Source organism: Odocoileus virginianus, chromosome 4 (genome assembly GCF_023699985.2).
Source record: "Odocoileus virginianus isolate 20LAN1187 ecotype Illinois chromosome 4, Ovbor_1.2, whole genome shotgun sequence".
In the NCBI taxonomy this organism is placed as follows: domain Eukaryota; kingdom Metazoa; phylum Chordata; class Mammalia; order Artiodactyla; family Cervidae; genus Odocoileus; species Odocoileus virginianus.
The window spans coordinates 69,323,867-69,395,955 of NC_069677.1; the positions used below are offsets into that span (position 1 = coordinate 69,323,867).

Genomic DNA, 72,089 nt, shown 5'->3' on the forward strand with positions numbered 1-72,089 from the left:
GCAACCTGGATTAGGGGTTGGGATGTTCTGATTCTGTAGTTCATGTTGTTCCCAAAGACTGCTGCAGCCTCAGCGACTACGGCTGACTGAGCTGGTCAAGCCAGCCCTTGATGTCCACAAGGGCACAGGCACTGGCTGTCTTGTTTTACTAGAACCTGGGCTGACCGATGATATTAGACATCCAAGCTGGTATACTCAGGGTCAGACAAGCTAATCCTGGTTTTTGGACCCCAAGCTGCATGCCTGGCAGCTCTGGGAATCCCTTTTTATTCAGGCTTCCCAACCTGCAGAAACTACTAACTGGACTGGAGCAGACCTGGCCGACCTCCAGGCAGCATGGCTACTGCTGAGAAGACATGGATTCTGCAAACAGAACACCCCAGGGAGAGGCACTCAGCTTTGAGGTGCTGAGGCTCCTAACTCTACTTTCTGAAGCTTAGGAAAAAAGAGCAGAAGCTGTTCAAAAGTGAGATAACGGTATCTTTAATATTTAAGTAACAAAACATGCAGGTCAATACTCAATGCATATACGATAAGACGGAGCAACAAAAAAAATTACAAACCACACTGTAACTACATGGAGGCTTTCAAACAATTCAGTGTTGATAAAGAACATGCTAATTAAAGACTTGACTGAGCCACACCTCAGGGCCTCAGAGCTGACCAGGACTTTGCACTGGTGGGAGGGAGAATTGATTGTGCCCACAGCCTTCAACTCAAACTCTGAGGACTCTGAACAATCACCATGTCTTACATTGCTCAGCTTTCTCTCTCTCAACCCCTACGTTTTTGGTGTGAATGCATTTGCTGACTTTATTATTTTTTTTAATTTTTAATTTTTTTTACAGTAGGTCTTTTTGGTTATCTCTATTTGAAATATAGCAATGTGTATAAGTCAATCCCAAACTCCCAATCTATCCCTCCTTCAACCCTGCTCCTCTGGTAACCATGAATTTTTTCTCTAAGCCTATGAGTCTGTTTTTGTTTTGTAAATAAGTTCATTTGTATCATTTTTTAAGATTTCACATATAAGAGATATCATATGATATTTGTCTTTCTCTGACTTACTTCACTTAGTATGATCATCTCTAGGTCCATCCTGATTTTATTTGTCCATTCTTTATCCCGTCTTAGAGTTTCATGAGTACTGATTTGGTCTTTAAACACTGCTGTCTCAGTGAGAGGGCTTCTCCAGTGGCTCAGTGGGAAAGAATCTGTCTGCAATGCAGGAGACTCAGGTTTGATCCCTGGGTTGGGAAGAATCCCTGGAAGAAGGAATGGCAACCCACTCTAGTATTCTTGCCTGGAGAATCCCATGACAGAGGAGTCTGGGGAGGCTACAGTCCATGGGATTGCAAAGAGTCAGACATGACTGAGGCAACTGAGCACGCATGCATGCATGTCTCAGTGAGTAGGGTCTCTGGCTTGGCTACTTGGGTTCTTGGTGAACATGATTCCTCTCTGTTTAACTGGCCATGGTCTGGAGTTCCCCTGAACATAGTCTTTCGATCCTGAAGATCCCTATGAATATTCCTTGTTTCCTTGGAAGCCACTTTCATATACACTATTGGCATGAGGACTTCCTCCCCCACCCCCTCAAATAATAACCCACTGGTCAGATTCCCTCAGTGGCAGTGCCGCTGCCCGACTAGGTAGTTTTGAGAGATTACCCTTACCACAGTTCCCTGGGGGGGGCCTCTGGTGCTGGGACGGGATACTGGTGGCCTGGAGGAAGGAGGTTAGGCTTTTGGCAGCAGTAACACAAATGCAGGGAAGGTGGGTCACTGCAGAGAGTTCTTGAACATCTAATGGTCCAACCACTGGAGGTGAATTCGGTGAAGGGAACAGCAAGTAAGTGCTACCCTCAACTCTCAGCGGCCTGTAGGCTTGTGAGTGTGGCCACATGTCACTGGGAAGCATTACATTCAGGCTCATCACTTTTCAAAAAAGAACTAGTTTCAACTCACTTCCTAGGACCTGCTGTGTCCCATTATTTGGTTTTTACATGGATTACACTGATTCTATCATCCATAACCAGAGTCCAGGAGACCTCAAAGGGAAAGAAATAGGATCAGTGAGCATTTCATGAAATTCAGACTTCAATGTGATTTTACCAAGTACAATACAGACAACATCAAAGCAATTATTTTTTCGTTTTCTTCTATTCATGTGCAGGGGTGAGGCTAATTCACAGAGACAGTGTATCATTTCACTAATACATTATTTATTCTAACTATATTTAGAATACCAAATATATTTAGATTATAAAAAAAATAAAAAGGAAAAAGAAAAAATCCTTTTCTTGTTCCTCCAGAGACTCTTTCTGGCCTGTGACAGAAAGAGGACATGCAGTGGGGAGTCCAGCAGATGTTAGCAGAAGTGGAAATGTTGGTTTCTGCCAAGTGAAATCCCTTTGGCTCAAGTAATGTTAAAGATCACAGCGTAAGAAAACTCAGATAATGAACTGCAGATATGATAAATATCCCCTTTCCCTATTTCTTCTTCAATCAGTGTTTATTAGTAGCCAAGTGAGGGCTGGGGGTGGGAGGGTAGGCAAAAATCAAATATCAGAAAATGATGTCATTTGATTGACTCATTTTTTCCTTTCAGAATTGTTCTGGGGGATGAGTTGGGAAATAGATCATCAATGGGCTGTCGGCTAGAAGGAGGACGGACATTTTGCCTACGTGATCTAAGTGATTGATAGGAATTCAAACCACATTCTATCATCAGATTAAAAAGGTTATGTCAAAAAAAGAGAAATAAGAGGACTGGAAGATGTGGGCTGTAGCCTCTAATGCCATATGATAACTCAGCTGTTTTGTGATGGAACATTTAGAGACAGAGACATGTAGCCAAGACCATCTGGCCTCACCACAGGGGAAACCAAGGCTTTCTAACTTCCAACTGTGAGTCAAAAGGTATGGGAAATCAAGGTAAAATTCCTTGTTTTGGGGTGAGATCTCGTTGAGGGGTTTCTTCTGCCCCTGCCTGGGCGACTTGGGGGGAGGGCTACACGTAGTCGTACTTGGAAGGGTGAGACTGTCCCTCATCCTCTGTGCGGGCACCCCCGTCATATATCTTCTTGTTTCTGGTGCTGGACTCAAAGCCAGTGCTGGCTTTGAAGCCTCCAGGCCTGTAGGCAACGTTGTGACCTGAGGCGTGGTAAGAGACGGCTTTGTAGCTGAAAGAAAAAGAAACACTCTATGACCAACTAGAGATGTATTTGGTAGCAGGACAAATAACCCGTTTTCTTTAGGATGTCTGACTTTTAGCACTGAAAGTCCAGTGTCCCAGGAAACACTTAGCCCTGGGTAAACTGAGAGTGCTGCTGTTTTGGGCTTTGGAACACTGGCTTTTTAGCCTCTGCAGTGGAGCAGAATTTCTTGCTTTGTATTAGAGCTGGGGGTTAGTGACCAGTGAGTTCCATCTGTTCATCAATTCAGATGAAGCTGAACCAGAAACAATGTTCAGGGGAACATGGTTATGCCAAAGAATCATAGAATTTGTAAGCTGATCAGTATGTATGAGCAACCCATCTCTGCTAATCTGCTCAGTATGTGGATGAGGTAACAGAGGCTCAGAGAAGGCAGATGAGTGGCTAGAGGTCACAGGACTGGTGAGCAGGAGAGCCAGACGGAGCCAGGGCTCCCAATCCCAGTCCCAGTGAGAGAAGTCCAATAGGTGTTCTCAGCAGTGGTACTACTAACATTTTGAAAGTGAAAATCTTTGTTGCAGGGGCCTATCCTATGCTTTGCAGGATGTTTAGCAATATCCCTGACCTCCACCCACCAGATTTCCATATTACCCAACCCTCCACTCCAGAGCAATAACAATCGAGAGTCTTTAGATGTTGCCAAATATCTCCTGGGGACCAGGGCAGGGTAAGGGGTGGGGAGAGGTGGAGAGGTGGATACAACTGCTCCCAGCTGAGAATCATCGAGTTACAGAATACTGGAGTTGGGGAATAGCCAAGAGGGCTGTTTCATTTTTCCTTCAATAGCATCACTTCTAAATCTGCTCAGGCTGACATATTCCTGTTCTGTTCTTTAGGCTTCCCCATAAAGGATAAGGGTCATGATCCTTCTGTAAATAGCATTCTTCTGTATACATATGCTGATTGTTCTGGCTGCAAATCATATGTTAAAATGGGCTTGGATCAAATGTCTGATTACATTGGGATGGGGAGACTCACTTGGTTTCCTCGGGGGCCAGACCCCGGCAAGCGATGCACATCAGCACACCCCCAATCAGCGTGAGGCCTCCAGCGACCCATCCCACGAACAGAGCTGCACCAAAGGTGTACCTGGGTGGGGAGACAGTGGCTATGAATGTGGCTGACTCTGCGCGGGCTCTACCCTGTGAATCTGGCCATACTCATCCTCTTGGTCCCCACTATTGGATTCCACAGCTACCCCAGATTGCCCCTGAACACACAGTCCTTTGGGTCACAGTCAACTGAATCAGGTGCTCTGAGATCATGATTGGAAATGAAGATACTCAGTAAAACAGTTGTGAGATTCTTATGCCCCTAACATCACTCAGGCATAGAATTCATTGTGAGTCTCTAACTTCAGAGAAACACCTTAGGAAAATTCCACTTCTTCCCTATTGGCAAAGGGAAGTGTCTTGAAGGTTTGGCAAGAGAAGTTCGAGTGATATGGGATCAGTCTCAAGTTATTATTTCAGAAGGAATTTTGGTCTCTTGAGTTCTTACTGTGGACCAAGAAGCTTTCATCATCTCTGACTCAAGTAACCCTGGTAACCATCCATGCCAGTAGGAGCATGGATGCTGTTTTTTGAAAGACCTAATGCGAAGAGACCATTATTTCTTCATTCATTTCTTTACTTACTTGGTCAACAAGTATTTATTGATCTCCTACTATGTGCCTCCTACTGCCTGGCACTGGGACAGAGGGGTGAACAAGACAGACACAGACCACACCCTCATGGTGCTTCTGTTCCAGCCCACACTGAATTCTAACCTGTGGAAGTCTGACTCTAAAACTGGTGAACTTCTCCTTGTGAATTACATCCAAACAGGATTATCTGAGAACAAAAATCTCTGAAGTTGCCTGTCCAAGAGACATGGGCAGGTTCTAAGGAGATGATGTAAGAGAGCAATGGTGGGCATTAGCCCTGGATCCCCGGTAGGAGGTGACATTTCCAGGCAGGGGCAGTGACACTAGGCATCCAGATACTGCAGACAAGGTGGGCTTTTCTAGGTAGGGTGACCAATCATCTTAATTTGCCCGTGACAGAGAAGTTTCCTAGGATCTAGGCCTATCAGTGCTAAAAGTAGGTAAGTCCCAGGAAAACAGTGACAGACTTTATTTTCTTGGGCTCCAAAATCACTGTGGACAGTGACTGCAGCCATGAAATTAAAAGATGCTTTCTCCTTGGAAGAAAAGCTATGACAAACCTAGACAATGTATAAAAAGCAGAGACATCACCTCGCTGACAAAGGTCCATATAGTCAAGGCTACAGTTTTTCCACTAGTCATGTATGGATGTGAGAGTTGGACCATAAAGAAGGCTGAGTGCCTAAGAATTGATGCTTTTGAATTGTGGTGTTGGAGAAGACTCTTGAGGATCCTTTGGGAAGCAAGGAGATTAAACCAGTCAATCCTAAAGGATATCAACCCTGAATATTCATTGGAAGGACTGATGCTGAAGCTGAAGTTCCAATACATACTTTGGCCACCTGATGCAAAGAGCTGATTGATTGGAAAAGACCCTGATGCTGGGAAAGATTGAAGGCAGGAGGAGAAGTGGGTGACAGAGGATGAGGTGGTTGGATGGCATCACTGACTCAATGGACATGAGTTTGAGCAAGCTCTGGGAGATGGTGAAGGACAGGGAAGCCTGGCATGCTGCAGCCCATGGGGTCGCAGAGAGTCAGATACGACTTAGTGACTGAACAACAACCACCACCCAGGGAAACCAGGATGAGTTGATCAGCATGCTTCTTAGTTGTCCTTGTAGTTAAGAGACCATGGGAGGACTGTAAAGGAGGATGAGGGCATCTTATGGGGATAATATCTTTCCCATTCTTAAAACAACACAGGAACACACATGGTGAATGGAGTTCCAGGGAGCCAGAGAGTAATGGATGCTCACACTCATTTGTCTTCCATGATGGTGTTGCTGGAGAAATACCAAGCATATCCACTCCAAAGATGATGGGTCATTTAGGTATAATATTTACATGGCTCTCCTAGAAAAAGATCTTTCTCCTTCAGGAATTTGCTGCTGCTTCTTGCTATGAAATACATTCCTTTGAAGTGGCTAAATGAAAACAGGTGTTGGAATTCCTCTTGCATCTTTGTAAAGTTCTACTCTGCTTGCGACACCAAATTACAGTGAGGTTTCATCTCCCTCTGCTAGGCTGTGACCTCCATGAGAACAAGGACTTTGTTGTTATTCCAAGAACTCAGAGTGATTCCTGGTGCACAGCAGGTGTTCGATACATTTGTAGAATGAATGAGTTAATGAATGAGAGAAAGAGCAGCCATACAAGGAAGAAACATCACTTTTTCACCTATATTGCACCTCACTCATTTCTATTCTAGCTTTTCCCTGTCCCTAGCTGGGTTCCTGTCACTGACTGGAGATGTGGGGTGATGCTCATTTACATGCTTGGGTTAACAGTGCCTGTTTCATTGCTACCACAATGGGGCCTGTGTAAGAGTGTTAGATAAATACTGTGAACTGTCGCTGTATTTCAATGGAAATGTCAGATCAGCCTCAAGTCATATCACCAAGGATATTTCACTGAAATGAAGTTTATGAATTTACAGATCATTGTTGATTTATGATATGGCATGGTTGACTCTGATAAATTTTTGCTATTTCAGGCGCTGACAGTCACATTAGGCATATGTGCTTAATCGGATTTTTACAACAATGTTCACTGAGAAATAGTGAGTCTAGATTAGGAGGTTACCTGGTCTGAACGGTCTGCACCATCCCCCCCATGCTGGTGTACATGCTAGCTGTGGACATCCAGAAGTTAGTAACCAGCATGTTGGCAAACACAGACACTCCAGCGATCGCACAGAGACCTGCAAGCAAAGAACAAGAAGACTCTGGAGTCAGCTTTAAAGGGATCACATTGTTTGTGAGGCAGTGTATGCTTACATGAGTTTAGATGAGCAGGTTGCAGAATACTCCATTCCTATAACAGAATGGTCAGTTCAAGCACTGATTACTGAATTCTCACTTTGAGTTGGGCTGTCTCTTATTTCTACTTGTGGAAGCATAGGTGTGTGTGCAGAAAGAGATTTTCCATCTCAGGACAAGGGGTCAATAGTACAAATATTAATATTTGGGGCCTGGTCCTTTGACAATGTCAAGGGCTCTTCCCTTAAAATCATTTTGTAAAGTCTCAACAAAATAATGCCTTTAAGGATAGAGTCATGAGACTATCTTAGAGTTGAGAATCTCCTATAATGAGGTGAGGCTGGCAGCTAAGAGGGACCTTAGCACTCGTGGTAATTCTGTAGAGTGCAATCGAGGCTTAATCTCAGATCTTGAAGCCCAGTGTGTAAAGCTCTTACCCATGTTCAGACTATGCTCAGTAGGGAGAAGCTGTGTTTTCTCTGCCAGAATGATTTTGTTTTGACATTCCCGGATGTGATTCTGAAAGAGGGATCCCCAGGCTCCTTGTTTACCTGCGATGATGAACATGATCCCAGAGGTGAGTGTCATTTTGGCTTTGGCGGAGTCATCCATGTTGCCAATACGGATGCACTTTAGGGCAAAGATGGCCACCAGGAGGCCAATGACACTCAGGATGATGCCCACGATCATCAGGGCTCGCACTGCCTGCAGCATGGCTGTGGGACAAGGGGCAGGACACAAGCAGACAGATAAGACCACCTCAGCCAGATTGATTAGGCTCTGGTTTAATACAACAGAGAAACCACAACCAACCAATACCAAACTTCAGAGAGGCAGAAAGCCCAGAAACTGTGAACCTTGGCATTGTTAGGAGACATGAAATTGTGGAAAGTGCAAAACCATCACTTACACTCCCCTTATTGATGAAAAACATGCACGCAGATGCCTATAGAATGAGAAAACTATGGACTGTTGGAGCTGAGAGTGTCAAGGGAATTTAGCTATTAAGAATATTAATTATTAATATTTCATCTCCCCATTTTAAAACCTGATAATCTGTGTTCCAAGAAGGGGAAATGGCTTGAATAAGGTGACATTAAAGATTATTGATAGAAAAAATTATTGATAGAGCTTATAGTAAAACTGGGTTGCTTTATCTTCCAATTCAAACATCTTTCTTCTCTAGTCTTTTCACAGGGGCTCAGTGATTCAGAGTTGTGTCCACTTCCAGAAAACTCAATTTAATTTATAGCCTATAATGGAGCAAAGTCACTAGATGATATATCAAGGGCACTGTATCATTGCCTCTTCCCAAAGGGACTATTAAGGTCATGGTGAGCTGTATTTGGGGCCTATATAAAAAAGATGATTATATCAATCTCAGGTCTTTCAGCACAACCACAGTTTATCAGCAGTTCCCTTTCTAGGAATCAATGGAAGTTCTTTGTCCTCTGGGGACTCTCTTGCAGTGACCTCCCCTCCAGATACTTCTAAAGTGGTTTCTAGTGCCTCCTTAAAGTGCAGTGAGTCTTAGTAACAGGTTTTTACTGAGTGAACCCCCGCTCCCATGACTAGACATAGGGATGACAATAATTAACAGGTCTCTGCCCTTGTGGAGCTTATACCAAAGTGGGGAAAGATGGTCTTCAAACATGTATACTACAAGCATAATGAACTTTACAAAAGGAAGACAAATGAGTTCTTGTGTCTTCTAGAGGGAGAGGCCACTAGATTGGCTAATTCTGGTGGAACAGAACTGAAGAACCACATGAAGCAAAGCAGAAAGCTCTGTCCTATCCAAGTTGTCATAGCCAATTGCTACTTTTAATTGAAAGCTATTAGAGAATTTTCAGACATTAAAAAACTGAATCCATATTTTAAAAACCCTACAATGTAGGTAATATTATTTAAAGAAATCAAAACTCAGAGGTTAAATAACCTGCCCAGACACACATATCAAAGGAAAAGCAGAGCTGGGGGGCAAACCTGGAGCTGTCTCAAAATAGTTATTTTCCCATCACAGTACATCGCTCTGAGGTACTTTATCCTGGAAAAAGAGGCAGAGTTCTGGCTGCCAGCAAGGCACAGGGTTCTGTAAACTCCTAATAGAATGTATCCTTCAAACTTGGAGACTCGGCCATAAAATGTCATCCTCTGAAATGGATGCTAAGAGTATATAAAGGAATAGTCTCCAAAAGTCATCTCAGGGAATTACCTGCCCCAGGAGAGTATTTATAAATGTGACTCTCAAGACAAGGAAGCCCTGGGAGAAATTCTTTCCAATCTCTTTGCAAAGATTTCCATCTCAAATACGGCCAATATCCATGGAACTGCCTGCTTATTCACTCTAAGATGTGTATCATAAAGCAATTTGTCATGATGGGAGAATTGGCAATCAATGAAAGATACTGAAAAGAGGAGAGGTAGATCATGCAGAATTCATTAAAGAGCCTCCTGCTGTGTCTGAGGAATGGAGCCCTGGGAACTTTCTCACCAGGTAGGGAGATGATAGAAACCAGATACTCTAGTTCTATGCCATTGACCCCCATTCCCTTGATTCTTCTCCCTAAGAAAACTTCTGATTTTAACTTTGCTTCCTTGCTGGGAAGAGATTTCTATAGGTATCCATCACCAATCTTGGTCCTGTTAACAACTATATTCCCAGGGTAAATGTGTTGGTTTACAGTGTGGATCAATCTTCTAGGATCTGACCATTCACTCCTGGGAGAACTAATGAACATTGGCATCTTGGGCTTTCAGCTTTCTGATGCTAGTGTCATGGTGACCCCAGGAAGCTGAAAAGAACTCATGAGGGTTTAAGAATGGCCTTTGGATCTACTCCTTAAGAGGGCTCTAGCATGTTACCTCCATTTTCCAATGCCTTGCCCAATGGCTTTGTTGGCCTCACACATACTGGGAACAAACACCCCATCCATTCCCTCACTGGCAAATGCAAGCATGTGTCATCTACTCATGTATTCATTTACATCTTTGTGTATTCATTTACATCTTTGTGTATTCATTCTCTCAGCATGTTGGTATACTCTCACAGTCATATGTTAACAGATTCATTCACTCATCCATGAATTCATTCATTTATTCATCAAGATATTTTTAAGCTCAAATTCTCTGCCTAGCTCTTCCCCAGGTGCTATATGAGGAATAAAGTTTCATAAGAAATAATCACTGTCTTCAAGCAGTTTACAACCTGGGAAGATTATATTTCCATTGGAAATACTGAACCTTAAATGTCTTTTCACCTTGGAAGTACCTTGGCTAAGAAATCATAATAGAGCCACTTTCTGACATCACTCATTGTGTGGTTCTAGTTCTCTTTCACACACACACACATACACACAATCAAGCTTCAAAACTGTGGTTCAAGAAGGTTAGTTCAGAAGAGGACATTTGTGGGGAATCCCCAGACTTCAGGAAATATCCTCAGGGCTCTTCTGTTTTTGAATGTTGCTACCAGAAAACCGGACATATGAGAGGAGGAAGAGACATTGACTTTCCTTCTATCTTGTCCCCATGGGCCTTTTATGAACTTCAAATATACTCAGAAGCCTATTTGAAGTTGTAATAACTGCTCTTGTTCTGATATCTTAAACCTTAAGCCATTCAGAGAACAAAATCTTTTTTCCATTTTGGGAAGCACCTGGCAAGGCATCTGGTTAAAACAACCAAAAGTCAATCAGCCAACTAACCATCCAACCAACGAGCCAAACAATATTAACAAAGTAGAATAAGGAAGGTCCCTTCCTCATTCTGTGAACATCATATTTATCCTGAGCAGGGATGGGGTCACCGAATCTCTTTCAATTGAGTGGTTCTAGTATTTAGTCTGGAAAATATATCATATATGTGCTGTGACTATGGCTGTGGCTGAGATATGTGGTCTACCCTGGCCTTGTTGGACTAGAAGGGTTGGTGATGCCCGCTGGTGGGAGGTATTAATAAAAGCTCTGGTCTTGCCTGGTGTGGACAGCAGCTGCTTCTGTGTATGCCACAGGAGCCCTTGGGTACTGGAGTCCCAGTCAGTCTGTTTTGGCCAGCCTTTGCCTTGGGCTCTCGGATGCCCTCTTGCCTCTGCTGGGTCAGGTTAAGGTCAGAAATAAGACCTTATTTCTTTTCTGCTTGCTCTTGATTTCTGGATTTCTGATCAACACTGGTACCTGCTTTGAATCAGGTCCACTGTGACTTTGAGCTCCTTTTTATTTAGAATCTCCTTCTATGGATAGGATTAGCTTACTCCTACCACTTTCTTTTAGCCTGTAGCTGGACAAAGACAACCCAGTTTTATATTTTGAGGAACCACCGTCAGAGCCAAAACTCTGAACCTGGACGGATGAATTAAGCTCTTCCTTGCTTTGGAGACCCCTTGAGGAGGGGTTCTTCTGAGGGTGGGGGCTGTGATGGGGGCAGTTGCCAGAGTGAAGGACTATGTTCTTTACTATTCACTGCTAGATGCCCTATGTTTAGTAATGACCGTGGAGGTGCATGGTGGTGACTGGAACTTCCTTTCCATCTGGAAGACTCTACCATCCAGGATTCTAATCCTTCTCCTTAGATACATAACCAGAGAAATGGCTCCCGAAGGAGGTACATTTCTCTTTTAGATACTCTGTGTCTTATTTGATATTCTAAGCAAGAGGCATAGGCTTATCAGCTGATAACAGGTGAGTCAACGGGCTCTATAGACTGATTCCCTGCACTAAAGGTGTGACTACAGCATTCTTTTCAATGTACAAAGACATATTATCAGAGCTGAAGTGTGGGCAGGATTCAGAGCTGACAGAAGCAAACAGAAAAATGGGAACTGAATGTTCCTTCCCTGTTGCTATATGTCTTATTCTCCCAAAGTAGCTATGAACTGACAGGCCAGGTGTCTTTGGACATGGTTGCCAATCCTGGCTGTGCCTTAGCATCTCCTGGGGAAACTTTTAGATAAATATTTATGCTTTGCCCTGATCCCTAGGAACTTTCATTTAATTGTTCAGTGACATAAAACTGCAAGGAATAATCTGGGCAAAAAGCTCTCAAGAGGGCATAGGAAGAGGTACTCAGAATGGAGAGCTGAGAGGAAAGAGTTTCTAGTAGCTGATATCGCTAAGCTGGCTGGAGGGTGGGGGTGGGGCTGGTGAGACAGCAAGTCACCAAGTGCCAAAGCCTAGACATGGAGTCTTCGTTGGGATGGGGAGAGGAGATGACCCATATCTTCAGGCACAGCTTGGCCTCAGATTGGAGGCAGGTAGGTCTGGTGGAGGAGTCCAAGGAGGGAGAGCCCAGAAGAGGGAAGTCTCAGGCCAGACCTTAGAGAAAAGGCCTTCAGAACAAGATGGGAGTGCCTCGACTCTCCAGAGATCCTGGGGAACCCATGTGGAGGTCTTAGGCATCTCATGAGATCCCATAGACTTCATGATACCTAGTGAGTGTCGTTAGACAAGTCTTTTAACCTCACAGAAGCCAAGTCTCCTCAACTCTGGAGTGGGATAGAGAGATTTCTTGCAAAGAAATGTTGTGAAGATCAGATGCTGCTTGGTCCCAGCATAGAACTAAGTCAGGATCTATAAGATTTGGTTTCTTCCCCTTCCTTAAAAAGAAGCTATTTTTCCATAGAGAACAAAGTAGTAGTTACCAGTGGGGATTGACGAGGGGTAATATAGGGGTAGAGGAATGGAGGACGTAAATAGGCTACAAGGATGTAGGGTACAACACAAGGAATGTAGCCAACACTCAGTAATAGCTGTAAATGGAAAGTAATCTTTAAAAATTGAATAAAAATTAATTAAAAATAAGACAATTTATAAAAGTAGTTATCTCTCTCCAACTCTACATGGCTTTGGCTTGTAGTAACCGTGTACAAACTTGAATCCTGTCATTTGATAAAATACAGTTGAGGGTTTGAAAAAGCCATGTGTGAGAGAGTGTGAAGGGCAGGAGTGGAAGAAGATTTGAGAAGAGGAGGAAGAGAAAGGCCTGGACAAACGTAGGGAGGAGATCAGGAAAAGTGGGCTTAGGATCTGGTGGGCAATGAGCAGGCTGATGCAATGTAGGTGCGTTCTGTCCTATTGCCTTTTCACCTCTAAGGTGGGCTCCAACTACATAACTCTGACCATGTATGTTCCCACAAAGAAGTGATGCCCCACCACTGACCAATTCATGCTAGGGTGTGATGCCCCTGCTATCAAATTAACAACCTTGGGACTTCTTTGGTGGTCCAGTGGCTAAGACTCCATGCTCCCAATGCAGGGGCCCAGGTTCAATCCTTGGTCAGAAATTAGATATGATATATTCTAGATATTGTATGTTCTACATTTGGAATTATATACTAATTTTCAATGAAGATTGAAGATCCCAGGGGCTTCCCAGGTGGTACAAGTGGTAAAGAACTTGGCCTGTCAATGCAGGAGACATAAGAGACATGGGTTCGATCCTGGGTCCAGAAGACCCCCTGGAGAAGGGAATGGCAACCCACTCCAATATTCTTGCCTGGAGAATCCTATAGACAGAGGAACCTGGGGGGGGTTACAGTCCATGGGGTTCCAAAGAGTTGGACATAACTGAAGTGACTTAGCACACGTTTCTCCGGCATACATGTTGCAACAAAGAGTTTGCATGCTGCAACTAAAGATCCTGCAAGCTGCAGTGAAGACTGAAGATTCCAAGTTCCACAGCTAAGACCCAGTGCAGCCAAATAAATAAATAAACATTTTAAAAAAACCCATAGTAACAACCTTTACAACCACAAGCTGAGGAGGCATCCTGATTCCTGGGTCTACATAGTTTTGAGAATCAAGAAGTCAGAGAAACAGCCTCCTTTTACACTCAAGGTACAGGTTCTCTTGGGCTTTGTAGATGTGTTCTCAGTTCTCTGTGAAATCTCCTTCAGATGTGCCATAATGTGTATACATCACATGTTTGTCCACATACTTAAAAAATCATGTTTGTGCTAAAACAAGTCTCTTTTTTGAAGAAAGGGAAAGCATCTTAACCCAAATCCAAGAGGTTCCTGCAGATCTCATTTCAATTTTACAACTAACTTGTACTAGTCTCTCTACCTTTCAGGGCCAATTTCTTCCACTGGACATTGAGGAAAGACATGCTGGTTCCACAGCATCAGGAGCGCTAGACTTTATGTGAAACATTAGCTAGTAGTAAGAAGAAATGAACAAGATAGCTCCTTTCGAAAGGATACATAAAAGAGCAGTTTCAGATTTTTTTTCCTTGTGGATTTCAGATTTTGTGAAACTGTTCCCTGGGTTAAACATGGTTTCCTTAAACACCCCCATTGTTGTGTGTGTCAATATGATTGACAGGTTGATGGGAAACTCCCTAGCTCTCCAGTGGCTGTTGTTTTTGCACATTGAGGTGGTAAAGGGGAAATGCAGTCAGTTGTGTGAAAAAAAATCAAGACCTTCAATGCCTGCGATGGGGCTGAGAATCAGTGAAGAGCTCAGAACACAGGGGGATGGGGGGTGGAAAGGAGATAAGAAGGACCTTAAATAAATCTTTACTTTAGATATTTAGATTCATAAAAGGCATCTGACTTTGGAGAAGAAAAAAACCTGGAAGATCAAATATCCTAACTGAGAGCTTTGGGTGGTGTAGACATGACAGTAATGATTTAATGATGCCAAGAGCCAGATCTTGTAGAGACTTTTCAGAAGATCCAGTGGTTAAAACTCAGCACTTTGAATGAAAGCAGGGAGAGTTAAATCTCTGGTTGGGCAGCTAAGATCTCTGGATGCCGCAAGGTAAGGCCAAAACATAAAAAGAGCCACATCTTGTAAATGGGTCACAGAGCATCTTTACACAAATGCCTTCCTGTGAGGCACTGCAGACCTAGAGAAAGTCAGGTCGAGATGTAGGTGGCCAAGCTATGCCCTGGATCCCAACTCATCTGCTTCTAACCACAGGATCCTGCTACAGCAGCAGATTCAGTCCTATATTTGCAAACATGTTATAGAAAACATCACTTGACTCTGATACCATCATGGAGGCCAGAAACATGAGTTTGCTAGGCTTTTGCCTCCTCTCCATCTTGTCCGTTGACAGCCCTTTGCTGTTTCCTCCTACAGTCTCCAATCTCCAGGGAGGGGAAATAGGAATTAGTATTTTTATAAGTATCTTTATACTTAATATTCTTGATTGTGCATTGTTAATGATATTACTATCAATGGGTCAGAGTGCCAGTGCACCCTCTACTTTTATGTGCTCAAGCCTAGACCAATCCTTTCAACCGTAATGAAGGCCCTTCTAGCTGGAACGAGTGTGGGTAGGGAAAAGACACAACGTGGAAGTCTTTCAGTCTGTGTTCATAGCCTACTTCTGCCATCCTCTATCCATGGGAACTTGGGCATGTTACCTTGCCACTCTCTCTGAGCCTCAGTTTTCACTTTTGTAAAAATAAAGCTAATACATATTTCCATGTATTATTGTGAAGATTAAACTGGAGAGTTTATGTGCAGTCCAATAAACCATAGCTGTTTTTACTTCTGGGCACTGTCTTTGGAGAATTGCATGCTACATTGGCTGTTTGGAATCCAGTGCAGAGAATCCTGGGCTATAAATTATACAGTGCTGGTAATATACAGGTAAACAGTCCTGGTACCACCACCATTTACCTCATTCATCTCTCTGTAGGTATAGTACAGCTAGATGAATGGAATTAAGTTACTCTATGGCTGTCAGTTCCAAGTAAATGTGATACATTTTTATCAGATGAATGAAAAGAGATTTTTTGCAAGTAAAGAGCAAAGAAGAATTGAATGATTGGTAGTTGTGATTATGATAATTAAAGCATTAAAATGGTATCTACCTCATGCCTTTATAGCACTTAAAGCCTTACTTGTCTGCAGGAGGATAACATTCCTCCCTGAGTTCTAAGTCAAAATTAAACTCTCTGCAACCTTCCATTTTTACCTTCAGGTATTCCTCCCAGCTCCTCTGCTTCAGGTGTCTCTTCCCAAGGCCGTCTGTCAAGCTCAAGAATATGCTTTCAGCAACTGTTTCTGGTGGCCGCATCCCCTCCAGGCACTGGGTCCTGGCTGGTTCATGTTAATCCTTTCAACCCCCTTTGGGAGCACCATAAGTATCCACAAGCCATCCTCTGGCCTCCTCTCTGGCTTCTTCATTGCCTTATGATCCTGCCTGCAGCTTTTGAGTTTTTTTTCCTAGTCTTTTCCTCTTAGTAATCCTCCCGCCCTTCCCTTACCTCAGTCAGTCAGCCACATCTTAAGTCATCAAACAAATATTTGTATTTCAGGATGCCAATTTGCACTGTAGTCACTCCTGCTGCATTGAGGACTGGCTACTCTTAAATCCAAACTCTTCTCCTTGGCCGCACATGATTAGTGATTTAAAGTATCTCTTTTTCCACAAACTCAGTCACAGGAAATGGCTTTCCTTGATTTTGGTGGGATGCATTTCTGACGCAGACAGGCAGGGCAGGGGTTCCCTCTCTGAAGGGAGAAGCACGGGCTGGGGGCAGCAGGCTGGTAAGAGACGGGTCACGGAAGGAAGGTGAGTGACGCTGGAGCTGTGTGTCAGGCTGTCGCAGCTGCACCTAGTTCAACTGAGAGTGAGGGACCATGGAAGGTGTTTCCAGGGAGAGGAGAGCAGAGAACCGGAAGCTGGTGGCTGAAAGATTCTGCCTGACCTTCTGCCATAGTCAAAAAAGCAAACATTCTAAGGAATAAAGGATAGAAACCGGAATGTGAGAGGTTAAGAGTGAGGAGGGAGGGATGGGAGAAAAACTTTGTCTTTCAGTTTGATCATCAGTGAGCTAGGGAGAGAGAGAACTTGACAATGCTCTGAATCAGGAAGGTTTTCCAGTAAAAGATGATATAAGCATGAGTGAGGAGGAAAGATGAAAGAGGCAAGAAGGGGAGGGGCTGATCAGCAGGGGTGGCCAGACAAGAGGGTGCAGGGTCCTCAGAGCCCTGGTGGAGAGGCTGGTCTTGGACAGGTGAGAGGGAGGGAATTTTGTTCTGCAGAGAGTAGACTGTTGATGGGCTGAGGAGAGATTCTGAGAGGGCTTAGGGATGATGGGATCCCTCAGTAGAACAGGAAAAACAATGAGAGTGAGTTCTGGCCATGTTGGAGAGTGGGGCTATTTCGGATCCTCATATGTGGAAAGATACAGAATGAGCCAGAGATTGATAATGTGTGATGGGGTCCTGGGAAGAGGTAATTGAGCTGAAGTCATGGAATGTCATGCCTTAATTTTGAATACAAGTTCATTCTTACTTTTTTATTTAATAGTTAAAACTGGGTGTAGCTAGCAACTCAACAATCCATGGTCTTGCATCTCCTCCCTTCTGACCTTTGCCCTGTAGTATCAGCCCCTCTCTGGAGCTTCCTTCCCTCCAGCCAGCCTCCCTTACTGCTTTATCTCAGTCAGTGATCAGTCTGTTTTGCAATACAAGTGGCTTCTAAAGATGGAATAAGCACCCCACTTCTACTCTGACACCCACTTTCTAGTTCTTTCTGCAAATGGAGATAATTAATTGAATTGCTTTTCACAATTCAATTTCAAGGGCTTCACAGGCCTTGCAGTTTCCTGCAAATTTATCCCCATCTCCCTGTCCATGAGGTATTTGTTTCAGAGATACAAAACCCTGGTTTCTTTTCTTCAACAAACTCACATCAGGGCCACTCCTTGAGGCCACTGATTAGCCTAACCTTTTATTTCTTTCTTTGCTTTTTAAAAAAAAAAAAATCAAGTAGAGGTCCCATAATATCTAGAATGCAAAGTTCCTATGATTCCTATTTGAACCAATTATCTATTAGAAACAAGGATTTAGCTGATATCATCTTCAGGGGTGAAAGGATGTCATTTATAATTATATTTATGTTCTGAGATTATTATAATTATTATAGTTTTGTAATTATATTTTGACATGCATTGTTTTTTAAGAGTGCACCCCAGAACCTCTCAACACAAATGCAGAGAAAGGATATTTGTAATTTAAAGGCAATATATACTTTATGGCACTGATTGAAACTCTGACTTCTCAAAGGAAAAATTAACCAAGTTGATAATGAAATTATATTAACTCCTGATAAACTTTTTCGATGGTAAGAAAATATTCACCATCTTACCTAGCCCCAGGTATGTGCAGGCAAGAGCAAGTCACACGCACATACCTGCACACGATTACTTTTCTCCTTGAGAAATATTGTCTCTTCTAGCGCCACGAGCCATAGCCCCTTTGTTCTCATGACCCGCTTCCTCACTGGCGATTCCTTTGACCAGAGTGTAAAATCTTGGGTGCTCTCCCCTAAGTCTACATAGCCCTCTTTGACACGGGGCCAACTTCTCCTCTTACACCTCTGATGGGAGCCAGTGCCGCGAGGGTCCTGCCCTGCGCCCAACTCCGAGGTCCCTCCGGGCTGCGGTGGGAGCAGCAGCCGGCTCCCGGCCTCAGCTGCGCGCACGCCTACCTGGCAGGCCCAGGATGGTGAGGTAGGGCCGGCACTCGGTGAAGCCCGAGCTTTGCTGCACGCAGCTGCGCCAGAGCCCTTCGTACTGGAACACGGCGGTGACCGGGTTGTCGTATAGGTCCTGGGTGCTCCACATGTCCATCTCCGTGGCAACGATGCAGCCGGCCAGGCCCAGGGCGGACAGCAGGAAGCCCACCATTTGGCATCTTGTGGTGGACATGGCCCGGCTCCCCGTCCTCCCGCCCAGCTGCCGCCTTCGTCTTGCCGCGCTCCCGGGTAGCTGCTCTGATCAGATGGTTTTCCTCGGCCCTCTGTGTTTGTTCACAGTGTTTTCCTTAGATAGTTCAGTTTCACTCTTGGTTCAAGGACATTATTTTTTCATTTGTTAAGGAAGCAGCCCCAAGAGGCACTTGTCTGGGGAGCGGCAGAGGCCGGGTTGGTTTGAGGGCGCGGCAGTCTGAGTGGACCCCTGCCCCACCCCGGCCCGGGGTCTGCCCCCAGGGAAGAAGCGCAGCTAAGACTCGCGTCCCTCCACCCCCATCCACACACACAAGCCTTCCTTGAGGCCCTGTTCATCATGGGAAACCAGTTCGACTGACCTCACTTAAAAAACATGGCCCCAGAAATCTCCGTCTCACACCGGACATTTTCTCTTCACAACTCGTAAACCACCGTTACACTGACATCTTTCCATTTTGATCTTACAGAAATGGGTAGAGCAGGTATTAATTATTCCCACCCATAGTTTTGGGGGGAGGGGGTGGTGAGTCAAGCAAGGTACAAAGAAATTAAGGTACTTGCCCCCGTGCCTTGCACCACAGGTGCTTAATTTAAAAGATGGCAAAGGTGGAAGTCCTATCTCAACTTCTAGTGTGGGACTCTTTCTCTGTTTCCATATGGAGTGACTGGGGCAGGCAGAATTGTCCCCACTTTTGAGAACAGGTGGCCAGATTCTACTCTGGGTCTGCAGGAATTGGATCTGGGATGGGAAGAAGCAGGGCGTTGTGTTGACAGACATCTCACCCTTTCATTCTTGCTACAGGAACCATATGAAGACCATGTAGCAAGCAGACACAGAAGTTCCACAGAAGGCCATGAGGAGGAAACAGGCAGGCTGGACCAGAGACCCTGACCTGGTTACTGAGAGGCCTAGCATCTGCTCCTGACCCTGTCCATAACATGCTGTGTGCTGGGTGATTGGGGCAAATGGCTCCACTTATGTGGGTCATGGTGTTTTCATCTGTAACATGGACAGGGTAAGCCGAAACACTTCAGACCCCTTTCAGGTGTTATACCCTGTTCTCTTCTACATTTTGCAAAAGAATCTTTACTACAGTTGGTCAAAATGCCAGGAATTATAGAATCACCAAAACAGAGACTTGGCCAGAGATCAGCCGGTGTGTTTTGTCTACATAATTTGATTTTAGAATTACATTAGAGAATTGATGGACCTGCTACTTCCTGTGGGTGGTGTGTGTCTGGTGTCTGAAGTCAGATACATTTTAGCGAGATGTTCCTTGAATCTGGATGTCAAGGCCCTGATACACACCCACATACACCTATACCCCAATCTCTAGCCTATATACATTCTCCAGGAAACAAGTCTGTGCATCTGGACATTTCAATGTTATCTTGGGTGCACCCAGTCACCACTCCCATGGCTTTATTCCCAGCAAACACAGAAAGCAGATATGCAAAGTCTCCCCTCTGATTTGAATGGAGGCAACACTCCCCTCAACTGCACACCTTGCTTTAGGTTCTGTGATCAGGGTTTGCACGGTAAGAAGAATGAACCAGAAAACCGCCAGAGAGTAGGCAAGAGTTACATGACTTAGGTGAAGTCCTGTTGGTGGCTCTATAACTCCTGAACTGAGCTACAAGGCCAAGTCTAAAAGGTGGGGAGGAGGCAGCCAGAAGAAGTGACTCTGGTCTCTGCTGATGGACAGGGATTGACCAGTTAGATTGGAAAGTGTTGGAATAATTCAGGAATGATTCTGCCACTGTTTCTGTGGACAGAGATCATTTCACTCTCATTTCAATTAAAAGTTAGGCTTTTTATTCACAAAGAGATTTATGAGAGTTTGGTTTCCAGTTGTTCATTTTATGACATTTGTTTACACCCTCACCCCCATCATTGACCACCCAAATGTAGATTGAAAATGGCAAAATTAAAAAGAAAAGGTTATTATAGTTACCTAGTATCATTCATGACAGTTTCTCCTCTCCCTTCCCTATGAAAATGTTTTTATGCAAAATTTCAAGACAGAATATAAAGATATTCAGGTAACAATGAATTAAGCTTTCTTTCTTGTTTGAAATGGTGACAGTGACTTTATATTTTTGGAGGAAGGAAAAGTTAGTTTTAAAGGATAAAGTAAATCTCCCTCTACTTAGGCAAAATATTGAATGAGTAGAGAGGGATTCTAAGTGTACACACTTTAAAAAGTATGAAATAAGTATGCGTTTACCTGCGTGCAAGCTCAGTCGTGTCCATCTCTTTGTGACTCCTTGGCTCCTTTGTCCATATAATTTTCCAGCCAAGAACTCTGGAGTGGGTTGCCAAGTATTAACATGCTTTAAAACATGTGGAAAATGGGATTTTTCACTTCCTGGTGAGTTTTCTGTGCTCTAGAATGAGTGGACTGCTGCTTTAGCAGTCACTGCTAAAGCGTAATTGGGGGTCCACAGAGGAACAGCTGGCTTCCTTGTTTATGGCAATGGGCTTTGTTAAAATACATTAAATGTATCTCTAATGATAATGACAATTCATGGTCTGATTATGATAGTATATAATAATAATGATAACAATCCATGATCTTATTGTGTTTAACAATAATGGATCTGTTTCAAGTTTGTTTAATCACTTTTACAATGGAGCAAAAAATTTTGCTGACTTCTTGAGGGGAATGCTCCCTATATTCAACTTTAAATATGGTTCTGATGTTGCCATTTCAGGTTGTACATTTTCAGGAGCTTATGTTATTTTACTGATATTGTAGAAAACATTTCCCCTAACTTTTCTTTACCTTGTTATAGGAATATTAATACAACAATATCTATGCTAATTAGGCAAAATGGCAGTCAAATATCAATATAAAATATTATAGTTAGGAATATGGGAGGAGTTAAATTAGTGTTATTACAAGACAAATGATTGATATATCCATTGATATTTTCTTTTAAAATATTAACACACTTTATAGTCTTAACTTCTGACTCCACCTTTTGGTGCTCGTAATAGAAAATTTAGAAGCGGGAAAATGTTAACAAATCTTACTCATAATTTTAAACCCTAGACAAAATATCTGGCATACTTTCTTTTTAATCTATTCTTTGTATATATTTTTTACATAATTAAGAGATCATACAATTTAATGTTTTTCTCTTTTCACTTAATTGCATATGTATACAATTAAAGTACTTTAAACATTGTTTAATATATTTAATCTTAAATATTTAATCCATGAGTATGTTAGTCTTTCATTATATAGAAATGCTGGACTTCCCTGGTGGCTCAGACAGTAAAGAATCTGCCTTTAATGCAGGAAATCCTGGTTTGATCCCTGGGTCGGGAAGATCACCTGGAGAAGTGAATGGCTACTCACTCCCAGCATTCTTGCTGGAGAATTCCATTGACTGAGTAACCTGATGGGCTTCAGTCCATGGGATCACAAAGAGTCGGACACAACTGAGCGGCTAACCCTTTCACTTTCATATAGAAGTGCAACTATTCACCAAAACAGCATCTATTCTTAGATAATTAGACTTTACCCCTCCCCCAGTTTTTTGTTTGCATGAAAAACAATGTTAATGATGAACATTTTTCACATGACTCTTTTGCCAGCATTTCTGATTACCCTTTAGGACAGATTCCTAAGAGAGGCATTAAGATGTCAAAGGGTATGAGGCTTTAAAAAAATCTTTTTTAAAAAAAATCTTTTTTATGTAGAGGCAGACTTTTTTTCTATGAATTTTATTCCTAGTAAACAGCATTTGCAGTATTAACAGCATTTGAAAGATCTTGTCTCACTGAAACCCTTATCTGCTTTGTGAGTTTGTTGTTATACATGACTGCATGTTTAAATTTGCATTACTTTGATTATTAATGAGTTTGAAACTATTTTTTAAACAAATATTTGTGAAGTGTTTGTTTTTCTTTTTCGTGAATTATCAGTTTGTACTTCTTCCTCATACATTTACTGGAATTTGGCATTTTTTCTATCAACTTACATGAATTATTTGTTAAGGATCTTAATATAGTGTTATGATTACTAAAAAGATCTTTTCACATTGAATATTTGCTTGTTAATTTTTTTTTTTGTGGTTTTAGAAAAATACTGTGTTTTCCATTTATATGTTCACAGTACCTGGCACATAATAGGTGCTTAATAAAAATCTGTTAAATGATGTAAAATGAGTGCTCTTTTCTATGCTTAGGAATTTATTTTCCACTTAGAAATGACATTAGAATTATTTTAGAATTTTAGAAAATTTAAAAGTGTTTTGTGTATCTTTATATTTAATTAATCTGGAAACTATTTTGGTTTGTAGTCTATGATTCATTTTTTCCCTCAGAAAAGCTAATCAATAATTTTTACAGCACTTATTAAATAATTTTCCCTTTCCTCATGCTTTGTAAAACCTCCTCTACCTATATTAAATTCACATATATGTCATCCTAATTTTAAACTTTGCTCCATTGACCTGTGTCTATCTTTGGGACAAAACACACTTTTAATTATCACAGCTTTAGAATTTTGTTGAATATCTGGCAGAGTTAACTCTCTACTTTTATATTAATATTATCCTTAAAAAACATTAAAAAATTAATTTCATCTGCTTCTTGTTATAGATAACTACTTTGCCATGCTCCCAAGGGAAAAGTCTCCCTAGCATTTTGGTTAGAATTCTTGTAATATTATTGTAATATTATTCTTACAGGCTTAGGCTCTGCAAAACATCTGCCTGGGTTTGAATTCTCAACTGTCACTTATTATCACAGTGTCAATGGGAAAATTCTATAGCCCTTTTGTGCTTCAGCTTCCTCATCTATAAAATGGAGATAATATCACTACTTACCTCATAGAGTTGTGAAAATTAAACTAAGTATAAGGTAATTTATGTAAATTTATATAATCACCAAATTAGTTTTAAAATATAAATTAACATATGCTAATTTCTCAAACCAATGCCTAGGGCAGAGTAAGGTCTCAATATGTTTTATTATTATTATAATACAATTAGTTAAATATAGTATTTATTATACATTAATTAGAAAGAAATTCACACTTTTATAATATCCCTATCTAGGATCCTGTAGTATATATTCCTTTTTAATTGATGTTTAAATTTTCCTTAGTAAACTTTCTTTTTCATTTTATTCTTGCCTAACATTTAAAGATATTATTCCAAGTGTTTAACACATAACACTGTAGTGTGTTGCCTCACAAAGAGATTTAAGTTATTTTAATTCTCTTGATACACTACACTCTCTCATGCCACTGTGTCTTTTCCAATAATGTTCCTCTCTTTCTGAAAACCTTTTTACCTCTTTGTATTTCTGGGTAACTCATACATGTCATAACTAAGTAACTCAGCTCAGCTGTCGTTTCCTTTGGGAAGTCTTCCCTTCCTCCATGTCTACATCCTGTACCATATGAGGCACTGACTGTGCTTTATAACAGTGGTTCTTAACTGGGGCTGCTTTTGCCTCCAGGGGATATGTGACAAGTCTGAAGACATTTTTGCTGTCTCAACTAGGGAGGGAAAGGTGCTGCTACTCCCATCTAGTGGGTGGAGGTCAGGGATGCTGCTAAATACTCTGTAATGTGGAGAACAGCACCCTACAAAAGGAATTATATGGCTTAAAGTATCAATACTGCCTAGGTTGAGAAACTTTGCATTGCAATGGTTTATTTATCTTCTGTCTCTCTTATAGATTTGTGAGCCTTTCCCCATATGCAGACAGCTTGGGACATAGTAGGTACTCAACAAATGCTTGTTGAATACATAAATGTTCTTTCTAGTGCCATGATTTCTGTGTTACTGAGTTTAAAAATTTTTTACTTTTATTTTTTTGTGTGTGTTACAGTTATTTCCTTATTACTTCTGTGTATATGGGAAGACCAAAGGCTTTACTCTTCCTTCCTATCCCTGCCCAGAGGGGACCTTGTCTAAACTCGGTCAGTCCAGGAGAGGGTGGCTGCCAGTTTTCGTTTTAGTGAGATGACTTTGTCTAGGAAGGTTGACTGTCAGTCCAGAACCTTGCGTTTCTCTGGAGGGTTCGGTTGTGCTTGACTTCTTCCCTCTGAGCCTAAGTATCTGTGTTTGCATTCTTGGGAGTGTGTAGCTTCTCCATGGAAATTAAAAATTCTGTGCTTTCATTTCAATGGCAATGGAAAAAAGTTAAAGCAAGTATGTTCCAGACCCTCAGGCTGGCCACTTATGGTCTAAGTTTATGTTGGTATGTATGATCATGTTTATACCACGAGTCAGTGAAGTGAAAGCCTTAACTTGTCATGAACAAAGGGTTCATTCCAGCTCAAATAGAAATGGAGTCAGGGGAATTTCCCCCACCTTGTGGCACTGGTACTACGACTTAGACACCTGTGCCCCAGTGGTCAATTCTGCAGGAACTTCACCAACAAGTACTGCACGTCCTATTTTGCACAAACCTGATTGCAACAATTAGTGGTGGGTGGCACAGTGGTAAAGAATCTGCCTGCCAATGCAGGAGATGTAGGAGATTTGGGCTTGACCCCCTGGGTCGGGAAGATTCCCCTGGAGTATGAAATAGCAACCCACCCCCTGGTGGCTCTGATGGTAAAAAATCTGCCTTCAAAGCAGGACACTTGGGTTCGATCCCCAGGTCGGAAAAATTCCCTGGAGAAGGGAAAGGCAACCCACTCCAGTATTCTTGCCTGGGAAATTCCATGGGTAGAGGAGCCTGACTTGCTACAATCCATGGGGACACAGAGTCAGACATGACTGAGCGTACGCAGTTGCAAATACACAGCGGAGAACTTTTCCTCCCCAGATCCCAGAAATAATCAGGTCAATAGTCTTAGAGCCACATTTCAGAAGCACCGCACCCCAACCTCACCTCAAATGAACAAAACCATTGCAAAAAGCATCACGTCACAGATGTCTCATCACCGCCGATAAGAGAGGACAATTCCCTGATAAAGTGGTGGCTAAGGGTGAAAGATGTGAGTACCTTGAATTTATTAATACCACTTTGTAAAACAAACTCATGTGAATAGAGAATCTGCATTAATAATACTAAAGTCAAAGCTTTGAGAGAGGTAAAATAAAATTGAACTGTATCTTTGTCCTATTAAACTCCAAGTGAAAACCAATAATATCCCTAACACCAAATGAACATTGACATTTGGGTTTATTTAGTGGTATTTACACTACAATTGCAAATGTAATTTTGGTTCCTTGTATAAAAGTTATGTATATTAGGAATTTAAATCTGTTGTTATACATGTTCATGTTAAAGTGATGTAAAATGAGTATAATTGAAATCAATATTGAAGGGCTGCAAGAATTTTTTTCTTTTAAAACAGATTTCTACAAAATTCTTTTTGAAAAATACTTCTCTGAACTATCTAGTGGTAGAATCTTCATGTATGAACACACACAAAGGTTCTAAGAGAAGGCCCTAAAACAGTTTCAGTATGGCCCGTTTAGCTCTGTCAGTGTGGGCAAGTCACTTTGCCTTTCTGAGTCTCCACGTCTTGGCCTGCAAAATAAACATGCGGCAGTGGGGGGGGGGGGGTGGTTGTTGACAGTTGTTGCTACTCTAGGACGCCCCCAAGACTGCAGCCTAAGTCTTAGGTAAGAGGTGAGGCTAGGAAGGTGCTTTTGCACTGGGGATTTCTGCTTTGTGTCTGAGAGCCACGGGGCTCCCTGTGAGGGCTGTGAGCTGGGACTTGGGTGCAGGTAGGACACAGTCTGAGCCCTAGCTCTATCTGCATGTGACCTTGGGCAAGTTACCCCAGTTCAGTTTCCTTGTTTCTAAAGGAGTGGTAATGATAGCATCAAGTTCATGGACGGGGTGGCTTGTAGAGTTTACACAAAGAACTTCAAGGCAATTGTTGGCTCAAGTGCTAGTGCCTGGTCTGCCATTGTTGTCTGCGATTTATGAAGCTGTATGACCCCTCAGGTGTCACTTGGGTGCTCTGCCTCAGTCTGACTCTCTCCTTCAGGGCTTCTAGCTCTGTGTGGACCCAGGCCCATGAACCGAGGTCTCTGAGAGACCAGGGGCATTTTGCATTTGAGTTGAGGGTGAGTTCCAAGGGCAGATGGTTAGACCTGGAGCTCAGGAGGGGTCAGCAGGACATAGAGACATGGGAGTGGCTCACCTTTCTCCAGTCCCTGGAGGAGGGAGATCCCACTGAATCAGTCACTGGTCACCCAGGGATCTGGCTTATGTTCTTGTTTGTATACAGGCCATTCCCCTCTTAGCCTGGCATTCAGTGCTCTCTACCATCATCTCCATATAAATCCTCTCTTCCTATCAAGGTCATTCCTTCATTTTCTCCCGAGTAAGCCTCAGGTGGAAGTACCTTCATGCCTTTGCCCATGTTGTTTTTCTTACTGTGATGCTGCACCTCTAACTCATAACTACCTGTCAAGGGTCACCTGTAGGATTTCCTTCCCAGTGGGTCTCTTCCTGAGCAAGTCATCTTTCTCTCATCTCCTGCAGCACTAGCCCTCTATTTTCCTTACTTGTCACCTTATCATACCACCCTGGTGTGCACTTTCACATTTTGGGGATGCCAGGCCCACAAAATCCTGAGGCTGTTCTGAGCTCTCCATCCCCAAGTGTGGAATGTATGAAAGGCTGAATCACTGTGAGACAGAGCCTTCACCTTGTAACTTCTGTGTAGGCCTAAGTCTTGGCTCTGCAACCCAGTGGGAAATTCCTGGAGTAGAAATCCTAGTATCTATTTCTGATCCTCCTTACTGTGCCCACCTTACATCATTGTCTCTCTCCAGACTCTGATGAATATTTATGAAAGGAAAAAAGAACTAAGAATAAAAATAAGTGTATTTATTGTCTTACTCTGATACCTGAGTGAAAGACACTTTTGACAATCTCTGCTCTTGAGGTTTGAAGTTTTCTTTGTTAACATGACCCATCTGTGAAGCAAACAAACCCTTATGCAGCTAATAGGCCAGCCTGCACTTCACAGCTGTCATTCCTTTGTCCTGCATGGCTGAGTGCACTTTCTACAAGGTTGCTTTGTGCAGAGAGAACCCAGAAGCTGGTTCCATGTGATCAATACATTTTGGAGGTCAGGAGACGCAGACAAGGGCTGGGCCCATCTGGTGTCCCCCAGAGAAACATAGCGCCCAGTTCTTTTCCTCTGCCCACTTTCTGTTGCTGCTCTGTACATAGGTGCCCTGGAACCTGGGACCAGGCACAGCGGGCCGGAAATGGAACTCCATTCAGGAGATTCACCATCTCCAACTCAGGGAGGAGGATCTGGAACTAAAGGAAGGAAGTGGCTATGACCTGGGCCTCCTGAGTCCTGAGCCTGTGGGTGATTGAGACTTGTGTGCAGTGGAGTTATTTAAAAAATATGCCGGTTGGGTACCACCTAGTTAGGGATACAGGAGCCCTACCAGCTCCAAGAAGCTCCCTGTCCCTGTTTCCTGCACTTCCTGTTTCCACCTCAGTGGTGGGGATTGTTGCTCCTCCTTCCCCAGTGGTCCCTTGGCGGTGCCCCAGGTAGAGGTGGCTGTATCCTGTTCAGCTCTGTCTGCCCCCACATCTTGTCAGGTACCAGTCCTTACCTGGCAGCCCCAGCAGGGTGAAGTACCCCCGGCACTCGGTGAAGCCAGAGCTCTCTCGGACGCAGGAGCGCCATAGCCCTTGGTAGTTGAATACAGCTGTCACTGGGTTGTTGTACAGATCCTGGGTGCTCCACTGGTCCATGCAGGTGGCGGCGATGACACCTGCAATCCCGAGGAGTGAAACCACAAACCCTAAGCCCTGGCAGGCGGTCACGGACATGGTGGGGTGCAGAGCTGACACGGAATACCACTCGACAGGGGACAGTCAAGTTCTGAGAGTGCTGAGTGTCAGGATGGAGCTTTCTTAGAGAGGCTGGCACACACGTCACCATGGACCATGTAAGGAGGTGGGGACTCAACAGTGCCACCTGGGCCCGCCCTGCGCCTTTATCTTCCCGAGTGAGATAATTTCCACAACATGGTACCAAGAGCCATTTGTTTTCCACCATATGTACACTCTACTCACTGTTTACCTTTTGAGGGAGTTTCTTTTCTGATTAGCCAGGCTCCCCTCTGTGGAGGATAAAGCAGGAGCAGAGGGCACTGCCTGTAGGACCCAGCAGGTTGGCTGAGTAGGGCTCCCGGTGGCTAAGCCGCACAATACTTGGAGATGCCAAAGGAATGGATTTATATCTGAGTCATTTTTCTGTACAGCAGTAATTAACACAACATTGTAAATCAGCTCTACATCAAATAAAACAGTGATTGGAGATGAAAGGGCTTTATCCGTGTGGCTCTCCCAAGGTACTACTGCTGCTTTACTTAAAAACCTAGGTAAGGCAGGTTATGGGGCAGCATGAAATACAGCTGATTCTTCTTAACCACTGTTATCACAGTCTATACAGTTACCAGGAACACTGAATTAGCGAATACGGAATCATTGCCCACTGAGGGAATATAGAGTTCAGTTCCTGTGAGCCTCAGGTCATATTTTATCAGTTGGTCAATACATAACTTTGTTTTATGGGGGTTTCCGCTTAAAGACACCTTATTTAATGTACATTGTTGATTCATTAACATTGAACTCATGACCAACAGCACTAGAACTCATGCCTAAACGAAGTTCATCTAATATATCCTTTTCTCTGTAAAGCACATCCCAGTCTTCTTGTGCTTGGGAGCCCTAGCCAGCACTTTGGTACTATGCTTGGGCCATTTTAAATAAAGAAATCACCAACAAAAAGCACAAAGATCCATTTTAAATAAAGAAATCACCAATGAAAAGCACAAAGATATGAATAAAATGTCACTAAAAGTGTTGCAAGAAGGGCATTTGTTTATGGGAGGAGCTGAAACAGAAAGGCAGACGTCTTGTTCCACCTCACCTAGGAGCATACACATCTCACCACCCACATTTTCTGCGCTATGCATACATACATGTCCAGTGATGACTGAGGAAGCACCTTGAACACTGATTAAAATGCATTTTAGGGAGCAGGTGAATGGGCAAGTATGAATCTGCAGAGAATCAAATATAGTTATTTGATAGAACTGGGTACTGAATGTGGTCAAGCTATTTGTAGCTTTTGTGGCACTGACCCTGCCTTCAGCCCAGAGACCAGAGGGGAGGGAAGATGGCAGAGGAAAGTTTCAGGAAGGCACTGGGCTCTGGAGCCAATAGCCTGGGTTCATCCTCATGGCACTGCTGACTAGCTATTAGAGGCAACAGCTACATCACTTCACCTCTCTGAGCCTCATTGTGTTCATCTGTAAAATCACATAATAATAATGATTATCTCCCTGGGTTGATTGTAGCTTAAATGTGGAACTCTAAACTCAGAAAACAGCAAATAGTAGTAGGGCAGACTGATGGAAACATAATTAAAAGCTTTAGTGATTGACTAGTCACTTTCACATTGTGTTTCTTCACATTGATCAGAAACTAGACCCTAGTCTTCCACACAAAGTATCTCTAGAGAAGTTTAAAATTTTTTTGGTCCAAATATCATTTTTACATACTTTGAACTTGGATTCAATTCTCAACTCTTTCTCCAACTCACAGGACTATATTATACATTGTTGGCTAACACCTCTGTGCCTCAGGTCCCCCATTATTAAAGTAAAGGGTTTATAATGTATAGAAATATTGAATCAATATGTTGTGTACCAGGAAAAAAATAAAGTAAAAGATTTGGAACGTCTCAGAAATAGAAAGCTAACGATGGGTAAGTAGGAGATTAAATACAGCTAAAGTTAGCATCCATAAACAAAAAGATAGACCTGAGAAAAGTACACAAAATACAGACACAGATAAAGAGATGGAAAGCATGAAATGGCAGTAAGAGGCATGGAGGATAGAATGAGAAGTTCCAACCTACAATTGGAGTACTGAAGGAAGAGAATCAAGAGAATGAGAGAGGGACACTATTTGATAAGTTATTGGCTAAGAATTTTCTGCAATATCTGAATGTATTGTATATTGCAAAAAACACCAAAGAAAAAGAGAAAAACATTTTAAAACCTGAAAGAAAAGAATTACAGCCATTGTATCAACTGCACCAGTAGAAACCAGAGGTAACAGAATTATATCTTTAAAAATTGAGAATAAAAATAACTATCAACCTCAAGACAAAGAGAAAACAGACCACAAATGGAGAGAAAGTATTTGCCAAAGAAAAATACCTGCCAAACTACATTTTATCCAAAAAACTTTTGGGTCAAAGACTCATCCCAAATATATAGAGAACTCTTTGACAGTTGGCATTAAGGAAATGAAAAACCTGATATAAAAATGAGCAAAAGATCTAAAGAGTTCTTCATCAAAGAACTTATACTGATGGAAATTAAGCATTTGAAAAGACGCTCAACATCTCATGTCATTAGGGAATTACAAATTAAAACAACAACAAGGAAAAATATATGAGTAGAACTACACATACTGTGATGAGATGACACATCATGCAACATTTCTAATAATGATCATGTACGAGGCAATAAAATCAATCTCAAATTTAAACATCAAAAACAGTGAGATACTACTATCCACTTGCTAGATTGGCTAAAATCCAAAACCCTAACACCAAATTCTAGTGAGGATGTGGGTGTGGAGCAACAGTACTCTCATTTACTGCTGGTGATAATGCAGAGTAGTACAGCCATTTTTGGAAGACAGTTTGTTCTCCCTTGGTAGCTCAGACAGTGAAGAATGTATAACATCAAGGGTGTACTCTATGTAAACTACAGACTTTGGGTGAGAACTATGTGTCAGTGTAGATTCATTGATTATAAGATGTACCATTCTAGTACTGAATGTTGGCAGTTGGGGAAGCTGTACATGTGTGGGGCAGGGCTTACATGGGAACACTCTCAATCTTGCTGTGAGCCTAGAACTGCTCTAAAACATAAAATCTATTTTTAATAAAAGGGCTGAGCTCCATCTCTGGGTTGATAGCTGATTAGAGAAAGAACAGCTTTGGAAGAGTGGAGCAGAGAACAAGACTTCAGTAGGGGCAGGGAGCTGCAATGAGAGACGCCCGTGAAAATGTAAAATTCCTGGGAATTCTGAGAAATTCTGGAGTGAACAGTAGACTTTATCAAGGTGTAGAATAAGAGCCCAAAACAATCTCATGCAGGTCTTCAGGGACAGGGGAGACCCTAGGGGAGATCTCATTTGCATGTCAAGCAGAAGGAGCAGGGACCATATCCTAGTTATGTGCTCAGTCATGGAGGGGGAAAGAAGTCAGAAGACACTCAAACTCTTGGTAATGGAGTGATTGTGAGACTTGAATTGGGGAGAGAGAATTCTGACTCAAAATGCCCATCAGTGACTATAAGGCTGGTTCCTTGTGGCTCTGACCCTCTGGCTGCCAGATACACATCTTAAGCCCTATGACCAAGAGAACACTCCTTATATCCAAATTTCTGTCCATGTGGTCAGTGGTCAAGGATTTTTAAAAAATTTGTAGGAGACTTCCCTGCTAGTGCAGTGGATAAGAATCCACCTGTCAATGCAGGGTACATGGGTTCGATCCCTGGTCAGAGAAAATCCCCACATGTCTCAGAGCAACTAAGCCCCTGCACCACAAATACTGAAGCCCGTGTGCCTAGAGTCCATACTCTGCAACAAGAGAAGCCACTGAAATGAGAAACCAGTGCACTGCAACCAAGAGTAGTTCCTGCTCTCTCTAGCTAGAGAATGCCTGTACAAAGCAATGAAGACCAGCTCAAACAAAAAATAAATAAAAACAAAAAACTTGTAGGATTTTTTTCTTCACCAAATCCAGGAATTGCAAGCAAAGCAATCTCAGTATATATGCTAACATATGAAGAAGCTCATGTCCTAACTTTAACATTGTGGGATTTTGCTTACACCATTTTACCAACATTAAGCCTCTGTTCCCCAGAGAAATGAGGAACATTTCTTTTTCTTTTCTTTTTTTTTTTTGAGGAACATTTCTTATCCACACTACAGGAATGCTTTGAAAAATAGCAGGCTGAATACCACAACATCCAGAGATCTTTGTCACTGAATGTGAGCTCTGAAATAACAAATTCAAATTTCCCAAAGTGAGAGAGCCAACCTGTTCTTTCTAGGTGAAAGGTCTACCCTAGATTCTGTAGGAGAAACTTAGCATGTCCTTGTCATAAGTTTATGCTCCTGAGTTAGTTATGATTCAGAATGACCACTGAAGCCTGAGTTTCAGCCTCATGTGGGTGTTCAAAGGATAGGACTCAGCCATGCAGTGACTCATTTCCATTTGGTTTGGCTTGTGGGAGTAACAAGATAATACTCCCTTGACAGTGGCGGGGGGCAGGAGGCAGAATAACCAACTCAAGTATGTCACCCCATTTGAATGTCAAGAGTCAATTCTAAAACCAATAAGCAAGGCTGATCAATATACTGCCCAGAATTCATCAATTTTCTAGACTTGGCTATGTTTTTGAGTCCCAGTTGGAGTGATTAATTGTATATAGATTTTTAACTAAAAAATATGCCCCATATATCTGGAAAAGAATTTGAACAGGATGCATCATTTCAGGCTAGATAAGAAAATACAACAACCCAAAACCTATGGGACTCAGTAAAAGTGGTGCTAAGGGGAAGGTTCATAGCAAACAAGCCTACCTCAAGAAACAAGAGAAAAGTCAAACAAATAACCTAACTCTACACCTAAAGCAACTAGAAAAGGAAGAAATGAAGAACCCCAGGCTCAGTAGAAGGAAAGAACTCATAAAAATTAGGGCATAAAAAATGAAAAAGAAACAAAAGAGACCATAGCAAAAATCAACAAAGCTAAAAGCTGGTCTTGAGAAGATAAATAAAATAGACAAACCATTAGCCAGACTCATCAAGAAAAAAAGGGAGAAGAATCAAATCAACAGAATTAGAAATGAAAATGGAGAAATCACAACGGACAACACAGAAATACAAAGGATCATAAGAGACTACTATCAGCAACTATATGCCAATGAAATGGACAACTTAGAAGAAATGGACAAATTCTTAGAAAATTATAACTTTCCAAAACTGAACCAGGAAGAAATAGAAAAACTTAGCAGACCCATCACAAGCACGGAAATCAAAACTGTAATCAGAAATCTTCCAGCAAACAAAAGCCCAGGACCAGACAGCTTCACAGCTGAATTCTACCAAAAATTTAGAGAAGAGCTAACATCTATCCTACTCATATGCTTCCAGAAAATTGCAGAGGAAGGCATTCTATGGCCACATTCTATGAGGCCACCATCACCCTAATACCAAAACCAGACAGAGATGCCACAGAAAAAGAAAATTACAGGCCAATATCACTGATGAACATAGATGCAAAAATACTTAACAAAATTCTAGCAAACAGAATCCAACAGCATATTAAAAAGATCATACATCATGATAAAGTGGGCTTTATCCAAGGGATGCAAGGATTCTTGAATATCTGCAAATCACTCAATGTGATACACCACATTAACAAATTGAAAAATAAAAACCATATGATTATCTCAATAGAAAAAGCCTTTGACAAAATTCAACATACATTTAGGATAAAAAACCCTCCAGAAAGCAGGAATAGAAGGAACATGCCTCAACATAATAAAAGCCATATATGATAAACCCACAGAAAATATTATCCTTAATGGTGAAAAATTGAAAGCATTTCCCCTAAAGTCAGGAACAAGACAAGGGTGCCACTCTCACCATTACTATTCAACATAGTTTTGGAAGTTTTAGCCACAGCAATCAGAGCAGAAAAAGAAATAAAAGGAATCTAGATAGGAAAAAAGAAGTAAAACTCTCACTGTTTGCAGATGACATGATCCTCTACATATAAAACCCTAAGACTCCACTAGAAAATTACTAGAGCTAATTAATGAACATAATAAAGTTTCAGGATATAAAATTAACACACAGAAACCCCTTGCATTCCTATACACTAACAATGAGAAAACAGAAAGAGAAATTAAGGAAACAATTCCATTCACCATTGCAATGAAAAGAAGAAAATACTTAGGAATAAAGCTACCTAAAGAAATAAAAGACATATATATAGAAAACTACAAAACACTGAAGAAAGAAATCAAAGATGACACAAAGAGATGGAGAAATATACTATGTTCATGAATCAGAAGAATCAATATAGAGAAAATGAGTATACTATCCAAAGCAATCTATAGATTCAATGCAATCCCTATCAAGCTACCAACGGTATTTTTCAGAGAACTAGAAAAAATAATTTCAGTTTGTTTGGAAATACCAAAAAAACCTCGAATAGCCAAAGCAATCTTGAGAAAGAAGAATGGAACTGGAGGAATCAACCTGCCTGACTTCAAGCTATACTACAAAGCAACAGTCATCGAGACAGTATGGTACTGGCACAAAGACAGACATATAGATCAACAGAACAAAATAGAAAGCCCAGAGATAAATCCATAGTTATGGACACCTTGTCTTTGACAAAGGAGGCAAGAATATACAACGGAGAAAAGGCAATCTCTGTAACAAATGGTGCTGGGAAAACTGGCCAACCACTTGTAAAAGAATGAAACTAGAACACTTTCTAGCACCATACACAAAAAGGAACTCAAAATGGATTAAAGATCTAAACATAAGACCAGAAACTACAAAACTCCTAGAGGAAAACTTAGGCGACATAAATCACAGCAGGATCCTCTATGACCCAGCTCCAAGAGTAATGGAAATAAAAGCAAAAATAAACAAATGGGACCTAATTAAACTTAAAAGCTTTTGCACAACAAAGGAAACTATAAGCAAGGTGAAAAGACAGCTTTCAGCATGGGAGAAAATGATAGCAAATGAAGCAACTGACAAGGAATTAATCTCAAACATATACAAGAAACTCCTGCAGCTCAATTCCAGAAAAATAAACGACCCAATCAAAAAATGGGCCAAAGAACTAAACAGACATTTCTCCAAAGAAGACATACAGATGGCTAACAAACACATGAAAAGATGCTCAACATCACTCATTATCAGAGAAATGCAAATCAAAACCACAACAAGGTACTATCTCATGCCAGTCAGAGTGGCTGCTATCAAAAAGTCTACAAACAATAAATGCTGGAGAGGGTGTGAGAAAAAGGGACCCTCTTACACTGTTGGTGGGAATGAAAACTAATAAAGCCACTATGGAGAACAGTGTGGAGATTCCTTTAAAAACTGGAAATAGAACTGCCATATGACCCAGCAATCCCACTGCTGGGCATACACACTGAGGAAACCAGAATTGACAGAGACACATGTACCCCAATGTTCACAGCAGCACTGTTTACAATAGCTAGGACATGGAAGCAACCTAGATGTTCATCTGCAGATGAATGGATAAGGAAGCTGTGGTACATATACACAATGGAATATTACTAAGCCATTAAAAAGAATGCATTTGAAGCAGCTCTAAAGAGGTGGATGAAACTGGAGCCTATTATACAGAGTGAAGTAAGTCAGAAAGAAAAACACTAGTTCAGTATAATAATGCATATATATGGAATTTAGAAAGATGGTAATGATGACCCTATATGCGAGATAGCAAAAGAGATACAAATGTAAAGAACAGCCTTTTGGATTCTGTGGGAGAAGGCAAGGGTGGGATGATTTGAGAGGGTAGCGTTGAAATGTATATATTATCATATATGAAGTGGATCACCAGTTCAGGTTCAATGCATGAGACAGGGTGCTCAGGTCTGGTGCACTGGGATGACCCTGGGGAATGGGATGGGGAGGGAGGTGGGAGGGGGGTTCTGGATGCGGAACCCATGTGTGCCTGTGGCTGATTCATGTAGATGTATGGCAAAAACCATTACAATATTGTAAAGTAATTAGCTTCCAATCAAAAAAAAAAAAAAAAGAATTAGGTCCTTATTAGTTTGCCAAGCAGGGTTTTAGTTGGGAAACTCAAATCTTGCTTCCTTTGGTGATAAAGTAAAATGCAGCAGGAACATGGATTTATCCAAAAGGACCATATTTTTCCTGTTCGCAGCAACACACTGATATCAAGAAGTCTCCTGAAATATAAGAGACACTTTTAGGCAAGATTCTAGGACAGAATTAGCCCTTGGTGCCAGTGTGATGACATCATAGATGATCCTCAGAGCTCCCTGCCCTCACCCATCTCACTTTCTCATTGATGCTCAGTGCCCCAGGTTCCTCAAGCTCACTCCTGGTTCTAAAATTTGCTATTAGGAAAGAGATGTATGAAGACATGATGATTGAATGGCAAAGCTTAGTTTGTAACCTTGTCTGGACTCTCTGTATTTTGCCCCATGAATCAACTTCTCTCCACCTGAAAAACAAATAAAACATTGCGTGTTTGCTAATAGTTTGGTGATATCCAGACTTCGGGTTGTATGAATGAGTAAATTTTCATGTAAAAGATACCAGGACACAAAGAAAATCACCAAATTTTTATTTTGCCCCATAAGGACAATAACTAATTATTATGATTATCAACATTTGTAAGAGAAAAATATTTTGATATAAAAATACAGAAAAATGCAATCTCAGAGTAAAGGACGGTCATATAAAGGACAATAAAGGACAACTAGAAAAAAATATATAATTTGCATATATGTTTTACATTGTTCTTACTTTTCCCTTTGTTTTTTTTTAGATGGGAAACCATCATCAGGGACCAGCATGACCGTAGAAGCCTAAAGCCAGAAGACTGGGTGTTGACTTACAGCCAGTGAGATGTGCACTGTTAAGGCTTGTTGGAGGTGGGAAATGCCAGAATATAAGGACCAGAAACATGATTCTTGAGTGGGAGTTTTGGTGGTCCTGAAGGGAGGTGCCAGCTTTGGAGGAGATACAGATGGGCAAAGATGGGAGATCTTGAGGTCTCAGGATTATTTGATTGAGGGTGCAGGGACTGAGGTCTACAGTGCATCTGATAGAAAAGTCATTATCACAAGGTGTGGAAAAGAGAAAAAAGCAATGAAAAGTCCATAAGGACAGTGCCTATGACCTTACAAGGACTTATTTGGAATGTTCTATGGACAAAGAGTAAGGAACATCATTGATACATTGATTGATTTTATGTGACCTATTTGATTCATTCATGGGCACATTTGCTTAAAAAGCAATTGCTGACTCAGGTAGTACACTAAGCACTGGGAATCTGGAAATAAATTAGAATCAGTTCTTGTTCCCAGACATGCAAAATTACTTATAAATTATATATGTGCTACAATATTTACATATTATGTTGCAAAACATAACCTCACATAATGAAAGGAGGATAATACAAAGTGATTGTAAACAGAAGATCTGAAATAATCTATTCCTATATCTCAGAGTAATGTTTTGTCTGTCCCCGCACTGTATGTCTCCCTATTTTGAAATTACTGACCAAATCAGCTGTGAGCAAGTTGAGAGAGAGACTGTTGGATCAGAGCAACAATGGTTTTGCAGAGAGGAGTATTACTACAAGTCTGAGGAACAGACACAAGGCTAAAAGAGAGTAGTCCAAGTTCTTTAGGGTTAAAGAGAAAAAAGAGTGAATAAAAATGAAATGAAGCAAAAAGAAGAAAGAATGTAGCTTGGAATTGGGGGGAAAGCAGAGTGATCAAGAAATTTGTTGAATGACCTTTGAGACAGAGCCTATCAGCAGAAAAGGAACTTGAAATTCTAGATGGAGTTGATCCGGCTTATTTGACTGCTCACCCAGCTAAGTGAGCAGAGTGAGGTTGGGTGTGTGATTTACCCATCCAGACTCACACTGTAATACAGTGATGATGATGGTTTAGTTCAACCAAAACGAATGGGGCAGGAAATTCTCCCATGAGGCCTGAAAGAGGGAAAATCCAGAAATCTCCAGGGAAGACCTTGCACTGCTTCTGTAATATGGGTTGCAAGGCACTGTGGCTCAATGTTAGCTTTTTGAATCATCTGATACCAGCACTGGAGTCACCAGTCATCCTATTTTGCTTGGGACTGGTCCAGTTGCATTATTGAAAGTCCCAGGTCTTGAGAAACCCCACAGTTTTGGGTAAACTGGCACAGCTGTTCTCCCTAAGTCAGAGCATCTTGCTCACTCTTTTGGGGAATAGCTTCTTATGCCTTTCAATCTATTAGGTTCCAGTGGAGTAATTTCCTCTCTAGAAGTGGACATGTGACTGAAGCTGGCCAGTCAGTAAGTTTCACCTCCTTGAGTGCAGTGATTGTATTATGGATGGGCATAAAATACAAATCAGATCAGAGACTCAATTTGGGGCATTTTATTGGGCCAAAGGGGTTGTTTTCACTAGGTCCATTAGCATTGAGCTTGATGAACACTTGAAGATGCTAGAACCAATTATTGAATAAATTATTGAACACATAACTTTAGAGAAAAGTCGAAAGTAGAGGTGGTGAGAGATACTGATGAACTATGTTTATGAACTATGATACTATGAACTATGGGGCTATGTCTGAGCCCCTCTACCAGATCTTGTCTAAAGAGAGTTTACACTTAAACTTTTCAGTTACATGAGCCAACAAATCTCTCTACCCCCACCATGTCAGCCCACCCTCTGTTTAAGCCAATTTGAATTAGGTTTTTCTAACTTTTAACTGAGAGAGTCTTTACAAATACAGCTTGTGGTGATCAGAGAGAGATAAAGAAATGCATATTGTTCTATGGAACAATGGACAGGTTCAAAATTGGGAAAGGAGTACATCAAGGCTGTATATTGTCAACCTGCTTATTTAACTTATATGCAGAGTACATCATGCTAAATGAAGCCCAAGCTGGATTCAAAATTGCTGGGAGAAATTTCAATAACCTCAAGTATGCAGATGACACCACCCTTAGGGCAGAAAGTGAAGAGGAACTAAAGAGCCTCTTGATGAAAGTGAAAGAGGAGAGTGAAAAAGCTGGCTTAAAACACAACATTCCGAAAACTAAGATCGTTGCATCTGGTCCCATCACTTCATGGCAAATAGATGGAGAAACAATGAAAACAGTGAGAGACTTTATTTTGGGGGGCTCCAAAATCACTGCAGATGGTGACTGCAGCCATGAAATTAGAAGTCACTTGCTCCTTGGAAGAAAAGCTATGACCAACTTAGACAGCATGTTAAAAAGCAGAGACATTACTCTGCCAGCAAAGGTCTGTCTAGTCAAAACTATGGCTTTTCCAGTAGTCATGTACGACTTTGAGTTGGACGTAAAGAGGGCTGAGTGCTGAAGAAATGATGCTTTCAAATTGTGGTGCTGGAGAAGACTCTTGAGAGTCCCTTGGACTGCAAGATCAAACCAGTCAATCCTCAAGGAAATCAATTCTGAATATTCATTGAAAGGACTGATGCTGAAGCTGAAGCTCCAATACTTTGGCCTCCTGATGCGAAGAACTGACACATTGAAAAAGACCCTTATGCTGGGAAAGACTGAAGGCAGGAGAAGAAGGGGAGAACAGAGGATGAGATGGCTGGAGGGCATCACTGACTCAATGGACATGAATTTAAGCAAACTCTTGGAGGTGGTGATAGACAGGGAGGCATGGCGTGCTGCAGTCCATGGGGTTGCAAAGAGCCAGACAACGACTGAGTGACTGAACAACAAAATTGTTTTATCTAGAAGACCTCTTTCATTCTGCCACCTGATGCTTTGGGAAAAGGGTAAAAATAGTGATTGGCCTTCCTCTAAGGTAAAAGAGATAATCAGTAGTTGTGTGGAGTTTAACAGGAATAAAGGTGGAGAACTGATGTCTAATGGAACTTGGTTATTATTTCAGAAAATAGTCAGGAGTAGTAATGCAGGATCAATGTCATAATAAATTTGGAAAATTCTAGATTTTTGTTATGTCATTATATTTATTTGTAGTTATTCCCCTGCCCAGAGTGACTAACAGTAAAATTACCAACAAATATATTACAAATTAGCTTGTAAGCATCTTTTGGGGAGCATCTAAGCTAGGGGAAGAAATCAAGGAACATCAACATTTATTTCCATTAATTAAGGTTGTCTTAAAAATAGTCTTTAAAATGTTTTTGTAATTCTCATTCTTCCTTATCATTTTATGATCTACTAAAGCAGATCTCTCCTTGGTAGGCTTATTAAAAAGGGAAGAAGGAAATAAATTATTAATAAAAATAAGTTTTTCTTGCCACTTCTAAATAAATGTTAAACAAATACAGACTTCTGGTTGGACAGAGGACTTGGCAGACTGAAGAGTGACTGCATCAAGTCAACCTTGTTTAGTTTTCACCACTGAAGTATGATGTCTCATCCCATTCATAGAACTGAACATGATTCCAGTAAGAATAAGAGGCAGAGGAAAGGATTAATTACAACTGGGGCAGTTTTTCTCATGACTTTGTAACTTTGGTTTATAAAGTACAGACTAATAGTACTAAACCTAAGCTGTTCATTGAAATCAACAGCCTAAAAACCATTGAATACTAGAGCTAACCAGTTGAGATCCTCACTTGGTTGGTTTGAAGTATTGGAATTTCTTGAAGACACCTCATATAATTTATCAGCTCAGACAGAGTTGAGAACCACTGGATGGATTTAGGGTGCTTTTCTTTATTAAATATTTCTCCAGAGATTAGGCTCATTAAACATAAATCAAACTTGTATTCACAATATGAATATCTTGTCAAATATTCAGACTGCAATGATTTTTTCTAACTTTTGTATAAAACTATAATTTTCATGTAAAAGTTGAGCTTAAACAACATTAAAAAGTGAATAAATGCTACTAAAAAGTTAGTATTTTGAGAATAAGAAAAGCAAGTTGTAACCTATATTTTTCCATAAATGTTTAAAAATTGTCAATTGTTATTTTGTGTAATAAATATCATCTTTATCCTTAAAAAAAATAAACCTTAGTAAATGGCACCATGCTATGCATGACTCAGTTGTATAATTTCAATTCTCTGTGACAGGGATCTTTGGAGGCAATTAGCAGGCTGGTTTTGGGTTGGAACAGTTAAGAGAAAAATATAGGCGCTGGAGAAATGTGCTTTTAAAACTTTTACTGAAGGGCATTTTCTACTTTGTAGGTAGTGGGACAATTTAACTTTACACCATCAAGGTAAAAAGTTGTGTGAGGAAACATGAGTTGCTTGACATCATATTTCTCATTTAATCAGTGATGGCTTAATGTTTCATATGGACTGTCACCCCTATCAGCTGCATTGTTAGCCTAAACCAACTCTGGAGAGAATCTGGTGTCAGATAGTGAGGAGGAGAAGAAATTGGACTTCTGAATCTTCTGGAAATGAAAGGATGCTTTAAGAAGAGTATGAAAACTGGCCTGCTATCCTCAGAGTGGGCAGTAGAAATGCTAGATGGAGAGGTTTCTTGTTTCTAGAAAGAGTGGACTAGAATTTGATCAATCCTATTGGAAACTATTTAAAAATCCAAATAAAATATTAGGAAAAAGGGTTCTTAAAAACTTAATAATAAGGGAATCTCCAGCCAAAAGTGAAGGTGAACCAGAACCCTGGGAAGAAAATGAGCAATGGAAGTCACTTTTAATTGAGGCATTTGCTGACCCTTCAAAATTATAACCTTTGTTTTGATGAACTAGTGAGTTGAATATGGAAGACAAAAATCAAAGTTCCATGAAAGGTAAAGGTAAGGAGACAAGGGACCATCCCCATTTAACTGGGAATTCAAAAATCTAAACCCTCAAGATAAGGGTGAACCAGAAATTTAGAACTTAAGCTTTAAAAAAGTTCCCTGGCATTCCAGATAACTTGATTTAAGGTGGTTTTGGACTGGAAATAGCCCCAGGTAACTGGCATAAAGCAAACTCCAATTCTCCTTTGTACAATATCTCTTGTGAAGAGATAATTGCTAAGAGTTTTTCAGAGCTGATGAAAGACACCAGTGGACATATTCAAGAAGTCCCCAAATCTCAAGCAAGGATGAATCAAAAGAAATATATTCTTAAACATGTCTTGACATCACTGTAAATCAAAAATAAGGAGAGTTTTAAACAGCAGTCAGTGAATAAGAGATTCAAAAGGAGCAGAAATTAGACTGTCAGCAACAAGGAGAAACAGAAGACAGTAGAATTATACCTCCAAGGTGCTGAAAGAAGATAGCTGCCAACCTACTATTTTATATTTGTCAAGCACATCTTTCAGGACTGAAGATAAAGAAAAAGCATTCAAACAGACAAAAAAATGAGTGAATTCTCCATCAGCAGATCTATAACTAAGGAAATTCTAAAGAAATTGTGTAGACAGTAAAGAAAATGATTTCAAATATCCTAAATCTGATAAAGAAGTATTTCTTAAAAACTAACATTTAATCTAAAGGTGAAAGATTGAATTCTTTCCCTCTAAGATCAGGAACAAGACAAGGATGTCTATTGCCATCACTTTATTCAACTGGTGTCAGATTGAAAAGGAAGAAGTGAAACTGTATTTGCAGATGACATGATCTCATATACAGAAAATTCTTAGGAATCCACTAAAGAACTAATAGAGCTAATAATGAGTTGAGCAGTTTACAGGCTACAAATTCAATATATAATAATTAATTGTATTTCTATATTCTTGCAATGAAAAATCTGAAAAAGATATTAAGAAAATAGTTTCATCTAAAAATAGAGTAAAAAACCAAAATGGTTAAAATAAATTTGATGAAAGAAATACAAAACTTATATTCTATAAATTATATAACATTATTGAAATAATTTTAAAAAGATTGAAATAAATGGAAAAATATCTCCTGTTTGTGAATAGGAAAATTTCATATTCTTAAAGGTGACAATACTTCTCAAATTGATCTTCAAATTCAATGCAATAGCTAAAAAATTCTAGTTGACTTCTTTATGAAAATAATAAGCTTATCCTAAAATTCATATGGAAATTCTAAGTATCCAGTATAGCCAAAAGAATCTTGAAAGGGGACAAAATTGAAGAGTTCACACTCCCCATTTTCAAAACTTATTACAAATCTACAGTAATCAAGACAGGATAGTACAGGAATAACAGAATGGAATTGAGAATCCAGAAATAAACCCTCACCATAATGTCATAAGTGAGAAAACTTTTTTGGACAAGTGTGTCAAGACAATTCAATTTAAAAGAATTGTCTTTTCAACAAGTGATGCTGATCAACTGGATATTCAGATGGAAAAGAATGAAGTTGGACCCCCTACTCACACTATATACAAAAATTAACTCAGCATGGACCAAAAACTTTAGTGTAAGTGTGAAAGCTATAACACTGTCAGGAAACATGGACAAAAATCTTTGCGATCTTGGAGTCAGCAATGGTTTTTTAGACATGACACCAAAAGCACACACAATAAAAGAAAACAGAGAAATTGGACTTTATCAAAATATAAAGTTTTTGTGCATCAAAGGGCATGATCAAGAAAGTGAGATGAACTTGTGGAATGTGGTACTGTGGGAAATCATCTTATTTAAGAATTTGAAATCAATCTTTCACTTTGAAGAATGGAGATATGCTAAAGCAAAGCATACTGTTAGTCCTACCAGGAGAGAGCTCTAGTAGAAGGGAGTGCAGTGATGTTTACTTAGCTTTTATCTATACCCTCGTAGACAATAAAGTCTTGCCACATTTTATTTGTGAGGTTGAGAGACGTTTCTTTTATTTGTTGTTCTGTCCCCTCCTCCAATATTAAACTGTGAAATTTGTGATTTGCTTATACTCTGGGTGAATCATAGCTTAGTTTGCATGTCTAGCTAATTTGTTTGTATATATTTTGTTTGATTCTCTTCCTCCTTTATCTCACTGCTTTTACAAACACACATTCACACACACACACACACACACACACATACACACACACGCGGATCTTCTGAAAGGTTTTCTGAGGTGCAAGTTTATCTATTTTTTTCTCTTTGATTTATGGACATGATGCTGAGATTTAATCACTACATGAAACTCTTGGCTGTGAAAACAAAAACAAAACAAAGGACAAAAAGCAAAACAAAAAACCCAAAGGGCTGTTTTTTCCACAGCTCCAGGGAAGCTACACAGTGGAAGTGAGAAATAGATTTAAGGGACTAGATCTGATAGACAGAATACTTGATGAACTATGGATGGAGGTTCATGACATTGTACAGGAGACAGGGAGCAAGACCATCCCCAAGAAAAAGAAATGCAAAAAAGCAAAATGGCTGTCTGAGGAGGCCTTATAAATAGCTGTGAAAGGAAGAGAAGTGAAAAGCAATGGAGAAAAGGAAAGATATACCCATTTGAATGTAGAGTTCCAAAGAATAGCAAGGAGAGATAAGAAAGCCTTCCTCAGTGATCAGGGCAAAGAGATAGAGGAAAACAATAGAATGGGAAAGACTAGAGATCTCTCAAGAAAATTAGAGATACCAAAGGAACACTTAATGCAAAGAAGGGCTCAATAAAGGACAGAAATGGTATGGATCTAACAGAAGCAGAAGATATTAAGAAGAGGTGGCAAGAATACACAGAAGAACTGTACAAAAAAGATCTTCACAACCCAGATAATCACAATGGTGTGATCACTCACCTAGAGCCAGACAACCTGGAATGTGAAGTCAAGTGGGCCTTAGAAAGCATCACTATGAACAAAGCTAGTGGAGGTGATGGAATTCCAGTTGGGCTATTTCAAATCCTAAAAGATGATGCTGTGAAAGTGCTGCACTCAATATGCCAGCAAATCTGGAAAACTCAGCACTGGCCACAGGACTGGAAAAGGTCAGTTTTCATTCCAATCCCAAATAAAGGCAATGCCAAAGAATGCTCAAACCTCCGCACTGTTACACTCATCTCACATGCTAGTAAAGTAATGCTCAAAATTCTCCAAGCCAGGCTTCAACAATACATGAACCGTGAACTTCCAGATGTTCAAGCTGGTTTTAGAAAAGGCAGAGGAACCAGAGATCAAATTGCCAACGTCCCCTGGATCATCAAAAAAAACAAGAGAGTTCCAGAAAAACATCTATTTCTGCTTTATTGACTATGCCAAAGCCTTTGACTATGTGGATCACAATAAGCTGTGGAAAATTCTGAAAGAGATGGGAATACCAGACCACCTGACCTGCCTCCTGAGAAATCTGTATGCAGGTCAGGAAGCAACAGTTAGAACTGGACATGGAACAACAGACTGTTTCCAAATAGGAAAAGGAGTACATCAAGGCTGTATATTGTCACCATGCTTATTTAACTTATACGCAGAGTACATCATGAGAAATGCTGGGCTAGATGAAGCAGAGGCTGGAATTAAGATTTCTTGGAGAAATATCAATAACCTCAGATATGCAGATGACACAACCCTTATGGCAGAAAGTGAAGAGGAACTAAAGAGCCTCTTGATGAAAGTGAAAGGGGAGAGTGAAAAAGTTGGCTTAAAGCTCAACATTCAGAAGACAAAGATCATGGCATCCAGTCCCATCACTTCATGGCAAATAGATGGAGAAATAGTGGAAACAATGCAGACTTTATTTTTTTGAGCTCCAAAATTGCTGCAGATGGTGACTGCAGCAATGAAATTAAAAGAGGCTTACTCCTTGGAAGAAAAATTATGACCAAGACAGCATGTTAAAAAGCAGAGACATTCCTTTCTCAACAAAGGTCCATCTAGTTAAGGCTATGGTTTTTCCAGTAGTCATGTATAAATATGAGAGTTGGACTGTAAATAAAGTTGAGTGCCGAAGAACTGACACTTGAACTGTGGCATTGGAGAAGACTCTTCAGAGTCTTTTCAACTGCAAGGAGATCCAACCAGTCCATCCTAAAGGAAATCAGTCCTGAGTTTTCATTGGAAAGACTGATGCTGAAGCTGAAACTCCAATACTTTGGCCACGATACTTTGATGTGAAGAGCTGACTCATTTGAAATGATCCTGGTGCTGGGAAAGATTAAGCCAGGAGGAGAAGGGGATGAGAGAGGATAAGATGGCTGGATGGCATCACCGACTCAATGGACATGAGTTTGAATAAACTCTGGGAGTTGGTGATGGACAGGGAGGCCTGACATGCTGTGGTCCATGAGATTCCAAAGAATTGGACACGACTGAGTGACTGAACTGAACTGAAGTGTGATAGTCAGATGGCAGTTTCAAAAAGTTTCCACCTTCTGTTCCTCTGTTTCCTCCAGAAGGAAGGTGATCCTAGTAATTTCATCATGGGCATTAGGTAGGAAACAATAATAAATGTGCAGAATTTGTATTTTTCTAAAGGGCATTTAAAAGCTGCTGCTACATGTTTTGTACAAAACTGGTTTGTGCCACATGACGAGAGAATCACAAGGTTAGTTTTGGTACTTTTGGTTCCTCTTTGTATTCTGTTGTATGGTATTTCCAAACTCAAAATGAGAAGAAGAGCTGTACTTTATAAAACTGTGTGAGCAACAAATGTTATATTCTAAAAATGGCCAAAAAAGAACACTCCTGTTAAAGGATATAGTGACTGATTTCCATACTAAGGGCTTCCCTGATAGCTCAGTTGGTAAAGAATCTGCCTGAAATGCAGGAGACTAAGTTCGATTCCTGGATTGGGAAGATCTGCTGGAGAAGGGATAGGCTACCCACTCCAGTATTCTTGGGCTTCCCTTGTGGTTCAGCTGGTAAAGAATCCACCTGCAATGCAGGAGACCTGGATTCAAACCTTGGGTTGGGAAGATCCCTGGTGAAGGGAAACTCCACTTCAGTATTCTGGCCTGGAGAATTCCATGAGGTTGCAGAGTTGGACACAGCTGAGCAACTTTCACTTTTCCATACAAAAAGGATTGTGTACATGAATTGAGGCAGATTTCTTCGCCCTCTTTTGATCTAAATGAAAATTTTTAATGAAAAAATAATATAAAGTGAGTCATTTTTAGTTAATGTATGCAATAAGATGAGAAGAAAAGCCCTATATGGCAAGTGGTTGGAGTGATATGGTTATGAGAGTTTTCATTTCCACTGGCACACACTTTATCTGATCCGACACTCAGAATCAGGAAGCAGTGACACTGTTTCCTGCTCTTGGAAAGGGAATGAGGCAAGAGGGCAAACAAGTGGGAGGACTGGTTTCTGTTTGATTAGCCTGGGTTCAGAGACTCCCTGACTCCTCCTGATACTCCACACAGAAACTGCATGTTCACCTTTTGGTGCTTTTATTCAGGGAAGCTGAAAATATTCTCATAATATTTCTGAGTCATGAAAGTGAAAGCTCCAACCTGTAATTTCCTTCACAAAAGAGTTTCTTTAAATGACAGTATTTTTTTCTTATCATAAAAGTAATGCAAAATGTAGAAAATGTTAAAGAATATTTTTTTTTTAAATGCTAAGAGGAATGAATAGGTGAAGCATAGGATTTTTAGGGCAGTGAAACTGATCTGTCGGATCCTGTATGTTGGTTTATATTTGACTAAACCCATTGAACATAAAATGCCAAGGGTGAACACCAATGACTTGTTAATGTTGGTTCATCAGTTGTAACAAATGTTAACACTCTGAGGGGGATGTTGATAATGGCGGAGACTATCTGTGTGGGGGCAAGAGGTTGTATGGGGAATCTCTGTACCTTCCCCTCAATCTTTCTGTGAACCTAAGACTGCTCTAAAAAAATAAAACCTTTTCAAAAATAAAATTAAAAAATAAAAAAATAAACTTTTTGATGATGAATAAAGCTACCAAACAACCCAGCAATCCCACTACTGGCATGTACCCTGAGGAAAATAGAATTGAAAAAGATACATACCCAACATTCATTATAGCACTAATTACAATAGCTAGGACAAGGAAGAAACCTAGATGTCCACCAGCAGATGAATGGATGAGGAAGTTGTGGTACATATACACAATGGAATATTACTCAGCTATAGAAAAGGAGTGCATTTGAGTCAGTTCAAATGAAGTGGATGAACCTAGAGCCTATTATATAGAGTGAAGTAAATCAGAAAGAGAAAGACAATTATTTATTATTGCGTATATATGGAATCTAGAAAGACGATATTGACAATCCTATGTGCAGGGCAACAGAGGAAGCACACACATAAAGAACAGACTTTTGGACTCAGTGGGAGAAGGATGAGGGTGGGATGATTTGAGAGAATAGGTTTGAAACATAAACATTACCGTATGTAAGGTAGCCAGTGGGAGTTCAATGTATGATGCAGGGAAGCCAAAGCTGGTGCTCTGTGATGACCTGGAAGGGTGGGGTGGGGAGGGAGGAGGAGTAGGGAGGGAGGGGATGCATATACACCTATGGTTGATTCATGTTGATGTATGGCAAAAACCATCATAATATTGTAAAGTAGTTATCCTCCAATTAAATAAATATTAAAAAAAAAACCCTCAAAAAAAACACAAGAAAAGCAGACAGAATAAAACAATAACTGTGACTATCTCTAAAATGTATGATTGTTAACCTTTAAAAAAATAGTTTCATTTATTTGTATATATTTGGCCGTGTTGAATCTTCATTGATGCATGGGCTTTTCTCTAGTTGCCGCTAGTGGGAGCTACTGTTCATTGCAGTGCATGGACTTTTCATTGCGGTGGCTTTTCTCATAGGAGAGCACAGGCCCTAGGATGCATGGGCTTCAGTAGCTGTGGTGGATGGGCTCAGGAGTTGTGGCTCCCGGGTCCTAGGGCACAGGCTAAGCAGTTGTGGAACAGGGGCTTAGCTGCTCCATGGCATATTGGATCTTCCTGGATCAGAGATCAAATCTGCGTTTCCTGCATTGGCAGGAGAATTCTTTACCCCTGAGCCACCAGGGAAGCCCTGATTGTTAACATTTTGGATTTATTTCCTCCTAGTCTTCTTTCCTTGAGTATATGTTTTGGGATCATATTACACATACAGTTTTTAATCAAGCTTTTTAATTTAACTTTATATCTTTCACTTTATCAAAAATTTATAGTGTAAATTTTAATGCTCTATCATGTGGATGAACCATGTTTGTTTAACCTTTCCCCTACTGTTGAGTATTTAGTTTATTTATAGTGTTCACTTTTTATCTGCAATATGATATTTGAAAAACCAGAATCTCTGATTTTTGAAATTTTGATGTGTAGAACTTAAAAAATAACTAACATTTAGATGGTAAGCAGTTTTCTATTTCACTAGTGACAGAGTCTCTAATACTCCTTCAAGACAGGCTGTATTTTTTCTGTGCACCACTGGAATTAACAATATAATCTCACAATTGTAAATTACTTATTCACTTACTATTCTTGGGGAAGATATGGTACCACCAACAACCATAAAATAGGTGTTTATAGACTAAGAATCCAAGTTATCTTGATGGGTAAGGTACATTTTTTTGTGTATGCTTGAGTAAGAATGATGTTTCTGGAATTTGTTTGTGGTAAGGAGAAGTTAATGGAGTAAAAAAAGTTTTTTTTTCTTAGTTTAAAATGAAACTGCCTTTTGCCTGAAGGCTTGTTTTTCCCCAGGATATGGATATGCCTGTGTGTGTGTGCTGTGGCTACCTGGAGCATTCAGCCTTTTGCAGTCTAAATAAGACTACTTCTGTCACTCATTCTACAGCTCATAGGTCTCCAAAGCCCAACCTGCAGTTTCTGCAATTTCTCTACCGTCTTATGTTCTCATATCAATTTTGCCTCTGGGATCCTTCTCCCTTGCAGCTGTTCCTCTCCCATACCATGTATACTGAAACCTCAAATTCAACTTTTTCCTCAATTTCTATGATGCTAACTCACATAGACCATCTTTATGTAGAGAAATAATAATAATGACCACTGACATTTACTGAGAACTTTCACTGTACCAGGCATCATTATAAGAACTTCAGAGGTATTACCTAATTTAATCTTCACCACAACCCTATGAGACAGAAACTTAAATATCCCAACTTTACAGATGAAGAAACCAAGACACTGAGAGATTAGTACAATCTATGTTTGAGCATGTTTACCAAAGTGTTAGCTTATTTTAAAAATTAGTGAGCATCCTAATAATTTTGCAAGGTGCTAGGGATTCAATGGTAAATCATGCAGATATAGTCTTGGCTCTCAGATAGCTCGTGGTCTAGAGGCAGGATTTACACAATTATCAAATTACCAAAAACACAAAATAGATGAAGTGACACTCCAGAAAATTTCATCTAATCTTTGTGTTTATGGCAATTTTCTGAGTGAAATGGCAATTAATAGAGACTGTGGGATGGTTGAAAGTGAGCCATAAAAGAGTGAAGCATGAAGAGCTAGGTAAAGTGTGTTTTTTGGTACAGGGCAGTTTGCACAAAGGCTGGGAATGAAGAGTAAGTATGAGAGGGGATTTCCCTGGTGGTCCAGTGGTTAAGAACCCACCTTGCAATGCAGGGGACATGGGTTCGATCCCTGGTCAGGGAAATAAGATCTCAAATGCCTCAGAGCAACTAAGACTGCATGCTATACTTAGAGTGCACACTGCAGTGAAAGACCCCACCTGCTGCAGCTAGACCTGATGAAGCCAAATAAATAAACAAATAAATAATTTTTAAAAAGAGTGAGTATGAGAGCACCAGGTACTGGAGGTTGGGAATGGCTGCAGCACAAAGTGAGGTAAATGGGAAAGAGGGGCCAGGCCAGGGTGTTGGGGAATTGGGCAGAAGCCAGGACATGAAGGCCTTGTAGGCCACAGAGGAAACATGGGGAGTCTAATAAGGTTGTTAAGGATCTTGAACTCCATCCCAAGTGTAATGGCAAGCCTTTGAGGAGTTTATAAGGAGTTTAACAGTGGTGGGACATGCTCATATTTACATCTTACTTACTTACTTTGGTTGCATATAGAGAATGGAATCAACTAATGGGCAACTACTAATCACAGACAATCCAGAATGCTTTTGAGTGAGCCAGGGAAGAACTTATGGTGTCCTGGATTGAAGGCGTGGCAATGCCAGTGGAGACTAGTAGATGGATTTGAGTTCTACTTAAAAGGTTGTATTTGTCTGAGCTCTTAGTTTCTTCAAACAGAATACATTCCAGGTGATTTAAGTAGGATGGAATTTGTTATAAGGTATTAGGTAGCTTGCAGAACATATAGGAAGACTCATGGAACAGACTCTAGGCTGAGACTCCAGAGAAACCTCTAGAGGAGATGATAGGGAAATCCCTTTGCTATGGCCAGACAGCTGCTTCTGTTATTACCCAAATTCAGAACTACTGTGTCTCTGCTGCTGCCCACACTGGCAACATGGGTGCCCCATGCCCTGACTCTTTTACATAACCCTATTCTGAACAAAGTATCATGCAACTTCATCTAATAAGGAGAACCTTAATTACATAGGTTTCCCCCTAGTGGCAAGGAAGCAAGAGAAATATACAATCTCTGTACAAGAAGTCATGCTAGAAAGTAACTGGGATGGCATTGAGTGGGTCAATATGCAGTAGCTGTTTCAAAGGTGGCAGGGCTGAAACAGCTGTTTCAAACTGTTTTATTGGTGAATGATTTTGAGGAGAGTAAGAGAATAAGGTGTTAAGAAAGATCCCTTATTCTAGTTTAAATTCTCAGTGTATCATGATAGATTTTATTAAAATTAAAAACATGCCAGAAGGAGAACCTCTTTGGAGGCTGGAGAAAGGAGACATGTAAGTTCATTTGAGTAGGAGTTGATTTTGAGATATCTGTGGGTCGTATATAAAAAGGTGTCCCCTGGATAGTTAGATGTAGGGACCTGGAGGTATGGGTTTCTGAAATTATTACTATATGGATGGCACCTTTAAAACTCAACATTCTGAAAACTAAGATCATGGCATCCGGTCCCATCACTTCATGGCAAATAGATGGGGAAACAATGGAAACAGTGACAGACTTTATTTTCTTGTCCTCCAAAATCACTGCAGATGGTGACTGCAGCCATGAAATCAAAAGATGCTTGCTTCTTAGAAGAAAAGCTATGACCAACAGCATATTGAAAAACAGAGACATTACTTTCCCAACAAAGGTCTGTCTAGTCAAAGCTATGGTTTCCCCAGTAGTCTTGTACGGATGTGAGAGTTGGACTATAAAGAAAGCTGAGTGCTGAAGAACTGATGCTTTTGAACTGTGGTGTTGGAGAAGACTTGAGAGTCCCTTGGACTGCAAGGAGATCCAATCAGTCCATCCTAAAGGAAATCAATCCTGAATATTCATTGGAAGGACTGATGCTGAAGCTGAAACTCCAATATTTTGGCCATCTGATGCAAAGAACTGACTCATTGGAAAAGCCTTTGATGCTGGGAAAGATTGAAGACAGGAGGAGAAAGGGACAACAGAGGATGAGATGGTTGGATGGCATCACCAACTCGATGGACAAGAGTTTGAGTAAGCTCCAGGAGTTGGTGATGGACAGGGAGGCCTGGCTTGCTACAGTCCATGGGGTTGCAGAGTCGGACTCGACTGAGAAACTGAACTGCACTGAACAGGATGGCACCTGATGAAAGAGATGAGACAGTCATTAGAGGAATGAGATCACAAGAAATAAAGTGTAGAATCTGTAGCTCGGAGGGTCAAAGACAAGAATCTTGGGAACATGATCAGTACTCGAGGACAGGCAGAGTGAGAGGCATCAGCATAGAGACTGGGAAGGGTTGGTCAGAGGGGTGGAAGGAAGTTGGAATATGGAGTCATAGAAGGTAAGAGAAAATAGTATTTGGAGAAGAGAGAGCGTGACAGTGTCAAATGCCACTAGCGGTTAAGCAAATGCCAATAGAGGGCCGAGTGGTGTCAAGTTGTTGGAATGACAAAGAGGCCACTGGTCCTCTTTTGTCCTCTTCTGAGGGTAATTTGAGTGAGAGGGAAGAAAGTCATATGCAGTGAGTGGCAGAGTGCATAGGATGTGAGGAAGAGGAGAGAATGGCAGTATATGTCTCTTTCCATAAGTTTGACCATAAAAAGAGATGAGAAAGGGAGATGGGGTTGAAGGAATATGAGTGTGGGTGAGAAGGCAAGAAAAGGAAAGCGTAGCCACTCAGTCCTGTCTGACTCTTTGCGATCCCATGGACTGTAACCACCAGGCTCCTCTATCCATGGGAATTCTCTAGGTAACAATACTGGAGTGGGTTGCAACCCTTCTCCAGGGGATCTTCCCGATCCAGGGATTGAAACCAGGTCTCTCACATTGCAGGGAGATCCCCCCCCCCATTTATTTTTATTAGTTGGAGGCTAATTACTTTACAATATTGCAGTGGTTTTTGCCATACATTGATATGAATCAGCCATGGATCTACATGTGTTCCCCATCCTGATCCCCCCTTCCCCCTCCCTCCCCATCCCATCCCTCTGGGTCTTCCCAGTGCACCAGCCCCGAACACTTGTCTCATGCATCCAACTTGGACTGGCGATCTGTTTCACACTTGATAATACACATGTTTCGATGCTGTTCTCTCAGATCATGCCACCCTCACCTTCTCCCATATAGTCCAAAAGTCTGTTATATACATCTGTGTCTCTTTTTTTGTCTTGCATGTAGAGTTATCGTTACCATCTTTCTAAATTCCATATATATATGTGTTAGTATACGGTATTGGTGTTTCTCTTTCTGGCTTACTTCACTCTGTATAATGGGCTCCAGTTTTATCCATCTCATTAGAATTTATTCAAATGTATTCTTTGTAATGGCTGAGTAATATTCCATTGTGTATATGTACCACAGCTTTCTTATCAATTCGTCTGCTGATGGGCATCTAGGTTGCTTCCATGTCCTGGCTATTATAAACAGTGCTGTGATGAACATTGGGGTGCACGTGTCTCTTTCAGATCTGGTTTCCTCGGTGTGTATGCCCAGGAGTGGGATTGCTGGGTCATATGGCAGTTCTATTTCCAGTTTTTTAAGGAATCTCCACACTGTTCTCCATAGTGGCTGTACTAATTTGCATTCCCACCAACAGTGTAAGAGGGTTCCCTTTTCTCCACACCCTCTCCAGCATTTATTGCTTGTAGACTTTTGGATAGCAGCCATCTTGACTGGCGTGTAATGGTACCTCATTGAGGTTTTGATTTGCATTTCTCTGATAATGAGTGATGCTGAGCATTTTTTCATGTGTCTGTTAGCCATCTGTATGTCTTCTTTGGAGAAATGTCTGTTTAGATCTTTGGCCCATTTTTTGATTGGGTCATTTATTTTTCTGGAATTGAGCTGCATGTGTTGCTTGTATATTTTTGAGATTAATCCTTTGTCTGTTTCTTCATTTGCTATTATTTTCTCCCATTCTGAAGACTGTCTTTTCACCTTGCTTATAGTTTCCTTTGTTGTGCAAAAGCTTTTAAGCTTAATTAGGTGCCGTTTGTGTATTTTTGCTTTTATTTCCAATATTCTGGGAGGTGGGTCATAGAGGATCTTGCTATGATTTATGTCGGAGAGTGTTTTGCCTATGTTCTCCTCTAGGAGTTTTTATATTTTCTGGTCTTACATTTAGATCTTTAATCCATTTTGAGTTTATTTTTGTGTATGGTGTTAGAAAGTGTTCTGGTTTCATTCTTTTACAAGTGGTTGACCAGTTTTCCCAGCACTGCTTGTTAAAGAAGTTGTCTTTTTTCCATTGTACATTCTTTGCAGGCAGATTCTTTACTGTCTGAGCCATATACTCATGAGTGAGAAAGCCTGGCTAGAATGTATAAATGCTGATAAGCAGGAGAGAAGAAGAGGAATAAGGAGCAGAAGAGGGAGGGGATAATTGAGAGATTGAGGTTCCTAAGAAGATGGAACTGGTAAAGCCAGAATTTAGGCAGGTAGACAGAGGGACATTTATTAAATCATTTTTATTCATTCATTCACTTTTTTTTTTTCTGAGTCACTGCCTCCTTCAACTGGGTATTGTGTAGTTAAGAGTCATTATGCACTTCTCCATTGAATCATTCTTCTATTTTCTCTTGAATTGATCCATTCTCTACTCTACTCTACCACTCACTTAGTCCTCCCTTCTTCCCTCCTTATTTTCCTCCCTCCCTCCCTTTCTTCCTTCCAGTATTTATTGAGAACTTGCTCTGAGCCAGACACCATGCTACATGCAGGGGATACAATGGTGAATAAAACACTCAGAATCTGCTTTCATTGAGCTGGTAGAATAATAGGAAGACAGACATTTAAAAAATCACATGGAAAATATTAATATAAACCTAAAATTATCATAGTGATAAGAGGCATGAAGAAGCAGCTCACAAGGCTGCTATAGCACAGAATAGGAGGATTGGCTTACCTGAGGAATTCAGGAAAAGTTTCTCTTGAGGAAGTGGAAATTGAGCTGAAATGTGAAAGATGAGTAGAAATTCACTAGATAACAAGGGTTGGGTGGTTGGGAATGAACAGCATTGCCTGTAGGAGAAATGAACTTTAGAAACAATCTAAATGTCCAACAGTAGGGGATTTGTTTAACAAATCATGGGGCATCCATAAGATGGTATAACATACAGTCATTCATAAGAATTAGATAGATGTATATATTTTGGTTGATATGAAAGATTTTCAGTGAAAAAGGAGGCCATAAAATATTATGTCTGGCATGGTTTCATTTATTAAAATATATCTGCATAGATAAAAGCATAAAATGTCTAGAAGGATACACTTAAAATGTTAATAGTTCTTATCTATGGAGGAAGGGATTATAGAAGGCTTTCAGTTTCTGCTTTCTACCTGGGCATATATTACATTTATAATGTGAAAGAAAATTAAGAAAGAAATGACTATTTTGGGAAAGAAATGATTAATTAAAACCTGACCCACTTTACAGAATTAAAGGAAATCAAAACATCTCTTGCACTTTCAGCTGTGCTCTTAGAGGGAGCCAGTTAGTGACAGGTCAGATCAGTGGGCCCCCTGGGTGGGCAAAGGGTTACATGTTAAGGTCCCACAGAAATTTCAAGTCAGCCGGCCTGGAGAGGGAAACCTTCCTCCTCACCCTTTCTAGGCTGCAGGTGGGGGGGTCTTGCAGGAGGAGTGAACCTCCTTTTGTGGTCTGCTCCTGGGCCAAGGAAGGGACAACCCTTTGGGTCTCTTTTCTTTCTGAGCCATCTGCCCCCTTCTGCTGGGCTTTGTGTAGTCCAGGGTTCACTATGAAATTCTCCATTCAATCTTCCTTCTGGTTGCTCTTGAATTTATTTACTATCTCAAACATGCACATATGTGATTCACCCATTCAGCTACTTACTCACCTATTCATTCATTCACACATTCTATTATTTACTCATTTGTTCATTTACTCCCACATTCACACTTATTTACTCAACTGACCTTTACATCTTGGTCATTGTAGGGATAGTGTAGAAAGGTGGATTGGTTCAGTTTGAAATCCAGGACTGTCTGCTTTGGCCAAGGGCATTGGGCAGACCCATCTTCCTTCTATACACCTCTGCTCTGCTGGTGGCTCTCAAGCCAAGTGCTTCTCAAACATTGATGTTTGCACCAATCACCTGGGGATCTTGTTAAATGAAAGATTCTGTTTCAGTAGCTATGGGTGAGGCTTGCTTGCCCAGTCACTTTGGTCATGTTCTACTCTTTGCAACCCCATGGACTATAGCCTGCCAGGCTCCTTTGTTCATGGGATTCTCCAGGCAAGAATACTGAAGTGGGTTGCCATGCCTTCCTCCAGGGGATCTTCCAGAAGCAGGGATAGAACCCAGGTCTTCTGCATCTTCCGCATTGCAGGTGGACTCTTTACCATTGAGCCACCGGGGAGTCTTAAGATGCAGCATTTCTGACAAGAATCCAGGTAAGACTTACATTGCTTGTTCTCAGACCACATTCTTCTTCCAGTTTAATTTGAATTTCAGATAAACAATGAACTTTATTTTTAGTATATGAATGCCCTAAATAGTGCATAGGACATATTTATACTAAATCTTTATTAAATATACTGAAAATTTTTTTGTGTTTATCTCAAATTCAAATTAAACTGGGCATCCAATATTTGTATTTCCTAAGCCTGGCAAGCTTATGTATGATCTGAGTCACAAATGTGAATCACATATGTAACTAAATTTTCTAGAGCTTCATTTTAAAGAGGTAAGTGAATTAATTTAAGAATATACTTTATTTAACCCAATATATCCAAAATACCATTTCAACATATAATTAATATATAATTATTAATAAGCTATTTCTCATTCTCTTTCTGTGTTAAGTTTTTGAAATCCAGTGTGTTTTACACTTAAATCTCATTTTGAATTACCAACATTTCAAGGGCTTCCCTTGTAGCTCTGTTGGTAAAGAATCTTCCTGCAACGCAGGAGACCTGGGTTTGATCCCTGGGTTGAGAAGATCCCCTGGTGAAGGAAATGGCAACCTACTCCAGTATCCTAGCCTGGAAAATCTCACAGACAGAGGAGCCTGGTGGGCTGTAGTCCATGTCGTTGCATAGTCGGGCACGACTGAGCGACTAACCCTTACTTACTTAAGTGTGCATGTGGCTTGTGCCTTTGTGTTGGACATCTCAAGTCCAGATCTCCCCAGATATTCTTATTTCATTGACCTGGGGCATGAGCTTTAAAAGCTCCCAAATGATTCCAGTGTGCAGCCAGGCTTTCACCTCTGCTCTTCAAGGCTGTCTGGTCACAGATCATTCAGTAATGAGTGACAGCTGCCACAAGAGGGAGCCAGCCTCTTGGAATAAAGTCTTCTAAAGCTGCATGGTCTTCGCTAGGCAGGGACTGGAGGAAAGCTGAATGAATCCACCAGCAGGGGCTGGACCTGTTCCTTAGTTCCCCTCACACTCGCTTTCCCAGCCAAGGTTTCTCACAGCCTGGGTGCTATTGCAGAACTTTCTGTTAATTGATCCATAATTATCCAGTTCAGCTGCAGCATCTTAATCTCTTCTACCTTGTCCCGTCTTCATAAGGTCTTCCCTCCCTTAGCAGTGTGGTAAGGTACAAAGACTAGGAACCAGGGGTCCTAGAGATTGCAATTGTATCCCAGCTCTGCTGTATACAAGCCAAGAACCCTATCAGAGCATCCCATGACTGTTGCTAGCTTCTTCACTAGTGTGGAGATAGTCAATCTCATAAGCATGTCGAGGAAGGACAACATGCAATGATATACTTAGTGCCCAGGAGATGCTCCTGAGAAAGTAAAATGAAGTAGATGCTCAGAAAATAAAGGTTCATTTCTTCCCCAACCTGCAGATGTGTTGGAGGTCATGTGACACATCTAAGTCCCCAAACTTGACTGTACCACAGGATTGCCTAAGGAACTTATGTATAAATCCTATTTCCTGATCCTCCCAGAGATTCTGACTCAGTAGGTCTGGGATGAAGCCAGGGATTATGGATTATAAATTCTAAAGGAGACTTCCCTGGCAGCCCTGTGGTTAAGATTCCGTGTTTCCAATGTAGGGACCACGAGTTCAGTCCCTGATTGGGGAACAGATCTCGCATGTTGTGTGGTGCAGCCAGAAACAGAAATTTAAAAAAAGATCTTATACAGTCACTATGGAAGACAGTATGGAGATTCCTTAAAAATAAATATTCCTTAAAAATGAATAAATTCCTTAAAAATAAATAAAACCACCATATAACCCAGCAATCCTACTACTAGGCATATACCCTGAGGAAACCAAAACTGAAAAAGACACATGTACCCCAAAGTTCATTGCAGCACTATTTACAATAGCTGGGACAGTGTTGGAGAAGACTCTTGAGAGTCCCTTGGACTGCAAGGAGATCCAGCCAGTCCATCCTAAAGGAGATCAGTCCTGGGTGTTCATTGGAAGGACTGATGCTGAAGCTGAAACTCCAATACTTTGGCCACCTCATGCAAAGGGTTGACTCTTTGGAAAAGACCCTGATGCTGGGAGAGATTAGGGGCAGGAGGAGAAGGGGATGACAGAGGATGAGGTGGATGGATGGCATCACCAACTCGATGGACATGAGTCTGAGTAAACTCTGGTAATTGGTGATGGACAGGGAGGCCTGGCGTGCTGTGATCCATGGGGTCACAAAGAGTCGGACACGACTGAGCGAATGAACTGAACAGAACTGAACTGAGGACATGGAAACAACCTAGATGTCCATCGACAGATGAATGGATAAAGAGGCTGTGGTGTGTATATACAGTGGACTATTATTCAGCCATAAAAATAAACACATTTGAGTCAGTTCTAATGGGTGGATGAGCCTAGAGCCTATTATACAGAGTGAAGTAAGTCAGAAGAGGAAAACAAACACCATACATTAACACATACATATGGAATTTAGAAAGATGGTACTGATGAACCTATTTGCTGGGCAGCAATGGAGACACAAACATAGCGAACAGATTTATGGACATGGGGTGGGGGTAGGGGAGGAAGGAGAAGGTGGAGTGTATGGAAAGAGTAACATGGAAACATATGCATTACCATATGTAAAACAGATAGCTAATGGGAATTTGCTATGTGACTCAGGAAACTCAAATGGGGGCTCTGTGACAACCTAGAGGGATGGGGTGGGGAAGGAGGTGGGAGGGAGGTTCAAGAGGGTGGGGACATAGGTATACCTATGGCTGATTCATGTTGATGTTTGGCAGAAACCTATACAATATTGTAGAGCCATTATCTTTCAATTAAAAATAAATAAATTTAATTATTAAAAAAACATCTTAAAAGAAGTTCTCCAGGTGATCCTGAGAAGCCAGTCTAATACTGGTTTTGTGGGTAGTCTGGGAACCAATGACATGTGGAAGGAACTGGTGATTTGGAATCAGCGGTTCTGGGCTTCACTTTATGCTTTGCTGTTTACTCAACTTCTCTGAGCCTCAGTCATATCAGTTAAAGAAGACAATATAAAACACTCTGCCCAGGAGGTGGTGAGATAAATAAGGCAGAGTAAGCACTGGGTAGCCATGCTCCCTCCCTTCCCCATCCCTTCCTATGTCCCCTCTTTCCTAATTCCCTGGATGACCTGCTGCTTCTTGCACAGGCCATTCATTCTCACCTCCCAGCCACGCCATAACTTTCCTGCTACTTGGGATGTCCTTTGCTCCTTTCTCTGCCCAAGTTGGGCCAGCTTAACCAACAGCACTATCTGCTTCCCTGGAATCTCAGATTAGATTCTGTCCTTGATGTTCTATTGCTCCACCCTGGTTTCAGATTCAGTATCTTTGATCAAGTAATGAGTTTAACATGAGGTCAATTCAAGTAAGGCCTTTCCTATTCCCTCATCACTCTTCCCATCCACCTCCCCACCCTGCCTCCCACTTCACTCAACCCCAAGGAGCTGGACTCCTGGGAGGCAATGGGTGCCATAGAAGAAGGAAGAGCATGGAAGACAACCGTACCCTCCTTTTCAATTGTAAACTTTTAGCCTGAAACAGATTTGCTCTACAGCAAACCTATCAAAAACAAAGCCAGAAGACAAATGCCAAAAGGTTAATATCTTATTAGATCTCATATATAATTGTTATTAAATCAAGTTTTCAGTTTTGATTAATATCGTGAATCAGACGTTCTGATTTTTCACTTGAGACAGTAATTGTACCTTAAAGTGAGTGTAGGATTGTCAACCAAGAGTGAGCAGAAAAATCATGGGCAGCTTTCACCTAGTTGCAGAAGAAATTTACACTCACTGACCAAACATTAAAATGACAATGTTGTTGTTTAATTGCTAAGTTGTGTCTGATTCTTTGTGACCCCGTGGACTTTAGCCCACCATGCTTCTCTATCCTTGAGATTTCCCAGGTAAGAATACTGGCAATACCAGACCCAAAATAAAATTGCATTTTTATTATGTCAACAGTGGTAACTATTCAATGTACAGGTCATACCTAGCATTCTTAATGGGATAATTTTTTATGCTGTTGCCTCAAAATTTACCCAATGTTTTAAAACACTATATAGTATTCCATCATTTGCATATACTGTAATTGATATCATATGATCTAGCAATCCCACTCCTGGGCAAATATCAGGAGGAAACTCTAACTTGAAAATACACATGCACTCCAATATTCATAGCAGGAGTATTCACAGTGGCCAAGACGTGGAAGCAACCTCTATGTCCATCAACAGATGAGTGGATGAAGAAGATGTGCTATATATACAATGGACCATTACTTGGCCATAAAGAGAATGAAATAATGCCATTTTCAGCAACATGGATGGGTGTAGAGATTATCATACTAAGTGAAGTAAGCCAGGCAGAGAAAGATAGCAAGTATCATATGATATTGCTTATATGTGGAATCTAAAAAAAATTATACAAATGAACTTATTTATAAAGTAGAAATGTACTCACAGACATGGGGGAAAAAAAGAGGAAGGTGGGGGAGGGATAAATTTAGAATTTGGGGATACAGGCTACTATTTATAAAATAGATAACCAATAAGGACCTACTATATAGCACAGAGAACTATATTCAATATGTTATAATAATGAAAACTAATCTGAAAAAGAGTATTATATATATATACATATATATGAATCACTTTGCTATACATCTGAAACATTGTAAATAAACTATACTTCAATAAAAAAGGGAAAAATTCAATTAGTTTATAATCAATCCCATATAATGCATATTTCAGTCAGTTCAGTTCAGTCGCTCAGTTGTGTTTGACTTTGCAACCCCATGAACCGCAGCACGCCAGGCCTCCCTATATTTAGTTGTTTCTAATTTTTAAATTACAATTATTTATAATGTTATCAATGATATTGATACCTCAGAACATTAACTCCTTCCCCTTGTTTCATTGTTTCCTTAGGATAAACTCCCTGAAGTAAAACATTTGGTATGAGGATAAAAAAGATATACATTTAAAATTTTGATCATATTGTTCCCTCAAAAAGTTAGATCAACTTATACTCCTGCTAAAACACAGTATGTTTAAATGACAGTTTTCCATATTCTCAAAAAATGAGGATTATCAACATTTTATTACTTTCAAGAAAGAATAGATGGAAATAATGCCCTATTTTAACCAGGAATTCTTTGATTATTATTTGCCAAGTATCTTTTTTTGGTATTAGTGAACATTTTTGGACATTTTTATTTCTTCTCTTTTGATTTGCTTGTTCATGTTGATGAGTAAAGTTTTAATCAGCTTAATAATTCCATTACAAGGTTGTGTCTTATATCTTCTTTTAGTGAAATTAATGTCAAGTTGGTGGGCAGAGGTCTCTACCTTCCAATTACATATAAGATTAATTACTGTTTTAGATTAGAGTGCTTTTCAGATTCTTATCTTCTGTGTAACTCAAGGTTATATGGTATTTCTATTTATTTTTGGAGAAGAATGTGAGTGTAGCTTGAAGCTCACTCAGACAGAAATAAGGTTATTAATGTGGTCTTTGCTTGGGGAGGGAGCTGCCTCTGTGTGGTACCCACTCATTGATTCTAAAAGCCAGGCCATCCAGATCTATTTGAAACAAACTTTCAGGATTTTTTTTTTTCATTTCCAGAAGGATGTTTTTAAGACCAAAAAGAAGTTTGCTAATGAGACTAAACTCGTTTATTTTTTTTTTGCTATAGAGTTAAATGTGTCTGATTAAGCACATACAGATAGGTTCTGTGATGACTTTCAATATTCTCTTCATGAAGGAGTTTTTGAACATCTTTATCTGTGATAACACATAGAATGGCCATTCCTAGCCCTTTGGCAGTGACCAGGTTTCTAGGGACCGTCTCTGTGTGTCTCCACATCTCTTTCTTGTGTCCCCACATATCTTTATACGAGATGAAGTGGTGACATTTGTTGTTGGCTGATTGATCATTCCAGCTCTTTCTGTCATGTTCAGTTCAGTGTTAAGGGCCTACTGTAATCCTGAGAGTAACGTTCAGGGTTTTCTTCCAGTGTGTTTTGCAAAATACAGAGAAGAACTGAGTTCATTGGGTACAAACCCAAGGCAATTTTCCTTCGTATGTGTGTGCCTGAGTGCGTGTTCAGTTGTGTCCGACTCTGTGATCCTATGGACTGTAGCCTGCCATGCTCCTCTATACATGGAATTTTCCAGGCAAGAATACAGGAGTGGGTTGCCATTTCCTTCTCCAGGGGATCTTCCCAAAACAGGGATCAAACCCTGATCTCCTTGTCTCCTGCGTTAGCAGGCGGATTCTTTACTACTGCATCTCCTGGGAAGCTGCCTCTTCAGTGCCCACTCAAGCCCAATCTTGGAATAGTTCTTCCCTGCTCATAGGTGACATCCCAAGCAAGGCCCATAACTTTCTCAATCATCCTTAGACACAAAAATTTCACAAATCAGAGAGACCAAAAACAGGTCCCATTTCAGTGGTCAGTATGTCCACTGTAACAACGGTGTGTGCCCAGCATATTTGCACCCACAGAGGATCACTTGTCAACATTTCATTCCCTCTATATGACCAAATTATCTTCAGTATAATCATGAATGGAAACAATGAATAACAATGGTCAAATAAAAAATGTGGATAATGAAAGTTCTTTTCTCAAGTGTATAATTATGTCAGTTAGTAATAAGTAAAAATAAAACATAGTACAATATAGGAAAGGGGAAAAATAATGAATTAATACTTTATACATATGGTAGGGTTTTTTAAAAGAAAAAAAATTACTCAATTTTGCATTCTGTTTTAAATTTTAAACGAAGAAAAACTCCAAGTGGTCTCATAGAATGAGAGAATTGAAATAACACTTGTTCTTTGTCTTTGCAACAAACATGCTATCATACTTATTTCAAATCTCCTGATTAAATGCAGGGACATGGAGTACCACAGGAGTTGGAGATATTGAGCTATGCCTGAAACAAACACAATGATTCTGAACCCTTAATATTTACTCTTAAAACGAATGCACGTAGCTAAGTTTGAGTGTGTCAGGGCCGACTGGGTAGCAGGAAACTTTCTGAATTAACTTCCAGGCAGAAAAGGTTTATTGAAAGAAAAGTAATAAAAATATCCCAATTTGGAGCCTACAAGTATAATACTCAAGAGAATCTACAGCAATTGTTTAGATATTAAACCAACAAAAGATATCTTTGGGGAGGAGACATTTATCATTGACGTTCTATAGAATTGTCACATGATGATGATAAAAAGCTGATTGATGCTGAGTAGATTTTATTATTGCTTTTAAATTCTCTACACACAATGCCTCCCTGATTCCTTGACACCATATCAGCTCTGGAGCTTGGATTCAATCCTCAGGAAAACATAGGAAGAAGATCTGAGTTTTGGTCATTGAGTGAAATGGGGCTCAAACGAAACTCAGTGGTAAAGAATTGACCGGCAGGGCAGGATACGGGTTCCATCCTTGGGTCGAGAGGATCTCCTGGAGAAGGAAATGGAAACCCACTTCAGTATTCTTGCCTGGGAAGTTCCACAGACAGAGGAGCCAGGGGTGCTACAGTTTGTGGGGTTGCAGTCGAGTCGAACACTGCTTAGCGACTAAACAAATTAAAGAACGAACAGTTATTCTCTTAAGCATCTGAGTTGATGCCTGGAAATTATAGCTTGTTACTCCAGAAACTGCTTCTTGGTGCTCTGATGTTCCCTTTCTCTCTCTCATCTGAGCCTGTATGGTGTAGCTTCTGTTGTATGGATAAAAGAGATTTTTAACTTCTGTTTTGGAGAGAAGAATCACTTTGTGAATGGGATCCAAACTGAAGTGCATGTCCCCCTCCTGAGGTGAGGGGTAGGGGTAAGGAGAAGCATGAACGTGTAACCTCAGTACACGATCTGCACAGAATTCAGAGAGCATCCATGCTCAATGTCAAGTGTGTCACAGGGGCCCCTTTCATCCCCGGCCCCCTTCCCTCATCAGGACATTCCACACCCTCATCTTCTTTGCCAATTCCTGGCCTGAGGCTGTTCTGGGAGTTGAAATGGCAGGTGCCCTTCATTTCCAACGTCTTCATTCTGTAAAGCATTGATCTGAGTGTCTGTGGCAGAGAGGCAGGGGGCTAGAGTCCTCAAGGGGGCTCTCGCCTAGAGCGATGGAAATTTTTCCGAATGGTGAAATCCAGCATGGCTCTGCAAATGACCGTTGGTGAGTGAGCCTTCAATCAGGACGCTTCTTTGGTGGTGTTTCAGCTTGCAGTTAGCCCCAGAGTCCTCGGGGGCTGGCACAATCGGTGTGGTCCCTCATCATGTCTGATAACTCTCCAGAGCCTCCCTGGGGTTGCTGTGCCCATGCCAAGAAGGCGCCACAGCAATTAAAGAAGGTTTTCTTCCTGAGCTCTGGGGTGCATTTATCTTCAAGCTAATGTTACAGTTGGTGCCTTCTTTTGCCAAAGCTCCATAACAACTGGGCCTCTTATTCCTTCACAGCCTCATCACGGAGTGAGGGGAGGGTTCCAAACAGAACGGAACAAAACCGTTCCTCTGGTGAGGGAGAAGAGCGCTCGTTGAATATCCATTAGACTCAATAAGTCAGCCTCATTTCAAAGGCATCTTGTTGACCTATCTCAGGTCCTGCTGAAGCTGTGACCCAGAAGAGGCACTGGGCCTTTTGTCCCCAAGGGCTGGCGGGACGATGCCCTGCTGGACAATGGGGAGCGTTGACAGAGTGCTCCCATTTATTGGCTGAGCGACTACATCAGTCATTCATTCACAAGCACAAGGTCTAAATTGCAGAACCAATTAACAGCACTAATAGCCCTTGCCTGAATTAATCTTTGAGACAAAGGGAGGAGAAGTGGAAGTGCTATTAGCAAATCAAGCTGTACCATCCCTGCTTTATTGCGCAAATCTCAGTGACTGTATGCGGCTATTGTGCGCTGACTGCAATTACAGCCCTCATTTAAAAATGATTAAGTGGTTATAATTATTTTTCAATTAAAACTTATATCTTCCATTTATGCAACATTTCAGACTTCAATTAAACTTCTTTTGAAAAGTGCCACTGAACCAAAAGATTCCTGTTCCCTCTTTGAACCAGGAAACCTGAAACTCAACCCAGATAGGATTTTGATTGCCAACCTTCAGAATTCGTTTGATGAAATGTGATGAGTGTTCCCAAGCGAGACAGAGATGTGCGGTACCTGCTGAAAGTGACCACCACCACCAAGGGTGTGAGGGGAAGGAGGGACAATTCAGGCTCTTCCTGGAGATTTGTGACAACTGAGAAGAGACAGTTGTTCTTGCCACTGGAAGACAGTGTCACTAGAAGAGGTGACATGTGAGGCCAAATGTTTAGAGCATTCAGTTGTGCTCTTGTGACGCTAACAATTGCTGTAAGAAAGGTCTGAAGTTATTTATTTATTTATTTATATTTGGCTGTGCTGGGTCTTTGCTACTGCTTGGACTTTTCTTTAGTTGCGGTGCACGGGCCTCTCGTTGCGGTGGCTTCTCTTGTTGCAGCTCCCAGGCTCTAGAGCACAGGCTCAGTAGCTGCGGAGCAGGGGCTTGGTTGCCCTGTGGCCTATGGGATCTTCCCAGATCAAGAATCGAACCCATGTCCCCTGCACTGGCATATTCTTAACCACTGGGCCACCAGGGAAGCCCAGGTGTGAAGTTTTGTGCAATCTAATTTGCTTAAAAATCAGAATAGTTTTAGAGTTTTACCTTTAAAACCAATCTTATTTGCTTTTAACGACTTTTTTGAGGAGAGAAAGGAACTGCTAGGCATTAACTCTTAAACCATAGCCTATCCTATCTTGCTAGTGCCCATAATCAGAGTACATTTTTGGAGTCTGGGCCCTCATGGGGACATCACTGATCATGTGTATTGTGGTGGAGTAAAAGGTATAAGGATCTGGGTCTGGAGGTTCCAATCAGGACTGTGTCCCAGAGTCCCACTGAACATTAAGGAAGACCGGAGCTGTAAAAAGAAATTCTTGGCCTCAGAGAGGCTGTGTAAAGTGTTAGTTGTTATCCACATGCTGGCTGATATTGGCCTCCTATTTTAACTGGATAATTTGAGTTAATAACCTCAGTTTTATTCTGGCTGTTGAAGGCATGCATGCCACATGTAATAAGTTAAAAGCTCACACAATTAAAAGAAATTATTTATAATCCTTGTTCCTTAGTAACAAAGTCGTGGTTTCTCTGACCTAATTCTGGCTCTGGTGAGGAATATTGTGTCTTAAGAAATGAAAGACAATGGTAGTCATGAAATCTGGAGTCTGTACTGTGGACTGGACCCTGCCCAAGAAACTCAGACAAAACAGATGGCTCCTTCCTACAAGGAAGAAATGTACTACTGTGATGTATCTTTTCCCTTAAATGTTAAATAAAATATGTCATCTAATATTGTTCATACTCTCAAAGTATCTTAGGTTTTTTCTAAAATAGGATGATAATTGTAGAAAAATAGAAAATATGGGAAATAAGTCTAAGACAAAAAAAATCAAAGCAAACCAAATTACCTAAAACCACTGTTAAGGAATTCATGTGGTATAATATCTTCTAGTATTAAAAACTCCTTCATAGATCACACCTTATTGTGGGGAAGGGGCTTGCATAACTCAGTGAAACTATGAGCCACACTGAAGTCAGATTGATTATGTTCTTTGCAACCAAAGATGGAGAAGCTCTATCATCTATTTACTGAGAAGTCAGTAAAAACAAGACATGGAAATGATTGTGGCTCAGATCATGAGCTCCTTATTGTAAAATTCAGTCTTAAACTGAAGAAAGCAGGGAAAACCACTAGGCCATTCAGGTATGACCTAAATCAAATCCCTTGTGATTGTACAGTGGAGGTGTCAAATAGATTCAAAGGATTAGATCTCGTAAACAGAGTGCAGGAGGTACATAGAAGCATTACTATGAACAAAGCCAGTGGAGATGATGGAATTCCAGCTGAGCTAGTTCAAATCCTAAAAGATGGTGCTATTAAAATGCTGCACTCAATATGCCAGCAAATTTGGAAAACTCAGCAGTGGCCACAGGACTGGAACAGGTCAGTTTTTCATTCCAATCCCAAAGAAGAGAAATGCCAAAGAATGTTCAAACTGCCATACAATTGTACTCATTTCACATGCTAGCAAGATTATGCTCAAAATCCTTCAAGCTAGGCTTCAGCAGTACGCGAACTGAGAATTTCCAGGTATACAAGCTGGGTGTTGAAGAGGCAGAGGAACCAGAGATCAAATTGCCAACATTCACTGGATCATAGAGAAAGCAAGGGAATTCCAGAAAAACATATGCTTCATTGCCTATGCTAAAGCATTTGACTGTGTGGATCACAGGAAACTGTGGAAAATTCTTAAAGAGATGGGAGTACTGGACCACTTTATCTGTCAGCTGAGAAACCTGCATGTGGGTCAAGAAGCAATAGTTAGAACCAGCGATGAAACAACTGTTTGGTTGAAAACTGGGAAAGGAGTATGCCAAGGCTATATATTGTCATCTTGATTATTTAACTTACATACAGAGTACATCATGCAAAATGCCAGCCTGGATTAATCACAAGCTTGCCAGAAGAAATATCAACAACCTCAGATATGCAGATGATACCACTCTAATGGCAAAAGTGAAGAGGAACTAAAGAGTTTCTTGATGAGGGTGAAAGAGGAGACTGAAAAATCTGGCTTGAAAATAAACATTCAAAAAACTGAGATCATGGCATCCAATCCCATCACTTCATGACAAATAGAAGGGGAAAAAGTGGAAGCAGTGACAGATTTTAATTTTCCTGGTTCCAAAATCACTGTGGATGGTGACTGCAGTCATGAAATTTAAAGATGCTTGCTTCTTGGAAGGAAAGCTATGACAATCCTAGATAGCATATTTAAAAGCAGAGACATCACTTTGCCAACAAATACCCATAAAGTCAAAGCTATGGTTTTTCCAGTAGTCATGTATGGATGTGAGAGTCGGACCATAAAGAAAGCTGAGCACTGAAGAACTGATGCCTAGGAATTGTGGTGCTGAATAAGACTCTTGAGAGTCCCTTGGACTGCAAGGAGATCAAACCAGTCAATCCTAAAGGAAATCAACCCTGAATACTTACTGGAAGGACTAATGCTGAAGCTGAAGCTCCAATACTTTGGCCACCTGATACAAAGATCTGACTCATTGGAAAAGATCCTGATTCTGGGAAAGATTGTGGGCGGGAGAGGGGGGTATCAGAGGATGAGATGGTTAGATAGCATCTCCAATTTAATGGACATAAATTTGAGCAAACTCTGAGAGATAGTGGAGGACAGAGGAGCCTGTCATGCTACAGTCCATGGGGTGGCAAAGAGCTGGGCACAACTTAGTGACTGAACAACAACAGTGTTAAAAAGTTGTTTATAATTAAAGTTAGATAGCATTGTTCCTCTTACCCTGAACATCTCATTGGCCCATTGCCAGGAGAGCTGGGCTGTGTGATCTCCTTCCTGTAAGGTTGCATCTGGGGCCCGGGGAAAGGATCGAGGATTTTCTGAGTTCTGTGTTTGTGCCTAGGGCAAAGAAACCTATGGGAACTTCTAGATTCAGAGGAGAATGAGGACTTATGCTTGGTGCAGACCAGCATCAGAAACAAAATGGAAGCCAGGTCATGAGTCTCTGGATTTTATTTTTTAATACTGGACATGTAGGGCTGGCAGTAAAGAGGGTCCCTGAGCACATGTGGAAGTTTAATTTCCCAATTAATTAAAAAGATATATTTTATTGAAGTATAGTTGATTTACAATGTTGTGTTAATTTCTGCTGTGCAAAGTGATAAAGTGGTTCAGTTATATATAGACATACATTCTTTTCAAATATTCTTTTTCATTATGATTTATCATAGCATCCTGAATATAGCTCCCTGTGCTATACAGTAGTACCTTTTGTTTATGCATTTCATATGTAATAGCTTATGTCTACTAACCTGAATCTCTCACTCCATTGCTCCTCCAACTCCCTACCCCTTGATAGCCACAAGTTTGTGCTCTATGTTTTTGAATCTGTTTTTGTTTTGTAGATAAGTTCATCTGCTTCCCTGGTGGCTCAGATGGTAGAGAATCTGCCTGCAATGCAGGAGACCCAGGTTCAATCTCTGGCTAGGGAAAATCCCCTGGAGAAGGAAATGGCAACCCACTCCTTCTTCTTGCCTGGGAAATTCCAAGGACAGAGGAGCCTGGTGGGACACAGTCCACGGGGTCACAAAGAGTTGGACATGACTGAGTGACTAACACTTTCACTTTTTTCACTTTCATTTACGTCCTATTTTAGATTCTACATATATGTGATATCATATATTTGTCTTTTTCATTCTGACTTACTTCCTTTAGTGTGATAAACTCTAGTTGTACCAATTAATGTTTTAATAAAGCTTGTTAAAAATGACTTATTATTTTCAATTTTCAGATGTACATCTAAATACTTTTTATTATGTCTTTCCTATTTTCTCCTGAACTGACAACTTTACATCAGTTATTTTATGTAGTTTCTATAACCTACCTATGATGTAGATGGTACAAATATACATCTACAGATAGGATTAAAGAAGTTATTCAGAGAGGCTAAGAATTTTGTTCTGGTCACATAGCTACTAAGTGGCCAAACTGGGTGTTCCATCTTGGCACAAGCACGACTATTTTTTAATCACAATGACTTTATAGAAAGTTTGATCTCTGGTAGGCAAGGACCTTCCTCCCTTGCCCCACTGCCATCCCTCAGTCCCGCCCTCTCCTCACCCACCCACCTTGTTCCTCTTCTTCAAAATAATCATTGATTTTCTTGACCCTTTACTCTTCCATGTGAATTTAAGTATTTGTGTGTCACATTCCATAAATAAAACATGCATTGTGATATTGATTGGAATTATGTTAAATTTCTGGGTTACTTTGGAGAAGACTTGACATCTTTATGAGATTGTCTTCCTATCTATGAACGTGGAGTGTCTCTCTGTTTAGTTAGGTCTCCTTTCATGTACTTCAATAATATCTTATAATTTTTTCATAAAGCACATCTATTTATTCCAAGACTCCTTACAGATTTTAATCTTTTGGTGTTGTGAATGGGATCCTTTTCTATTATCTTTTCTATTTGATTATTACTATTGCATAGAATTTCAATTGATTTTTATATATAAATCCTGTCTCTAGCAAGCTTGTTGAATTCTCTCAATTGCAAATAGATAGTTTTATTTCCTCTTTTCAATTCTATGCTTGTATGAATTGAATTGTTTGTATTCAATACCATGGTGGACAGAAGCAATAATGTAGACATTTTTGCTGTGTTCTTGATTTTAAAGGGACGACTTCTAACATTTCACCATTAAACACGCTATTTGTGTTAGGTTTTGATACTCTGTCACATATTAAAGAAATCATTTTTGAAAATAATGATAATTTTTATTAGGTTTACTTTTAATCCTGATTGTTAAATTTCAGTAAATCTTTTCCTGCATCTACTAAGCTAATCATGTAATTTTTCTCATTTAATCTGCTATTGTGGTATTAATAGACTTCCTTGTATACCTTCCTTCCTGTCTGGGATATGCCCTATTTTATCAGATGATACAATAATATTCAATTTAATGATATTTTACCTATGATTTTTCCATCTCCATTTCCATTACAGTTTTACAAATGAATTGATCTATAATTCCTC

General features: G+C 40.6%; 1 protein-coding gene and 1 non-coding gene across 3 annotated transcripts; one reads left to right on the forward strand and one right to left on the reverse strand.

Moving 5' to 3' along the window:
• Positions 1-459: 459 nt before the first annotated feature.
• On the reverse strand, positions 460-28,597 carry CLDN18 (claudin 18). 2 transcript variants are annotated; one of them, XM_020876020.2, is made up of 5 exons: positions 28,378-28,597; positions 7,674-7,838; positions 6,947-7,064; positions 4,196-4,306; positions 460-3,184 (listed from the first exon to the last, which is right to left on the reverse strand). In XM_020876020.2, the coding sequence occupies exons 1-5, from the start codon at positions 28,595-28,597 to the stop codon at positions 3,013-3,015; spliced, it is 786 nt and encodes a 261-aa protein (XP_020731679.1). In that variant the 3' UTR covers positions 460-3,012. The 2 variants fall into 2 exon arrangements, with proteins under 2 accessions (XP_020731679.1, XP_020731678.1); XM_020876019.2 differs by lacking the exon at positions 28,378-28,597 and adding an exon at positions 18,571-18,844.
• A 41,873-nt stretch (positions 28,598-70,470) lies between these two features.
• Positions 70,471-70,542, forward strand: TRNAC-GCA (transfer RNA cysteine (anticodon GCA)). Its single transcript has one exon. It is a non-coding gene; the product is annotated as a tRNA-Cys (tRNA).
• The last annotated feature ends 1,547 nt before the right edge of the window (positions 70,543-72,089 follow it).

What these genes read in the sequence shown, in the direction of transcription:
- CLDN18 (XM_020876020.2), bottom strand. Translation starts at nt 28,597, where the DNA reads ATGTCCGTGACCGCCTGCCAGGGCTTAGGGTTTGTGGTTTCACTCCTC. An exon ending in GATCATGTTCATCATCGCAG is followed by an intron (nt 7,065 to 7,673) that starts GTAAACAAGGAG and finishes CTTTGCTTGCAG; the next exon opens with GTCTCTGTGCGATCGCTGGA. An exon ending in GTGCAGACCGTTCAGACCAG is followed by an intron (nt 4,307 to 6,946) that starts GTAACCTCCTAA and finishes CTCCCCACCCAG; the next exon opens with GTACACCTTTGGTGCAGCTC.